Raw genomic sequence first — 72089 nt, 5'->3', positions numbered from 1 at the left:
ACTAGAAGCCATATTTCCCGGCTTTCCTCGGGCTTGCCCTGAGTCACATGACTAAGTGCAGAGCAATAAGGTATGAGTAGAAGTGATGTGTGTACAAACTGTGTCAAGTCTTTGGGAAAAAAAAGAAGCTGATTGCCCTCTGCTTTCTTTTTTCCCCTTTGCAATGACTGGGAATAGCCCCCTTAGTCTCTAAGACCGAAGCCAGGCCTGCTGATGATGTAAGAGCCACCCCACCAGAACTTGACTGCTATTTTTGAACTGATATGGGTGAAAAATAAAATTCCATGTAGTTGAGTCCCTGCATTTTGAGGCATTTTGTTTTTGTTTTTGTTTGTTTGTTTTGTTTTGTTTTGTTTTGCTTTCTAATAGTAGCTCAGCCTTTACCCACAGTAATGCAACAAAGGTCGTACAGAGTTGTGAGGTCAGTCTCATTAGAATGGCTGACTTTAAAGAATTTAATCTTCAATGTAATTGAGTTTAATGTCATGTTTACTATGAAATAACATGGTATAGAAGTATATCATTCCAATCAGTGCTGTATAGGCCAAAAGAGACAGATTCCAGTCATTATTGTCCTTATTATTTGAGACAGCACAAAAGAAAAGCAGGATTAAAGGCAAAGGCACATCTAAACAAACATGGGCAGAAATTAAGAAGTGGAAGTAGTATGGAAGTGTGAAAAGCATGACATGAAGAGAAATTTGGGCAAGGTTGCAGCTGGGAGGAATGTTTTCATTATTTATCTTGTACTTATGTTCTATTTTTCCCTATAAGAAGCTTCTGAGACTTTACAAAATAGTAACAGTTATCTTACAGACAGCTTAGTGCTTCACAGTTTCCACAGCTTCGCTGGGATCTTAGTGTGGTCTCTTGTCCAAGATAGCTCCATGCTTATGACATACCTGCCCTCATATGTCCTGCCATTGCCCCCAGATGGACACATTAAAACTTGAACTCCCTTTCTGCCCATATTGATTGCTTCCCTGTCTGTTGTCTGCTTGTCTTTTTTTTTTTTTTTTTGCCATTTCCAAGATTTTTTTTCTTTTTTTTTACTTTTCTTCTCCCTTCATTTGGTTAGCCAATGTCAACATGTACTCCTTTTCTTCTTTTAGACTGGTTTTTAGACTCACCCACTGCCCTCTGTTCTCACACCCACCCCTTGGTCTCAGACCAAAACACATCAAACCCTGGATATGGCCCACAATCTTCTACTTGGTCCAACTGATTTGGTCATAACCAAATTCTGTTTCCCCAGGTCAGGATCTGAGAAATTGCTCTAAAAGCTGCCATTAGCATTTCACTTCCTTCCTTAAGAATCCATAAGGGTTGGCTGCATTTGCCTATTGCTGATAACCCCTATTTACCTTCTTGCCAGGCCTTCTGTAAAATGACCCTATTGAAATCGTTCTGGGGTAGTAGCTAAGAACACAGGTTTTGGAGTCTTCATGAACTAGCTTCAAATTTTAGCTTCACTACTTACAGGCTCTGTGGTATGGCCTCAACTATGATCTGTAACTGATGGTAATGCCCCCTGGCAGGGCCTTTTGAGGTGTATAAAATTGGGTAGCCTCTGTGCGATGTGTAGAATAGTCTACAACACACAGTGGGCATTCGATTCATTTACTTACTGCAATGGCGCAGTTCTGCTCCCTCTGCTGCTATCCTCTGGAACATTCCTCGCTTTCCTACACAGCGTCTTCCCTCCTCTTTCCCTTGCACTTCAGTGTCCCTCACCTTCAGTTCCCGGTTAAAGTCCTACTTTCCTCATGCAGTCCTCTCTGAATTCCCACTGTTTCTTTAACTGACCAATATGTTTTCATTTATTTTCTTCAGCTACTGATGAAGTATACCTTGAGGGACGGGAATTATTATTGTTCTTTTTTACTCTCTTCATCTGGCTAAAACTGGTCACATATCATCCGCTCAACATCTAATATGAAGGTATTAAAATAGATGGATTCACAAATATTCTGAAATAACAAACTCTTCAAAATTACTATTCTAGGAAAAATTTTGGAACACATGTCCTCAAGTTGCCTTGATGTTGTTATGATCCCACTTTGCCCCTTCTTTATACAATTTCCCATGTGACGTGACTAATCTTGAGAGTAATTCATAATATGGTGAAGCAGCTAGTGGGAAGGCTATTAGGTGAATGGGATTTAGAGAGGAGGTTGAACCTGAGGGTTGAAAGGAGAAGGGGGCAAAGGGAAGAAGAAAAGATACGCAACTGAGAGAAATAAAGGAAGGTAACATAAGTAAGGCTAACATATAAGACTAATTCAGCATTATGCTGAAACCCTGGTATGGATGGTCTCATCAAACTCCAATCAGAAGCTTGAAAGATAGATGTTAACAAACAGTGAGACATAAGACACTTATAAAAGGGTACATTAAATCTAAAACTTGCGTTATGAATGAACCTTTATTGAGCCATCGTTTTCCCATAGGCATAGCGCTCCCAGGAGCCTTAGAAAAGCTCTCGATCCAAGTGCAAGGCTGAGGTTCTCTGGAATACCCAAAGCACTGCAGGTTTGTGGGAGGGCTGAGTGACTTTCAGTCCCCCTCATCCTGAGGGTAGAGGGTTCTAGGTGAGACTGGCAGTGGTTTATCAGAGTCCCCAGCTTTGGTAAACTCTGGGCTTTAACTTTTCCCTCTGAGTCTCTAAGACTGCCAAAAGCTCAGCTCAGTTTTGCTACTATTTTATTTTTTCTAAATCAGCAGATGACTTCAGAGCAAAAGTGGCTTTACTTCTCTGGAATCTTTTCTTTTAGACTTTGGTCCAGTGATTCCTCAGTATCTTATTATCTCTTTGATGTTTTTAAGAAGCAATTACTATTATTATTATCATAAATATTTTGTTCAGCAAATTTCACTTGTTCTCAATAAAAGCGTAGGTCTGAATTACCTCAATTGGAATTATTAGAAGGAAGCTTGTCATTGCATTTTATGGATGTAGAAATTGAAGTTTAAAGAGAGTTATCCCTCCAGCAGAGCCAGAATTTGAATCCAATTTGTTCTTATCCTAAACCTGCTCATTTTGCTCTGTCATATAGACTGACAAGTGAATTTGGTAAAATCTGGCTATCAGGTTAATATATTGGATAAAAGTTATAGGAAGCAGCTCTCTGCCTTTATCTCTCTTTTAGCCTTGGTTCACAACACTCCCTCCTCCAATAACATTAGTTACTAAAGAGATAAAAGAAAGATTAATAAAGGCTGCTGGCTGTTGCCAACTCTATACCTTGTGCTTCAAAGAAAACTGTTGTTTTCTTTTTCTTTTTTATCATGCACCCAGCTGGTGAAATGATGGAATCTATCTCCGAAGGGCTTAGAGCGCTTAACCAACGCGATCTCATTAATCCTCACAACACGATCATAATGTCTCTGTTTTATAATGGGTGCAATTTACCAGTAGGAAGTAATTAACTCGACTCAAATCTTGATTTTAAAAACTCTTCTTTTTGGATCCCCTGATTGTTATGCACATGTCTTGGGCTGCCTCTCCATATTGAGTACTTTGCGATTTATCTAGTGTGACATTTAAAAGTAAGACTTTACGTGAACACTTCGTACGACCCAAGGTAAATGATGTTAAAAGGGTGGAGTTAAAAAGATATGTAAGGGATGGTGTTACGGTGGTGGTTCTGGGGTTGGGATAGAAATTTCTCCTCGTCTGATACAAAATGAAAACAGAGAATTGGAGGCAACTCAACCATGAATCAGGCCAACAGCACAACATTATCTTCGATAAATGCAGAAAATTGTGATTAAGGATCTTCTGCTTCGACTCTATGGACAATTATCCTAATTCTGTGCTATCACTTTTCAGCATTTAGCAAATGGCACTATTATACACTTGTGTGCATTATGCTTTGAAACCAAAGAATTTGACACTTTAATATTGTTTCTTAGAACCATACCGAGGAGACGAGATGCTAATCAAAGATTGACAGAGTGCACCTGAGAGTTTTTCACACACCTTTAAAAACGGTCAATAAAAATATTTTTTTCAAAGTTTAACAGTCACCCACCCTCTTGTTCAAAGCTTGCTTACGTGCCTGATATCTACACACCAGAAATGATACATACCGGAATCAGAGCTTTATCCCTGACCCCGCCTGAACTTTGGATGGGAAAGGTCACATATCCAAAGCATGAAGAAGCAGGAAGCTCAGATTGCCTTTTTGCCACATCCTGGTAGTTTGCAGAGTGAAGTTTTTGTTAGGAGAGCTGCAAGGTCACCACAGGGCAGCACATTAACTTGGTCATGCTTATGTAGCAAGAAAAAATGACCGCTAGTCTGGCTGAGGCACCTCTAACAAAGTCGGCCTGAGTTAAATATAAGGAAAACAATTAGGATAGCATGGACTAGATTAGCCAGACATTTTCTACGGCCAGAGTCCAGGAAAAATCACATGCTCTTATGACACACTATGTCAGAGCAAGGTCTCATGGTGAGCTGGGGGTTTAACTAGCCGATGGTGGGGATTCAAGGTCGCACTGCATTGTATCAGGCAATTACTTCTTTTGTTTCTGTTGTCAGGGTTATGAGATATTTCTATTTCTCAGAAATATCTGTGTTGCTACAGGACATTTCAGAATACAGATAATGGCCATTTCAAAGCAGAACACAGAAAAGATGACTTCATGTCAAGACAAGGCTTTGGGAATAAGCTGAAATCACTGGATGTTAGCATATTAATGAGGGGGAGCAGGTGAACATCACCAAATGGAACACAGAGGGTGGCTGGAGAAATCGCTAGGGGCTGTGCAGGCCCCGAATGACTTGCTATTAAGTACAAGCTAATGGAGTGATGCTTTAGATTCTACCAGGCACAAATGATCCATAGGAAGCTAAGAGCTAGGAGGACTCATTTCCTTTCCTCTTTATAGTGTAATATTTCAGCTGGTATTATAATAGTAATCAGAGATGGGATTATGACATAGAAGTAGTGTTAATTTCAGCATAGAGCAGAACAGTAAGAAGTTACTGAAATACTAAGAAGTATCTTGATTTTATTTTATTTTTTATTTTTTTTTAAATTTTATTTATTTATTTGAGAGAGAGAGAGAATGAGAGACAGAGAGCACGAGAGGGAAGAAGGCAGAGGGAGAAGCAGACCCCTGCTGAGCAGGGAGCCCGATGCGGGACCCGATCCCGGGACTCCAGGATCACGACCTGAGCCGAAGGCAGTCGCTTAACTAACTGAGCCACCCAGGCGCCCGAAGTATCTTGATTTTAATATAGTTCTGTGTCAGAATGGCGTTATCAAGGGCACAGGGTTATAGCAGGCTGTGGAGTCAAAGGGCCTGGGTTCAAGTTGGTCTCTACTATTCCCTAGCCCTGGGATTTTGGGGCAGTTACTCACTTGCCTTTTCTGAGGCTGAGTTTTCTGTAAAAAGTGGCGGCAATACAGTATTCCCATCATTGTTATAGTATAATCTGACAGAGGTGATTTAATATTGTTAAGCAAAATGGATAGATAAAAATCTATGTTAAAAAAGTAATTTTTTACCAAAAGACTTTTAGTTTCTGTCTTTCAAGTAGCAGTGTTCTGGTACATTTAAAATATTCTCTGATTTATGCAAATCTTGACTTAGACACATTCCAGAAAACCTCCTGTAATCATATAAAGTATTTGCCCTGTCCCTTGGTCTGGCTTTTGTCCTTTCCAGAAGGCTTAGCTCAGAACAGGGAGTCCCTAAAGGGAGACTCAGTCACTGTGGCAGAAAGGTGAATTTGGGCAGGGGAAATTCTTCAGTTCCTTTCTGTTGGCTCCCAGCAGGTCAACATGGGAATGGTGTTACTCTAAGGATGTGTGTCCAGAATGCAGATGAAACTAGAAGGCAGACATTGGGAACTTGAGTAGTGCCTGTCGAAATTTAACCAATCTCCTATTCTCTGATATAAAAATGGTGGCTCAGTCCATTAAGCGTCTGCCTTAATGATCTCAGGGTCCTGGGATCAAGCCCCATGTCACGCTCCCTGCTCAGCAGGGAGTCTGCCTCTCCCTCTGCCCCTCCCTCTGCTCATGTGCTCTCTTTCTCTCTCTCTCTCAAATGTACAAATAAAATCTTTTTTAAAAAAGGAATCTTTAAAAAAACGATGTGCATGTATTATAAGGTAGAACTCAAAATTCACGTAAAGACTTTAACTTGACATTGGAGGTGGGCATAATGTAAAATGTAAAATGTAGCAGTATTCCTCCCTGACATTAAGGTACTGTGAGGCAACTATAGAGAAAGACTGTTAGCTCTGTATTCCTAAGATCCGCTTCCACCCCAATCCACAATAGAGGACAACTCTTAGTTTCATTGGACTCTTATGAGACTCATCATAAGGAAGGAAACAGTTTTTGTTTGGTTACTTTTTCCAATGAAAAAGAGATAAGTTTTTGCCTTCAGTTGTGCTTTTTAAACTAACCTGGTCAGCTGAATTGTTATTAATTACTGGTGTTTATACTTGTTAATTTAGTGGTTACAAATATTAATTACACATTTTTCTCATTCTGTTCCTCCTCCTCCTTTTTCATAACCAAACCAAGAATTAACATTATTCTGGTGTTTATGGGAAATATATAATTAGCCATCTAAGGCTATCCGAGGCAACTACTGTCTTTCAATATGTATTTCCTGAATTTTCGACAAATAAAGAACATTTTTCTATTTTCGAAGCTACATAATTTTAATTAGACACTACAATAATTGTCTTAAGTTTACTTTCTTCTTTTTGAGATAGAAAAAGAAAAGAAAAACTGACAAGTCCGTCATCCCTTTGACTTGATACCTTGGATTATATTTTACAACATGAAATTTGTATCACATTTGACTATCACCTTATTGAGTTATTTTTAAACAAATAGGAGTCTTGATTTCTAAATCTATATTTAAAAAAAAGAATTGATTTTAACGGGTATAAATTGACTAAAGCAGGGATTGGCAAATTTACAGCCTTTGGGCCAAATCTGGTATATGGCAGGTTTGTGTATAGTCTAAGAGTTAAAAATGGCTTTTAGATTTTAAACTGTTGTAAGAAAAACAAAGGCCAGTACGCTACAGAGACTGTATGTGGTCTACAAAGCCCAAAGTATTCATTATCAGGCTTTTTACGAAAGTTTGCTGACCCCAGGTCTAAAGGATTACGTGATCTATTGTCCTTTAATTCCTACTAATGCTGTCCTCGTCCTTTCCAGGACTCATTGCTGTTTGATGGTCCAACCTCTTCATGGAGAATGGCTTCAATTAACAAACATGATAGCTCAGTTCCCAGAGAAAAAGCTGCGGCTTTTCCGGATTGTTTCATGGCTTGATACAGTAACATCTTTTTTTTAAGATTTTATTTATTTATTTGACAGAGAGAGACACAGCGAGAGAGGGAACACAAGCAGGGGGAGGTGGAGAGGGAGAAGCAGGCTCCCTGCAGAGCAGGGAGCCTGATGTGGGGCTCGATTCCGGGACTCCAGGATCATGACCTGAGCCGAAGGCAGTCGCTTAACCGACTGAGCCACCCAGGCGCCCGATACAGTAACATCTTAAATTCATTCTCTGACCTTTATGCTCTCTAGAATTACCCTTCCCTGATCTTGAGTAGGATCTTGTTTTCTGGCCATAATTTTTCAAGAATAATTCTCATTAGTGGGTGGTAAAGGAAAGCAAGAAGACTGAAGTTTGGAATACTAACTAGTCTTCAAACTATATAAATGCATGTTGAAAAGAAATCCTCTTTCATAGTGAGAAAGAAGGCAGAAGCTCAGGCATTAACCAGTTAAAGTGCTTTTGTTTTTAAAATGGAGACGAAGGACAATCCAGTGTTTTGGGAAATTGCAAACTGCTACTTGTATTGCTTTTTTCTTAAGTGGAAATGTACATGTGAAAAACACCATTCTTCTCCTGCAGGAAAACAGAAAACCAGTTCTCAGTTACTCTCTCTTTTTTGTGACCAGTGGTGATTTACCCCTCGCAGTCCAGAACATAGGCTCCTGCTGACATTCTGGCCCCAGATATCTGACCTTCGTTTGTACCATTTCATGCACAGAATTCCTTCCATTAACTATAGAATGGCAAACAATCCAGCGCAGAGCAAAAGCAGTAACTAAAGAAAATATGATCTAGGACAGGGAGATTTTGAAACAAATAAAAACAATAAAAAAAAAAGATTAACATTGTAAACTGTTATCAGACGTCCATCAGGTCTGTGAAAGATTATTTCTGGAAGTTTTTTGAGAATTTCCTTGTTTGTTTTCAAAAAACTAAAAATAATTTTCCGTATGTGTAATATTAAATATTAAGTTTTATTCAATAATTGGTTAAATCTCAGTTTATTCCATTTGCAATTCTCGTAACTGCCCAATTCTGTTCTCATTTTGACATTGGTCTTAATGCAGAAATGAAAAAAAAAAAGGATTAGATTAACTGTTTTTATGTAGACAGGCAGAATTTGGGCAGGTTCCTTAAAATTCCCTTCAGACCTTGTGGGAACAGTACAATCAACCACAGAGCCATTCCTGGAATATTTACTCTTGTTTGGCTCTGGAAGATTTTTGGTTGTCACATGGCCTTGGAGAAATGCCCCACGTTCTACGCTGACCTTTGATGGAGGTGACAGCCACTTCCTGGCTACCAGTGAGCAACATCCTCGATCCTTCCTTCGAGAAAGCAAATCTCAAGGAATGGATAACCCGGCGAAGAAAGTCAGGAAGAAAGGCAGAGACTGTAACACAATGAAAAAAGAAAGTGGTTTTAGTCACTTCGGGAAGAATACCATCAAGCTGCAGGTTCGGATCTATCCCATTTAGTAGCAGATACATTTTCAGATACGAATATTGCTAGAGAATGTGTGATTAGCAAACCAGCCGTTTATTTTCTTTAGCGTACGATGCCACATCACAGCGGGCAAAGTGCTGGACTTGGAATCGAGGGATTTGGATCTGAACCATTTAGTAGTTGTTTAAATGATAGAACATCTGTCGGAAGATGTGTGGGGTCGTCTGTTCTCTCGACTTTAAGCTCACTCTTTTTATCTTCTTTTAAACTTGCACCGTATTTCTAGACTCTTTTGTTGCAGACATTGATGGGAAATGAGAAGTTTGGAAATGGAGGGAGAGATGGAGAAGCTGCATCACCCAAATATTGTCTCTGAACTACACATGTGAGCATGTGTGTGTGACACACACAGACATGGACAGACAGACACACACACACAGAGCTCTGGCAGCCCCTCCAGCATGACCTTCTCACTACTCTGTTTAGAGCACCTGCATCATGGAATGTGCTCAGTGCTGGTTAGCTATTATTATTGTTGTTGTTGTTTTATGCACAAAAATGTTCCAGCTCTAATTTGGGAAGGCTGCAATCTCCCTGTCTTTCCTGAGATTTACCATAAAAGTCCTAGAGTTCTTTATTTAAAAACCCTGCTTAACTTCAGTGATTCCAGCATTCTCTAAACCCATTTGAATACCAAACTCCCCATCTGCAAATACCTCAAATATCATCTTGTAGAATTGGGGTTCTACAGAAGATATTTTAGAAAATGCTAGCCTAGTGGGACATCTGTGGAACCTCGGGCAGAACAGACCTTAATCCTAGAACTGCCTCTTTACTTGTCGTATGCCCTAAGTGTGCTTTTAAGCTTCACTGAACCTCTTTTTGGTTTCTCTAGAACATGGTTGGTTACTATAACAGAGATGCCTTAGGGTGACCCTCGGTGATCCGTGCCCTTGTATGATCTCCTCCTCCTGAGTATGACTGGTGTCTAACCAATAGGATATGGCAAAGGTGAATATGGACTCGAAGGAGTCTGCCACTACCATGTGAAGAGTTTTGAGAGGACCACACGGCTGGGCACAGTGGGCAGCTTATAGGATCTGGGCCCTCCGTGGTACAGCAGCAAGGATGTGAATCTAGCCAATACTTCAGAGTCCCTGGCAGCTCTGGCCAACTGCAGGCCCTCGCTGTGTTCTTGCGACTTTAAGCTCACTCTTTTTATCTTCTTTTAAACTTGCCCTGGTTAACACTGACATTATAGAGAAGCAAGGCAGCCTGGCTGCATGATTTTGAAAGAAGAGCCTGCTCAGTTCCTTCTCTCAAACTTGCAGACAGAGCACTCGCTCTTCCTCCCAAGCGGGGGACCGAACAGGGCTGGAACTAGGGTGAAGCAAGGGCAGGGTCAGATTCTGTCTTGAAGGAAAATTTTGATATTTTGCTCATTACAGGTGCCTTTTTTTGGCATTCATTTTGATTTTTTTAAAAATTGCATTAAAAATATATTTTTTGATTATTGAATTTTTTGGCACCTCCTGAGGTGAGTGACTCACAAGCCTTACCCCAGTCCCAGCCCTGCAAGTAACTCAAAGGTAACATGAATGAAGCCTTTTCCAGATAGAAATATCAGGAACAGGGCATATATTTCTACCTGGCTGGATATTTAGTAGCTTAATCAAATATACCCTCCTGTAATTGTGCTAAGTTACTCAAATAGTCTGGGAAACGTTTATTTCTTTAGTCAATGTGTTGGATTTCTGGCGTTGTAAAAGGAAAAACAAAACAGGTAGCAGGGATCCTAGAAGGTGATTGTAATATTCAGTGAAGCTACCAAAGAAGGTTGGTTCTAACGCTCTTCAGAACCGAGTTGTTCTTTGCAACAAATACTTGCTATGCCTCACTATTTTCCTTAATTAAAGTCCAGAAAATATCTGGATATATTAAAAAATATGAAAAATGTAAACACAGATTTGGATTTGTGGAGCTTAATGCATGAATGTATCCAACTAAGTCTTGAGGTTATTACGTCCATCAGAAGAATTGCCTGCTCTTTGACAAGTGTGAGCCTGCCTTTGGAATTCACAGCACATTCCAGGAAAATCGTATTCTAACTGATTTGTTGTTTACCCTGAAGAGGATATTTTTGCACCTCATTTTTCAAATCTTTAGTTTGTTTACATTGAAGCAAAACATTCTCACACAGGAAGAGATAGATACTCTTTCTCAATGGAGGGAGGCTTCTCTTTTCAGGGTCAGCAACTTCATGTCTTCAAATTTAATTATCATGAGATTGTAGACCAGTCCTTCAGGCTCCATGTCTCTGTCTCTGACCTTTCAAGGGCACGGTGCCACTAGACACACCACAAGACACACCGCAAAGGATGGAGTCTAACTTGAATAGCCTTGTTAACTTGTTTTCTGATGTTGATATAGAGATTCTCATCATAACTCATTTTGGTGCATTTGAGAGAGCTCAGTTCAAAAGGCAGAATTGTCTAACATCAACATCCTTACCCCATTAACTGTAACACCTTAAACGCTCCCAGCCAGACCTATAATGGAAAGCCTTTTACATTTAGGCAAGATCTAAGCAAGTCATTGGGCCAAGTTTATCAATTTTGTAATTTTGTAAGCTTCGACAAATCAAAAGCATTATTTCTGATTTATAGCTTACCTTTAAGCAAAATCTAATATTATGGCCACTGGGCAGGTTTCAGTCAATTACAAAAGCTGAACAATTCAGAAGAATTTTCAAAGTCTGTAGTTCTGTTCTGGATGGCTTTCGCTAACTGACCATCTGGACCTCTGCTGTTTAATGTGGCAGCCATTAGCCACTGTGACTCCTGAGCACTTGCAGTGTGGCTCCTCTGAATGGAGACGGGCTATGAGTGTGAGAAGCACACGAGATTTTAAAGACAGTGGAAATAATATTTTGGATAAAAAGGACTAGATAAAAATATGTTATCAAAACTTACTTCACCCGTGTTTCTTTTTACTTTTTTGAATGGTGCCACTAGAAAATTAAAAATTACATATGTAGTTCACGTTCTATTTCTATTAGATAGTGCTGTCTCGATGCCTTGGAAGTAAACATCATGGAGAGAGACTCTGGTATACTTTGTGCATTTATACTTCCTTTGAAGTACTCCAGAGGCAGCATTAATTTACACAAAACCCCTGTGAGGAGGATAGAAAAATGCCTCTTACTAACATTTCAAGGAAAATAACTTCAAAGGATATTGTCATCATGACTATGATTCATAAGTCAGAGAAAAACTTTGGGTTCATGCTTCAGAGAATAAAGCACTCAGGGTCAGCTGTTTCCCTCACTGCTAACTCTTCCTCAGGTCCGGTTTGAAACCAGAAAAATCTTGGGGTGAGAGTAGGGAGTGGTGTGAATTTGGGGAATTACAAGTAGGTAGTAAGTTTCACAGAATACCTCGCAGAGAGTAGGTTTTTAAGAAATGTTTGTTACATTGAGAAAAGGGGACTTACGAATTTAGACGTAAAGCCTCATGTTACCAAATGACAACAGGCTGTACGGGAGGCCGTGGTGCAATATGACAATTCAATGCCTTGTCACAGTGCCAGTGGTTCCTGCTCGTCGGTGGCATGGCTACGATAGGTCTAGCGACAGCCACAGACTATGTGGTCACTGGGCAAATGCCAGGCATGAGGAAATAGGACAGAGGTGTAGGGTTCTGAGGGACTAGAAAAGGTGAGAGGTCAGAGGTCCAAATTCATCAGGAAAGCATTAAAAACGCATGTTGTGACAAGAATTCAAAGTGTTTCAAGCCAATGAGCTTCAGATTATTGAAAGGACTCCACCCAGAGGTCCAGGTAGGTACAGTACTGAACCTGACAGAAGAGTAGGTAATGGTGCCATGTTTTAAGCCCTGCAAAGCAAAGCTTAATTCAGCCAAGTGCCTCTGATGTACTTCCTGCCTGAGCAGTGACTGGTTCTGGGTCATGTGTAGGTCTGAATGTTTCCGTGCCAATAGGAGTGATGTCACTTGATTGCAGATGGGATGAGATAGTAGCTGAACGTAGGTTCTGGTTCTGGCAAATTTTCTAAGAGTTCGGAGTCAAATTTTCTAAGAGTTGGGAGTTTTGCCGTTTAAAATGTGAACAAAGCTCCTTTGGTTGCTCAGTGTGGTTCTGGAATGGAGGAAAAGGGACAGAAATGAGGGACTTTGATAACTCTCATGGCTCTTTTCATCATTGTTTAAGAAAACAAAATTCTCCTCTTCCAACATTACCACAGATACTAGGCACAACCTACTAGGTGATCTAGACATATGGATAAACACTTCTCTTTTCTTCATGTTCTTCACCTGCTTAGAGGAACAGAAATAAAATTAAATGGCATATAGGAAGTTATCATATGTAAGGACTATTTGCTTTCACTGTAATAATCAAATAAGCTTAATTGAAATGATCTTGTCTCAAAATGATTGCAGGATATCAAACTTGAAAGCTGGTCTTTTTAACTTTGATATTATAATGTATAGATGATGCCCAGCAGAGTAAATGTCTTTATGATCCTGTGATCTTAATCTTAGTTGAAATAATGGCTTTGGTGCCTTATTGATTTTGACCAAATGGCAAAATTATCACTTTAAGTAGCAGTTGCTTAAGAGATGTGATCACTCTGTTGCTCTGGGGGAACTCATAAAGTCTTTGTGCTGTTATTATTGTTTAAAAGATGACCCACATGTAAGCTAACAGCTGTTGTGAGACCATCATTAATGATTTAGTGATGGAGTCCAAATTATAAGTGCAATGTTTCGTTTCCTCCAAGAATCCGAATCATACCTTTTTCTTAAGTAACTTCTGGACAGAATTGGTTTCTCTTAAAAGATGAGCTTGTCTTCACCCCATTAACCAGTGATGTGGTGAATTATAAAAATAGATGCAGCTCTCAGATCTGACAATTTAATACTTTTCCTCCTCAGTACTGGATTTACTTAGAAAATGGACATCTTCAAATTCTTGGTTATGGAACATCTGAACAAGCACAAATACTTCTACAACCCATAATTGCCAGTTTGGACCAAAAAAAAAAAAAAGAAAAAGAAAAGAAAAGCATGGCTTTTTGTGGATTAAAGACTTAGATTTCATGCACTGACTCCCCCCATCTCCCACTACCAAATCCAGCAGGCTTATAAATACAACATAAATTTGCATGCACTATAATTACTGTGGTCAATTATGCTACAGCAAGCACATAGTTTTTCCTCAAACATTTTCATAAGCAAGGAAGAAATTGCCTTTGTGACTCATTTTTAGAGATGGGCCAACAAATTCGGGTCATGTGAGAGCTGACTCGCTTTTTTTTTTCCTGCCTCCACGTTTAAGATGTGCTCATGTTTAGGGGAATCTAACTAAATCAACTTTCTATTAGTTTGATTGGGTCCAGATGAAAAGTAACTAAAAAGTAGGTCAGAGTCTTTAAATGCTGAGGATATCATTATAAGAAGCAGACCTCTTGCTTATGAAGTAGTTCATGACCATATACCTTCTAACGTAATGAATTGTTAAAAAAAACACAAAAACCAGCTTTGTGGGAGTATAGTTTACATACTGTAACATTCACTCATTGCAAGTACAGAATTCAAAGATTTTTATAAACTTATATAGCAATGCAACTGTTACTATATTTCAGTTTTAAAACATTTCCATTACCCTTAAAATTTCCCTTGTGCACTTAAGTAGGTCATCCTGCTTCTACCTCTAACTCCAAGCAAACATTGATTTGCATTTTCTCTCTACAAATTTTCTTTTTCTGGACATTTCATATAAATGAGTTATACAGTAATTATGCCTCTTGTGTCTTACTTCTTTTTTGGGATTCATCTATGCTATAGCATGTATCGGTTGTACTAGGCTTTGTTTGCTGAATAATATTCTATTTTATGGATATGTCACATTTAAAAAATCCACTTACCAGTTGATGAACATTTATTTTTTTTTAAAGATTTTATTTATTTATTTGAGAGAGAGAGGACATGAGCATGGGGAAGGGCAGAGGGAGAAGCGGACTGCCCACTGAGGAGGGAGCCTGAGGCAGGGCTCGATCTCAAGACCCACAGATCATGACCTGAGCTGAAGGCAGATGCTTAACCAACTGAGCCACCCACATGCCCCAAACATGTAAACTGTTTTCAGTTTTTGGCCATTATGAATAAGGCTGCTATGAACATTCATTTATACATCTTTGTGTGGACATATGCTTTCATTTGTCTTGAATAGGTTCCTGAGAACTGACTTGCTTTATTATATAGTAAGTTTATGTTTACATTTTTAAGAAACTTATCAAATGTTTTAGAAAGTATCTGTGCCATTTTACGTTCCCACCAACAATATATGAGGGTTCTCATTCCTTCCCAATATTGCCAGTATTTGGTATTGTTTGTCTTTTTGATTATAGTGATGCTAGTAGATGTAAAGTGGCATGTCATTATGGTTTTAATTTGCATTTTCATATTGGCAAATGATGTTTAACATTTTTTCATGTGCTTAATCAACTCTTTGCATATCCTCTTTGGTGACATGACTCAAAGCCTTTTGCCCATTTTTAAATTGGGATGTTTGTCTTCTTATTACTGAGTTGTAAGTGTTCTTTACATATTCCGGGTATAAGTCCTTAATCAAACACATAATTTGCAAATATTTTTTTTTGGTCTGTGCCTTGCTTTTTTATTTTCAAGAATGAAGTGCAAATATTTGTAACTTCGATGAGGTGAAATATTCTAAATTTTGGTGAAGTCCAGTTTGTCAGTTTATCAGCTTAAAATTATTCATGGACTCCCCATAAACTCTAAGAGCATAGTCCAAAATCCATAGCATGACATAAAAAGTCATACAAAGACATACAAAGTCAAATCTGACTTCTGTGCATCACCGTGCAGCTTTAGGCCTTGACCTGATTTTGTCTCTTATTCCATGTCCTAATCAAAACATTATCTCCTGCACTCTCTTTTTTTAAAAAAAGATTTATTTATTTATTTTAGAGAGAGAGAAAGAGAGAGCACAAGTGAGGAGAAGGGCAGAGGGAGAGGGAGAGAGAGAATCTCCAGCAGACTCCCCACTGAGCACAGAGCCGTATGCAGACTCAGTCTCCTGACCCTGAGATCATGACCTGAGCAGAAATCAAGAGTTGGATGCTTAACCAACTGAGCCACCCAGGTGCCTCTCTCCTGTACTCTCTTAACTGACCATGACATTTCTGGTCCCTGCGACTTTGTTCAGTTTGCTCCATCCATTCAGAACAACACCCAGCCTTCCTTTCCCTCTCTGGCTAAGTTCTCTGTGTCTTACTCCTTTGCAACTAAGATCCTCTGGAAAACCTTGCCTACCCTCCCTTTGGCCCAGGCTAAGTCAGATGCTCTTCCTAAATGCCTATTTAAGTCTTAGCACATCTTATATTATTCTGTAATTTTTTATTATACTGTCTATTCTCCTTATCCAAGAATAAAGTTCTTTAGGTAAAGGGCTGTATTTTAGTTTTTCTTTGTATTTCTAGTGGCTAGCATAACTACAGTTTTATTATAAGTACTTAATAAATATTGATTCAATATATGTTGTGTTTCAAAAGTAATTAAGAGCCTGACTTATAAGAAAACCAATCTACTTAGTGGATTAGAGATAATCAGAGATAGGCGTTTTTCAAACCTACATGTTCAGAGGAATAAGGATTCCAGATTCAGCATCAAACCATTCACTAAGTTTATATTCTGGAAAGACATTGAACTATGTGCTTTCTAAGCATTTTCTCTAATACTCAAAACATCCTCATGTAAGAGAGGTAACTTGATGTCCCTGTTTTATAGGAAAGGAAACTCAGACTAAATGCTTTGACTGAGGTCACCTAGCCATTTGTAATGGGAGAGAGTACAGGTCATTTATAAACCTAGCATGATAAGAAATCATGGCTTCGAGGAACGCATTTAACAAATGTTCAATGAACTCACACTATGTGCCCGACAACATTCAAGGAGCTATGAATTTAGAAGGAAAAGAAGAGACAACTTTTTCTGCAGTTATGGAGTTTATATTCTAGGTGGTCATGGATACAATGGATGCTACTCTAACCAACATTTTAAAAGAGAACAATTTTGAGCATTAAACTCCCTTGAGATAGTAAAGATAGGAAAAGGTTAAAAAAAAAAATTGAGCCTTACAGACATGAGAAAGCTTGTTTTATCCTTCATTTTTTTCCCCTAAGTGTTAGTTGAGAAACAGGAACAGATTTTCATATACACAGGGCTTTGCCAGCAATATAGACATTATAACCTGGCCCTGGCCCTGGGCCCTGGATTAGCCAACTGTTTGGCCATGATATTTGTCAGAGAGAGCAAGCAATGCCCCTGTGTGACGTGGCATGTTTAGGAAAGAGTCCAAAGGGAAGGGGAAATTGGAAAAGGCAGGATGAGGTAGGAAAATCAAAAAGGCAGTAGGGAAGGGAGGGCAACAAGGACACAATGGCTGCCAAGACTATTACTGGTAACTCCTCTCCCTGCATCCTAAGGGTGGGGCCTTGCCCATACTGATCATTATGGTAGGACTTAGAACCTAGCACAGTGCCTATCGCTTAGCTGGTGTTCACTAAGCATATTAGAAAGATGATTTATTGAAATGAGTCTATTATTTAAATCAAAAAACATTTGTTAATTGCTGTGATATCCTAACCATAGTGTGAGGTCTCGCTCCCTGCCCTCAAGGGATACACCCAGTATTTGGGGAGAGAAACATCAGATTATTGAAAGGAAAGTATGATAAATACTGTAACAGAGAGGTGAATAGATTGCTATGAAAATGCTAGAAAGAGATACTTGCTCAGGACGAGGGGAAGGCTTCATGGAGAGCATGGCATTTGAGCTAGGAAGGCTATTTAAGGCATGGTCTGGAGAGACTTTCCTGTTCAGGATGTGATGAGAATGTCACAGTGGCTAGAGACAAAACACATGGACAGAAGAGGCTGGGGACACGTGCAATTTGCAAGGCTAGGCTAAACATTTTTATTAGAGCCTGGAGTGTCTGGCAGGCAGCAGGGGCACACCCTCTGCTTGCCATCAGAGCTATCTTCTTAAAAATATGTTTTATGATGTTAATACCCTTCTCAAAGCCAAAAAGCCACTCAACCATCACAAAGTATTATGTAATATGGGTTTCTACATGCTGATGAGGTCTCTAGATAGGCATGAACATGAATGTCCCATTGTGGAAGCACACGTCCACATAGGTCATTGAACTTTCATGGCCTCCTGGTATCCCTGCCCTGGTAAAACCCTCACTTTCACTAAATTAGTGTACGTCTGTGTAACCAACGGAACACAGAGGGAATGATGGTATGCCACTTCTAAGGCGAGGTCATAAAATATATTGGGGCATCTCTCTTGTTCTCTCTTGGTTTATTTGCTCTGTGGAAAGCCAATTATTGTGTCTTAAGGACACTCAAGTAGCCTATGGATTGCCCCATGTGGCAAGGAACTGAGGCCTCCTGGGAACAGCTATATGAGTGAACCATCTTGGAGGCAGACTCTCCAGCCCTGCGCAAGCCTTCTGACGGCTGCAGCCCCAGCAGGAATCCTGACTCCAGCCTCCTGAGCCACCAGCTAAGCCACTCCCAAATACCAGACCTATCAAAATTTTTAGATAATAAATGTTTGTTGTTTAAAGCCACTACATTTTAGGATAATTTGTTAGGCGACAATTGATAATTCATACATCATTGATCATATAAAGTCAGGGTTAAAAGGAACTCCAGAGATTAAGTAGGGCAGGCATTGGTAACTGGGTTCAACATTTCTCATTGAAGCTTGAAGAGATTTGATCAGAGTTGGCACACATTTGAGACCTCTTTATGGTCCCCGATTCCAAGAGCTGTAGGGCTTGGTCCAAGCTTTCATGACTAATTAAATGTTAAGAACTTCATTTCCTGATTGCAAGTCCAGGTCTCTTGCCACTATATTATGGTATAATTCATAAAAATGACTCAATTTAACCTTTTTTTGTTTATAGGAGATAACTACCCCCTTGCAGCAGATCAGTCACTCAGTTTGTTCAGCATTTCCTCATCTGGGAAGAAGATACTGTATAGTGTTTAAGAGAGTTGAATACAGTTTGAATGTTCATTATGGTGGGCTGGATAGCAGCCCCCAGAGATATCCAGGTCCTAATCCCTGGAATCTACGCATGCTACCCCTGTATGGTAAAAGAGATTTTGCAGATGTAATTAAATTGAGGGTCTTGAGATGGAGAGATTATCCTGGAATATCTGGGTAGAATATACTCTAAATGTAATCACAAATGTTCTCGTAAGAGGGAAGCAGAAAGCAATTTGATAAAGAAAGGGAGACGGTAGTGTGATGCAGGGTGAGGAGAAAAAAGATGATGTGATGCAGGGCCATGAGCCAAGGAATGAGAACAGCATCCATCCTGGAAAAGACCAAGAAACAGATTCTCCCCTAGAGCCTCCAGAAGGGGCCAGCCCAGTTGACCCTTTGCTTTTAGCCCACTGAGACTGATTTCAGATTTCTGACCTCCAGAACTGTAAAAGAATCAATTTGTGTACTAATACACAGAATATTTGTTCCAACATATTCTAGTCCTGTTAGTTTGTGTAAGACAACCTTTCCAAAACTCTCTTTTGTCCTCTGTAAAATGGGAACAATAAAATGTCTATCTCACAGAGTTGCTGTTAGGTTGAATAGAATCATTCATGTAAAATGCTCTGGATAGGACTTGGCACATGGAATGTTCTTTATAAAGTTGGCTGCTGATTTGGTCTAGACAGGAAGATTGCAACATTTTTTGCCTTCTTTTGAAAATTCAAATAGAGTACTAAGTATCTCTTGGAATATATAAAGGGTTGAATATTTATTAACTGTTCTATCGTTCTATCGTTACCATCCTATCAGGCACCCTGACCCTATTTGCTTCATCCTCTCTGATTGTCTTTTCTCAAGATTTGCCTGCAGGATGCAGAAAAGGCCAATGGATGGGATGATTGGAAAATAACTCATGGATGAGAAAACTAAAGAGGATTCTGAAAGGATCTCTTTGCCTATTATCTGCTTTCAGAGAAAGTCACACAAAACTGTTGAAAAGTTATCCTATTCGTAAAGATCTCTAGAGAGGGAGTGCCTACAAACGTTTCTAGTAATTTCCCTTGGTGCATACGAAGACTGCTCTTGATGTTCAAAGAAGACTTCACTGATGGCTATGATTCTTCTGTATAAAAAAAATAGAATGGTTTTATTTTTGAAAGCTGCTTGATACCCAATGCTGCCTGAAAGAGTCTATCACGAAAGTGGCCATGTGTTAGTTAACTTCTCTAGTTCAGCTTCGGACCACTGAAGGTAAGAAGCAGCAAAATCATGCAAACCTTTTCTTTTCCTTATCCTGGATTCAATTTCAAAATTTCACTAATTAGAAAGAAAAATATAATAAATATATTTACTTATATTATTCCTACAACTCTATTTTCTGTAGATGCTGGTATTTGCTCTTTTCTACAGCTTTGGCATTTGTATTCTGTTGTTTATATGTACTGATTATCTTTGCATAGATGAAGTGCTCTGTGGTTTCTGTCATGAGACCTCATGGACAAGAGCAGTTCCTGTACCATTCTGTCCTGTCGTGCTTGGTGGAACTTCTTGGGCCCCGTGATAGTTTTATGATGATAGAAATGACACTATAGGATGAAGCCAAAGGAACATTTTTAAAATAGGCTCTGATGCTATTGGGTCTTCAGTGGGTATCTCTCCCTTTACAGAGTAAAGAACTGAGGGATAACTGCTGTATCATCATGACAAACAACTGTGGCCAAATAGCCGAGACCAGTGATTTTCTAAAGCCCTGCAAAATCCTGGGCCCGTTAGTTAGAGAGGGCTGTGGAAACAAATGAATCTGGTTCACTGACTTGGCCTGTAATACCACACTGAGGTTTACCGGAAGGACAAAAGACCAAGTTCCCTTCTATCTCTGAACATGTCTCAACCCCAGACATCGTCCATTTCCATCACTGAATCCCACGCTTGCCCACCACCATGGTCAGCAGTTCCTTAGAGGAGGGTACATTTTTTCCTAATTTAGCCTGGATGGGCTGATAATTGTTGAGCTAACAAGGTGTGGCTCCTCGTACAGGAACAAAGTCAGTCTGAAGTCAGCTGACTAGAATGTCTTTCCCTCCAATGCAGACCCAACTACATAAATCGGAAATGGAGGCAGACATCTCTTAGTTGAAGTGGCCTTATTTAGCCAACAGAGATTGACAGTTGAGGGAGAGCTCACCTCCACCGTAGTTTACTGCCTCACAAGTGCCATCTGATGGTAGCAGTTGAACAGAACGTTAGTAGGTCTTTGGTGACAGCTTTGAGAGCCCCTGAATAGAAGCCAGGCACGCAAGCTGGTGCAGTCACTCTGGAAAACAGTGTGGAGGTTCCTCAAAAAGCTGAAAATAGAGCTACCCTACGACCCAGCAATTGCACTACTGGGTATTTACCCCAAAGATACAAATGTAGGGATCTGAAGGGGTACGTGCACCCCGATGTTTATAGCAGCAATGTCCACAATAGCCAAACTGTGGAAAGAGCCAAGATGTCCATCGACAGATGAATGGATAAAGAAGATGTGGTGTATATGTACAATGGAATATTATGCAGCCATCAAAAGGAATGAGATCTTGCCATTTGCAATGACGTGGATGGAACTGGAGGGTATTATGCTGAGTGAAATAAGTCAAACAGAGAAAGACATGTATCATATGACCTCACTGATATGAGGAATTCTTAATCTCAGGAAACAAACTGAGGGTTGCTGGAGTGGGGGGGGTGGAAGGGATGGGGTGACTGGTGATAGACACTGGGGAGGGTATGTGCTCTGGTAAGCGCTGTGAATTGTGCAAGACGGTTGAATCTCAGATCTGTACCTCTGAAACAAATAATGCAATATATGTTAAGAAAAAAAAAAAAAGAAGATAGCAGGAGGGGAAGAATGAAGGGGGGGAAATCGGAGGGGGAGACGAACCATGAGAGACGATGGACTCTGAGAAACAAACTGAGGGTTCTATAGGGGAGGGGGGTGGGGGGATGGGTTAGCCTGGTGACGGGTATTAAAGAGGGCACGTATTGAATGGAGCACTGGGTGTTATACGCAAACAATGAATCATGGAACACTACATCAAAAACTAATGATGTAATGTATGGTGATTAACATAACATAATAAAATAAAAAAAATAAAATTAAAAAAAAAGTTAAAAAAAAAAGAAGCCAAGCACAAATTACTTTTTCTAATTTCAGTGCTCTGGTTGTCCAAGGTAGGTAAGAATAAACAAAAGCACATCTAGAAGGTGATGCTTGACCTCTCTCGAGATAAGAAGCTCACACCAGCTTTTTGCTTTTGTGGGGAATCAAAATTTAACATTATCATCTAAAGTCCTCCCAGCTTTATAGAACTCAGTTCACAGGTTCTAGGAAAGAAGATGAAACTTTCATTTATCTTTACGCTACATGTGGAGAGATACTGTGCATAACTGCTTCAACCAAAAGCTCGTAGATTTTGATGCATTTTATCTGTTTATAGGAGATCAACTCCCACCGTAAACACTGAATTCTGTTTATAACAGAAGGGCAGTATCTGCGGGTAGCCTAAGCAGAGTGCTCCAGCCTCGTTTTTTCCCGTTTTTGCAGAGACGCTGGAGGAATGTGCCTTTGCACCCGCTCACTAGCATCCCTAAATCATGATTAATTTAAAGCCCTTTCTCTCCTTGGTTACGCCTGATACAGGCAACTGCTTTGCTGTCACATTGACTTTTCTGTCTTTGCAGATTCAAAGCCAGCGTTGAGTCCTCCTAGCAGGGTGAGTTCTCTGACAAGGAAGTTTTGCAACCGAATTTACAGCTGGAGTCAAACTTGTCAGGGAGGCCCAGAGGGAAACTGTCGCAATCCACTGGTTAAGTATGCATTTAATAGTGTTTATCCAAGCAAGTTTGTGATTTCTTCACTCTCTCCAACAAATACGTTATTTGTAATACCTATCTTCTCTAATCTAGGTGTTTGAAAAATGTCTCTAACGTGTGTGGGCTAGAATACATTTTGTTTTTCTGTGGGTATATTCATGTAACAAGGGCAGTCTTTGAGGAACTATCAAAAACTGCTTGTCATCTTTCCAAATCAACTCTCTCTGCAGTGACCATGACTTAATCCTGAAGGAAAACAAGGTAATCTTTTCAAATAAACATTCTCAAGGATGTTTAGAGGGAACCTCAATTGCTAGTATGCAGAACCCTCCCTGTGACTGAAAATAGTTATATTGAAGGAGTCCAATTACAGTAAGTTGGAGTGTTTGTAAGCATTTGGTATTTCCAGATGATTAATAATAATAAGCTAAATTGCAAGCAAAGTGTGTGTGTGTGTTCATGTGTTCGAGGAGTCGAGTTCGAAGAGTCTCTTAGGATCTTGTTCCTCAATGCTGTTGGTGGAAAATGAGGCACAGAGTGGTTAACCACTTTCAGTGGTAAGGGAGTTGGTGAAGAACATTGGCAATTTGGAACCTAGGCCCATTAACTTCCACGGGGCTAACCTGCTTCTGGTAAGAGTAACTAAGAGAAGAAGAAACATTTGATCATGAAGTAAAAAGGGAGCCCTGAAACCAAAGAAATTGGTTGTATGCAACTTATTAGTGTACAGTTCCTAGCCTCAAGGAACTTGGCATGCAATAAAAGGAGAAAATGTAGAGTATGGATTGAATACACAAAACTTACTTGGATGATAGAATTAATTAAATCAATACAGACCATGGACACTGGAGTTTATCGTATTACTGATGTTATTTTGTATTACAATTCTTTTTTCCCCAGTCTCTTCTATTCTGGTCTCTGGGCTCTTGCAGGACAGACCTCTTTTCTTATTTGGGTCTGAAGTCCCTGGACTTAAGGCTGATCCCAGCACAGATGAGGACAGGAGGGGGTGAATGAATAAATTTGGTCTTGACTTCGGTATTTTTTTCTTCTATTGTTTGTGGGCCTGATGTTCTCTAATTTATTATTTGTTGTTTAAGATGCCATACATTCAGGGGCACCCAGGTGGCTCAGTTGGTTAGGCGGCCGACTCTTGATTTCATCTTCAGGTCATGATCTCAGGGTCCTGGGATCGAGCCCCGTGTTGGGCTCTGTGCTCAGTGGGGAGTCTGCTTGAGATTCTCTTTCTCCCTCTCCCTCTGCCCCCCCCATTTGTGCACGTTCTCTCTCTCTCTCAAATAAATGAATCAATCTTAAAAAAAAAGATGCCATACATTCAAAGCATCTTTTTAGGTATGTCACCATTTATATGGGACATTAATATATTATTACCTTGTTAAAAAACTTATAGCAGTGCCAGGCAACAGAAATACAATGTGAGCCACATGCGTAATTTTAAATTTTCTGATAGCCACATTAAAAAAGTAAAAAAAAAAAAAAAATTTATTTAACTCAACATATCTAGAGCATTGCCATTTCAACAAGTAAATTAATATTATTAATGAACAAAATTACTAATAAGATACCTTGCATTCTTTCTCTCATACTAAGTTTTTAAAATCCAGTGTGCATTTTATACTTAATGGGCATCTAAGTTCAGACCTACTTTCCACTACAATGTAGACTACCACATTTCAAGTGATCAATGGGTACATGTAGGTGCTGTATTGTTCAGCATGGCTCTAGAGTTCATATGTAGGCATAGGGAAAGTTTCCCCTGCTTAACACTCAACCCCGCTATTATGCACACTCTCAATGCCCGTAGTTCAGAAATAATCCCATCCTTAGTGCTCCATGAAAAGGATGGAGACCAACCATCTGGATTTGCCCAAGGATTTTCTGGGACACAGTACTTAGTCTCAAGCAAAACAGAATGGCTGGTCATCCCACATGTAAACCATACCTGTCCAATCAACACCTCTTATCCTCTTGGCCACATTGATTGGATCAGTCTTAGAACACATAAACCTGTTGCCAGTCATGGGATTGTGTGGGAACCACTGGGAAAAAGAACCTCATTTTCTGCTGTAGTTATCTCGAACTTTAGCTCACCTTCTTTACATCATGAGGAGAGAGCCTTGTTGACAGTAATTCCCACTCCGGAGAAAACCAGAGGTAGAGAAAAACTGAGTCTTGATGACTTTTTCTTTTTTTTAGTTCCTGGATCCAGCCTTGCATGAAGCTTTTCTGCCCTTGAACTTTTCAGTAAGCCAATAAATTCTTTACATCAGCCTTTGTTTACTTTCTTGTTTGTTTAAACCATTCAGGTTAGATTTCCATCACTTGAAACTAGAACAGTCTTAGTTAATAAAATAGGTTAAAAAAAATAAAGGAATGCAAGAAATCTACTTGGAATTCTCCAGGTTCATAAGAAATGTAATCAGAGACTGTCTATTTTTCTTTTACATAGCCTTCTTGAGCTACTATGGGATGTGTATGTGCATGCACATGCATATGAATATGTATGACTGTGCGTGTGTGTGTGTGTGCATGAGTGAGTGTGTATGTGTTCTCTCTTAGGCAGCCTAAGAACATGGGGTCTGTTTGTGACAAAGGGGTTGAAGGCAGTGAAATAGCTACATGCTGGCAATAACCTATGAATTAGTGGGGATATTTTAAAGTAGGAGGCAATGGAGACCTGCTGTTCGTTTTTGTTTTTGTTTTCTTCCTCTTCTGTCTCTTTCTCTCTTGCTCTCAGACCTTTGCACTTTGCTCATGTTGTGGGTGCTTTGCTCCATTGTAATGACTTTCATGATGGATCAAAGTCTCATTCTAGGTATTGGAAGAATCTAAACCTCATGAGATTTTCAGTGTGTGGGCTAGGGTCCCTTGGGAGATTGTAGAGTTGTGAAATCGGGCATCTGAAAATCCATCCATCCATTTATCTCTTCTTAATCAATGAATGCTAAAAGTGAAACCGTTAGCATGTGGAAAGATTATAACACTTTTTGACAGCTCCAGGAGAAGAGTGAGTAGGTATTCAATAGATGTCATTGAGCTACTAATATGTAACTTGACAAGGTTAGATGCCCTATGTGAAGCATTTAACATATGTTATAGCATAATATTTAGACTTCATTATTATCCTTGTTGTTTTAAAATAGGAATATATATATTCTTTATTCATTATTCATTTAACAAATTTATTTTTTAAACTATTATGTTCTTGATGAATTTAACATCTAGTGGAGAAAATAGGCTTACAAACACACGACTACAAAACCATGTGTGAGTATGTAAAGAACTGAGAAACACCACTGCAGAGGGGAGGAAGAACAGCACCTGAGGGCAGAGGTAGGGATGGGTGGGGAAGGGGCTTCGAGACAATCAGAGACGCTCCCCGCAGCATGGTGCCTGATGCCTGACACAATGAAGTGTATCTTGCAAATTTCTTTACCTATTTCAGGTGAGAGTTCCATTATTTTACAATGACAAATTTACTTTGTTTTTCTGCCTCATAGGGACATAAGTGACAGAACCTTGAATTGTGAAGAAGAGTTGGGTTCTATTTTTTTTTTTATGTGATACTGGATAATTTTATTATTATTATTATGTTCAATTAGCCAGCATATAGTACATCATTAGTTTTTGATATAGTGTTCAACGATTCATTAGTTGCGTTTAACACCCCGTGCTCATCACCACATGTGCCCTCTTAACTGGATTTCCTGGATTTGCTACTGATAATGCCTGTGGGCAAAATCAAGATCTTAAGTGTTTGGGGCTGGAGTTTCCTCACCTGTGAAGTAAGGCAGATCCACCAATTCATCCAGAATAGTATCCTTTTCCAAGTTCAGACATTACAAAGCCTTCCAATAGTGTCCTCTGTTTCTACCTTTACCATCCTTCTGTTAAGAGTAATTACCTGGAAACCACAGCCCAGAAGCAAGGCATTGCAACTAGGCATCAAAGGAACTCATTTTACAAGGGAAAAATTTCATCTCATTTTATTTTTACCAAAGTCAAAAGATCATCCCATCACAGCTACAGGATTTCTTCACTTAAATATAGCCTAGGACAGACTAGTGAAGATTTGGCAAATCAGGTTAATGATGGCAGAAAGAGTCTCACCAAATACCTCAATCTAGCATTCCTGGATTCACAAATGAAGAACAATGAGTTTCATCCAATATTTAATAAATATCCCGAAATTTTCCTATCTAGAAACAAAACAAAACAAAACAAAACAAAATAAAAACATTTTTGTATGGACATAATTTGGAAGCATATCAAATTCTTAATTTTAGAATTTAGATTTTTCAAGAAATCAGCCTTCTCGTTGTGTTTAGTTTTCTTGTGCCTGGGAATGCATTTGTGCTGTAGTTATGAAGCCAAGTAGAGAGAGAAAGGGAGAGAGAGACAGAGGTGGGAGGAGGCTGTCTGTTACGTTGTGTTCCCCAGAGTTTAGTGTAGGTCTGCAGCTTAAAGATCAAAATCTTTTTTAAGATTATATGAGAAAATGAGAGTCTAGACAGGGAATAACTATTTATTGACCATATTGGTGCACTTAGCCTCTGACATTGGATTGTTTAGTTTCAAAACACTTTTTAATATTTATTTCATTTTTTTGATGCTGATGAAAATATCTCATGTTTTATGAACATATGTGGCAGTTAATACACATTGTATCTTAATAAACAAAGTAATATACATTCACCTTAAAATCCACGGAAGACTCTATCTGGCTTTTACGAAATGAATGTTTTTCCTTACTGCAGGTTGAAATTGATATTTTACTTCCCTGTAGCTCAGCATGTGATAGTTGTGACGACATGGTAACTCAACAGAAGGGTCATCTACTGGCTCTTACGATTCTCTTCCACATTTAACAGTGTCTTAAAAGGACACCGCTGCAGAATTAAACCCCAAATACTCAATATGTGCATCTGGAGAGTTGTCCTATTCATGATATCAGAGTCACAGACCTTGTGACACTCATCCAAAGCCACCGTATCCAACATCTGAGTTTTTCTAATTATTGGATGACACTCGTATTTTCCACCTAACCTCTGCTACTTTAAGTGTGGCCAGCACGCCTTCCTACTGCATTGTGATTGGCATTGAAGAGCCAATGGACGGTATCATCCAACATTAAAAAGAACTGTCACCAACAACTTCCTGTTTAGTGTGACTGTAACCCCTGAGCATTTATTAAGAACTCAAAGTCTTCGCCGTATCAGAAGCAGGTGTGTCTCTAAGTCTGACTTTCTCTCCATCTCTTGCCTCCCCTTGGTGTCCTTTCTCGCCTCCCCACCCCCACAGCTTTGGCTTCACTTGCTCAGGCTGTGACTGTTGCTTCAGGTGGGGCCATTTTTATCTAGCTGCAAGGCCAAGCAAACCAATCTTGCAAAACAGTTCTGCTACATATCTTAGCCTCTTCCTGCTTGGAGTTTTTACATTAATAACCTGCAAAGCCTTTAAAGCTGAGCTTTTGCACAAAGCTGCACCCAGAATGTGCTGCTAAGTTGCCACTCCATGTCAGCTCCCTGTCACCTAACCCACACGGCAGTAAATAACCTGCAGTTAGAATTTTAGGTCGCTTTCTTCCTTCAGCTGGTATGTAAAAAAATGTGGCTTGGAGGTCTGGTAGTATGAACCGTGGGGTAACTGGCTACGGAGATCCTGCTGCAAATCCTTTAGGACATTTGTCTCTTCTACCTTTTGTCTGTTCTCTCTTGAATACTTTCTGCCCTCCGGCACGTCATTTCTGCATAACTGGAGAAGTGATGGTATTTGAACCAATGAATGGCCATGCTGTTTAGTTCACTCATCTGGAGGCTGGTACAGAGGGAAAAGTCAAGCTTGTCCTGAGCTCTGCTCTGTCAGTCTCTGTCCCTCTACCCACAGTCCAACAATTCACCCTGACCCATGTCTTAAGCAATGTGGCAAGAGAGAGCAGGAAACCCTCCTTTGTTTGTCTGTCATTCATTCATTTGGGGTAAACTGCAGAACTCCTAGCTGCAAAGCACGGAGCTTCACTGTGAGGGTCATGAAGGACCAGAACATCTGGTTCCTGCTCTGAGAGGGTCGCCTCTGCTCATGCCCTTCCAGCATGCCCCCAGCCCCCCACCCCCCAACTTACAATCTAATAGGCAAGCTGTAGAATGGCCTTTCTCCTTTGGAAATCTCTACAGAATTATAAAAACTGGAGGAATTAGAATTTAGCACCTTTTCTAGATTTGCTTTCTTTTGTTCCCCTAAGCACCCCTCACATGGCAACCAAACCATACTGTTTAGTGTCCCCTGAACCTGGCCTGCCCTTGCCATCCTGAACAACTCATCGAAAGGCTGCCATCTACACCCAGCTCCCCGCTCTGTCCCCTATCATTGGGAAACACACCCTTCTTTTTCAAAGGCATATTTCAAATACGTCTTCCTTTCAACTGGGTAAAATTTTCTTTTGCCTGTGGACTCAGAGGAAATGACAGAGAAAACAATAAACTTTAGAGTCTAAAGGATCTCCTTCTGCTCTTGGGCTCTACTGCTCACTAACTATGTCCCATTGGAAAAGCTACGGGGACTCTCTGGCCTCAGTTTCCTCATCTTCAAAAGGGAGATGATGATACTGCAAGAGAGTGATGGCTTTTTGATGGGGGTCATTCACATAAATGGTCTAGCACTCAATATCTGGCACTTAGTGGGTACAAACCAAATATTGGTCAGTATCCCTTCTTGGAAACCTCCTCTATTAAATTTGTTTAAATAGCTGTTTGCAGGATTATATGCTGCGTTAGATTCCAAGTCACTTAAGAATAGGCACTATGGCTTATTCATGTGGGCTTCCTTGCAGCATCGCACCATGCTTCGTACCTATCAGATGCTCAGGCACATTGGATGCACCAATGCACTACTGTAAAAACATAAATGATCATAGGTGTGTGAAGAGCCAGGCTCAGGGGGTGAAAAGCAGGACTGGGTACAAAGCCCAGTTTCTTGAAAGCCTTTGCTGAGCTCAGCAAGGTTCTTAAGGGTAGGGTAGTGAGAGGAAGAAAGTGGCGGTCTCTGTGTGCAGGCTCATATTATTTAGGGCCCCAGGGTGACCTCTCCCTGGGATCATGAACAAGATGAATCAGGAGAAGAAAGAACAGAGATGGGGCCAGCTGTTCTCAGATCCTGAGGCATTCCAAACATGAGGGAGAGACTCAGTTTTTCCTGATTAATCTTTGGTGATTTATTTTTTGGACATCATTTAAAAGGAGCATTTTAAAGTAAATTAATTGAACTCCCATGACCTTTTACCCTACTTGTATCATCAAAAGAAACTACTAGATCTTGAAATTAAAAAAAAAAAAAACTTGATTTATTTTTTTGTGACTTACAAACTACTGAGGAATGTCAGGTTTTTGTTTTTTTTTTTAACTATAAATAAAAACTCCAGCCTTTCCAGCAGCAAGTTGAAATATCCCAAGTTTGAAACATCCCAATTTTAGCAAATGAGTGTTGAGTGAGGGGTGTCATATACATGGATGAATGATTAATGTATAATCTATGACACACAAAAATGAGAAAGTATTAGCCGTCTTTAAAACAGTCATTTCCCCTTTCACCGTACTGACCTGATAATATTCTTGAGTTCACCTCTCTCCAACAATACTTGAGTAAATTCTCATTAGTACAAGCCAGTGCTTTTCAAAGTGCAGGTAGCAGTCTGTTAGGGAGTTACAAAATCAATTTAGTGGGGTTTTTTTTTTTTTTTTTTTGATTAGTGGAATAGAGTAATATAGAGAATAAAATAGAAGACAAACTATCTGAATGTGTCACGCAGTAAGGATGAATTTTATTTTATAAACCTTCCATTTGCATTTTATATATGCATTGTGAAATGTATTAATGCATGTAGTGAGTTGGGGTGCACAATGTAGTTTTCACTGTGGACATATCTCAGAAATGTTAGAAGCTGCCGAATCTGTCTGCCTTCATGGTGCTTTGTTTACAGATTGTTCGGTGATAGTGTGAAAGCTCTGGCCAATGAGATGTCAAGGAAGGTCTGGTGGGAAAGGTAGGGTTTGGGGAAAGATTCTTCACTCAAATTATGGTGCCCTGTGGAGCTACTGTCCTTTATTTCATTGGATATTGTTATATCTATATGTGCTTTCTAGAACTGGGGTACCATATTGCAACCACAAAGGGAGCTCATATGAGATCATGATGGATGTAGCAAAGTGGAAGGAAGATGGAGGGAATCTGGGTCTTAGATTTACTATTAAGCTGGGATATTAAATGCTTCTGGAAATATTCTGCCTCTGGGCTTGTTACATGAGATAATAAATCCCCTAACTGTTTAAAGACTTGAGTTAGTATTTTGTGACTCATAGCTGAATGAACCCTAAAGGATAAAGAAAGCTTATGTTAGGAAGTGCAAGTAAATCAAACACTGATGTTTAGGTGTGGTGGAAGGAAAGCTTGGAAAGGTCGTGGGGGTCAGATCATGAAGGATGTTGAGTTTTAGGACCAAACATTGATATGGATACAGTACAGGCTTGTAGCTATGAGTATAGACTCGGGAATAGACTGTCTGGACTCAAATCTGTGTCTTACTTATTAGCTGGGTTGCCTTGGGAAAGTAATTGTTTTGAGCCGTGGGTTGGAATATTAATTGGGTGCCATTGTCCAGGGTGGATTGAAGGCTGGGAGAAATTGGAGGTGGTGGAACTGGGGAGAAGGCTGTGGTGACAAGCCAGCAGTGAGCAATGAGATTTGTGCTCTGGAGGTGGAAAGAAAACCCATAGGAAGGAGGCACTAAAGCAGGTGGACTTGATAGGCTAGGTATGTGAGACGGGGTTGGGGGAGGGACTCCAGTCTGGTGCTGATTTCAGTGCTGGAATCCTCAGGGAAGGGATGTGTGTGTGTGGTGGGGTGGAAGTCAGGAGTGGGCAGGGGCTAACTTCTCATGATCCCCTTTACAGCATGGCACTGTATGTACTTTTAATTTCCTCATCCCAAGCCTCATTTTATGGATGGTGTGCTGAAGTTCTGAGAAGTTAAGATCTTCTCCTGAATGACAGAGTAAATGGCAGAGCTCAGGTTTAATCCCAGGCCATTTTTACTTCCAATCTCTTGAGAGTTACCCAGGATCAGGACAAGAAATAGGGAAATCATTAGGAGTGAACAAGTTTTAGTGAGAAGACAGAGTTTAAACTATAGATCCATAACACAGATAAGTAAAGGAGGAGAGTGAATAGGGCTTGAAGACAGATCTTTCTAACATGTTTTTTTTTTTATTTGAAAAAAAAAATCAGGTGAGAAAACAAAGACAGCTATTAGTGGAGACAGAGAAGCTTGAGGAATAGTTGCGAGGAGAATGAAGATGGCACAGATGCAGTGAGTTCCAAGGGAGAGTGCGCAGCAAGAGATGGGGCCTCTGGTGTCACTGCTCGAGAGATGAAGGGACTTAGGGGTTGAAAAAAGGGTACCAGATACAATAATAAGTGGTTTCCCCGTGACTTTGAAGCAAGAAATCCCAATAAGCTTGGCAAACATATGTGCTAGGTTATAGGATATGGGAGTGAGTGGAGAGAGATTGTGGACCCTTAATGAAAAGTCAGAATGGAAAGTAAAGATTTGACATGAAAGGGAAGACCTTTTCTTGTTTAGAGAAAAAAAAGGAAACAATCTGAAAGTACTTTAGAAAAGGGGAATACTTGATGGAACAGAAATCTAGAGAAAGTCAGAGGGAGGGAGGGAAGGAGGAAGAGAGACAGAGGAAGAGGAGGAAGAAGAGGAGGAGGACAAAGAAGAAGGAGGAGGAAAAGAAGAAGAAGAGGAAGAAGAATTTGTCCCCAGAAAATAGGGAGAAATTTATCTGTGTATCAACTGCTTTGTAATTTAAAATAGGTGAGTATGAATAAATGAACTCTGGAGTAGTATCTAGGGGTAAGGAGAAATTACAGGCTGTGACTTTATCCTGTGCCTGCAAGAGAAAGTGAGGAGAAAATAGACGCTTCGAAGGGGATGTGGAATTTGCAACCAATGACTTAAGAAAATGCCACAAGGGTATATATAATGAATGCAACACAGAAGTGATGTTGGCATCCACTCTCTGCAGCAAGTTCTGATGTTGTCAGTGGAAAGAGCTCAGAATTCTAGTCATGACTCTGCTGTAATTAGTTGGAAAATCTTATTTTTTAAAAATACGTAAATACTTAAACATTCATTCATTCATTCTGTTAAGGGACTTAGTATCTCTTATTTATATAATAGAACACATTACCCACAGCTCCTTACTGTTTTGCTATGGAAATTCACCAAGAAGACACAGATGATGAAGATGAAGATGATGATGATGGCGACAAATAACAGCAAGAGAAATAGTAATAGTGACTGAAAATTATTTGGCTCTTCCTATGGTGGGCCACATAGTGTTCTAGCTTTCTATGTACATTAACTAATTTAACCCTCCCACCAGTTCTGTGAGATTCTTAAAATTGTCCCCCTCCGCCTCCGGTTGACAGAAGAAACTCAGATACAGTGAATTTTGTTGCCTAAATTTAACAACTAAAAAGTGACAGAGCCAGGATTCAGCCTCAGTGGCCTGGCTCCAGATAAAGAACTTTGGAAATATAAAGTCTTATATTTTGCCAAGAATCATTACAAAAGAAATTATTATATTCTTAAAACACAGGCTGAACAATTTTCAACAAAGGACATTTTTAAAAATCAATTTATTTTGATTACTTAAGGTATCTGGTTTTCTAATCCCATTAGCTCTTGATAACGTTGCATTTCCATGATTTTGTTTGTTTTCCCCATCTTTCTGTGGTTTCCCAAGGACGACAAGCCTCTGAGGGTGTTTTGTGGTTTCTCTACCTCTGAGCAGCTGCGGCGTTGCTGGGGTTGCTGGGGGAAGGATGCGTCTCTTCTGATGGATCACTCCTCAGCCGTGGGTATGGCAGTGGCCGCCTCAAGCTCCCCGGCCCGCGCTGAGCTACTTGGTGTATCAAAGGGGCAAAGGGGTCAGAATTGAAAGGAATATAGCTATTTAAAAGCTAGAGAAAATTCTTTACCGTATCATAAAAGTGTGGAATCAAATTTTATTTTGTTTTTTAAAGATTTTATTTATTTATTTGCCAGAGAGAGAGAGGGAGAGAGAGAGAGAGCACAAGCAGGGGGAGCGGCAGAGGGAGAGGGAGAAGCAGGCTCCCCGCTGAGCAGGGAGCCCGATGCGGGGCTCGATCCCAGGACCCTGGGATCATGACCTGAGCCAAAGGCAGACGCTTAATGACTGAGTCACCCAGGCGTTCCTGGAATCAAATTTTAGATGGATTTCCTCAGAGTGTCACTTTAATGACTTCTGCCTCAAGTAGTCATTGAGCACGATTCCCAGCAAACTGTGTTGGGTGGGTGATATTTTACACCAAGAGCTGTATCGCACCAACATGGTCTCCAGACTGTTAATCAAGCCTCATAAGGCCTCTCCAAAGAGCCCACCGTACCTGGTAGGATATCATTTCTTTCAATACTGCAATGGCTGTAGGAGCTTATTTGTAGTATCTTCAAACTCAATTAGCTGCAGTTTGGAATTGCTATAGTTACTTGAGAATTTGATAAAAGAGAGGTTAAAGAAGTTAAGCCGGGGTGACATCCTCTGTTAGCATCACAAAGAAAGCCCCAGAAACACAGCTTCATCCGTGTATTGCACGTGACTCCCTCAGGGACCGGGCTGGGCGCTCTGTGGCAGAGACAGCAGACAGAGTTGGAACTGGCCAGGGGAGAGTCAACAAATGAGGGGCTCTGGATTTGTGGGTTTTGAAACACCTGTGAGGTGCTGTCAGAAGATTTGCTTTTCAGTTTCCATACATCCTATCATTCACGAATGGCCGCCTCCCGGATGGATGCTCTACAGGGGGAGCAAGAGCCTGTCGAGATGCAGAAAAAGCACATTTTCTCTTTCGAATCTGGCTCCTCTGTTTTTAAGGGAAGCTTCAGTAACAAAAAAGAGGTTATTGATTTAGAGTAGCAGGAACTAGAGGGTAAACAGTAAAAAGTGTGTAGAATCTGGGCAGCAAGGCCAGTGAGGGTGACATCGGCCCACACAGCCGTCTCGGAGATGGGTTAGGCACCTCATGCGGCGTCTTCAGTGATACGATAATTCAGGCCCAATTGGAAGCAAGTCGACTCTGACCTCAGAGGGTCTCTGTGGTCTGGTAACAGGGCCTGACTCTTCAGGTGGCCACGCTGCCTCCTGCCTAGGGTTTAGCTTGCTTCTATAACACATTGGTTTAAAATCTATTTCCACGCTTTTTGTCTAGAGTTTACTCCCATTTTTGTCAAAAACAATCAAACAAAAAGAAATATTACATCGGATTTGAAAATGAAAAAATAATTCTCTAATGTGAGACAGGCTGTAAACATACAAAGGACTTGATCCTAGCTCTGGCAGATCTTACTCAAAATTGGTGGGAATGCTGTGTGCTTTCTCTTTTTGATATTTCAGGGGTTCTGCTGACTTTTCTTAGATGTTAGATTTCCTTAGATGTTAGCTAATTTTAGATATGGAGTATACTTAGGAATACCATGTATTTTCATGCTCTGAAATTCAGGCTAAGCTTAGTGTGTAATGTATTCTGTATAATGTATTTACACTCTATTTCTGCCCCTACCCCCAGACTCCTGCAATGGCTGTGGGCCCAAAGAGTTGAAGTTGTGACTAAAAGCTCTAACTTTCACCTTGTTTTCATACAGAATATGCCAGATCCTACTTACAGGCTGGTTAGACTTTAAGTTGTTCCAACCGTAAAATGAATCTTCTAAAATTTTCTAGTCTTATTTTTTGTTAGCAAAAAATCTGAAGTAAACACATATTTGTACAACAGCCTCTCCTTTTTTCCCCCTATATTTAAGTACTTTTGCTTTTCAGCATGATTACTATTATATTTTAAGTTCCCTTTGAAGGCAGAGGCTTATCCTGTTATCAATGTCTCCTTGATTTTAAAAAAAATATTAATCAGATTGTGGCACTTCTTTGCTTAAAACAATTTGTTGGTTTCTCATTACACTGGGTAAAACAACTAATTCTCTCCATGGGTCTAAGGACCTCCATGATATAGACTTTGCCTCTTTGGAGGCTACAGTCCTGGTCCCTTGGTCTCCATTCAGACAGACTTCTTTCCAGTTCTGCAAGCTCTTTCCCACCTCAGGCTCTTCACACATGCTGGTCCCTCAATCTGGAATGCTCTTTTACAGGGATGACTTCTTCTTATTCGAATGCCGCATCTTCAGCTATGTCTTCTCCAACTAGCTTATTTAACTAGATCATTTCCTGACTTCCACAAGCCCCATCCTCATTTCTGTATTCAGCAGCAATTTTGTTTCTTTAGAATGCTTATCACAGTTCATGTAGTTTCTTGTTTATTACCTGTATTCTCCACTTAGTCATGAGCTCTATGAGGTCAGGAACCACATGCTTATGATATTCCTGGAGCTAAAGAGATTCCATGCACACAGTAGGGATTCAACAACTAGTCGTTGAATGAATACATGTGCCTGGGGGGGGGTACATGGTGATAAATGTGCCACATATTTATTATCTTCAATGTAGCAGGATAGAAAGACAACATTAAAAAGCTAACTTGAGTCCAGATTATAGAAGCCTTCGATACTATTATGTAGTAGGTCACCATCAGTAAAGCGTTTTTGAGCGGGGGACTAATGTCACCTGGCCTGTATTTTAGAAAGATTGATCTGGCAAAAATATTGCGTGCTTGGTTGTAGTAGAAAAATAGCCTTGGGGAGACCATCAGTAGGGAGAAGATTAACACCAAGGGAGGAGCTTTAGATCCGGAGCAGAGTTGCCTGAAAATTGATAAACTAAAGCAGGTAGACAAGAGAAAACTCCTCCTTTTGATGGTTGCTTCATTCAAAATACATGTTTTGGGAAAGTTGTTAGGGAAAATGGAATAAAAAATTACTTCCTGCCCCACTCTCCATCCTGAGGGTTATTTTCAAAGACACAGCTTGATGTAATTCGGCATCATTCAGCATATACTGGGTCTTCCGGTCATGTCTGGGGTAAGAAAGTTAAGCAGTTGTTTTGTTGTTGCCGTTGTCTTTGAGATCTTCTATATTTTCCAATACAGAGCCATATTAGTTGAGATACATTTGATTTTGGAATGCTTTTTTTCATGGAGTTTTGTGGGAAAAGAGGGCCAAGCTGAGTTCCTTTGGGAATAGCAGTCTCAGTAGATGGAATATAGGATTTTGAGTCTGGGTCTCCTAGGCTTGGGCCCTCGCTCTATCCTGCATTAGCTGACTAAAATTGGAAAAGTCATTTAACCACTCAGAGCCCCATTTTCTGATCTACAAAATGGGAATGAATCATACCCTAACTCACAGTAAGGACTTTAAAACTCTAAGCTGCTCCAGTGACTGGGCTACACAAACACTGTGTGTCTCCACCCAGTTACACATCAACATTTTAACTTCTATTTATCCAGAAATTAGTGAAAGGGAATTTACGGATAAGAAGGATAAGGAGGAAGAAAAAGAGAAAGAGAACAGTGTGTCCAGATAATGGAAGAGCGGTGGTACAGGGTTCATAGGCTGCACACCTTCCTTTACAAATAAAATCGTCAGGAAATTATCGGCACCGGACACTAAATTATCAAATATTGTCATTTGCAAAACTTTTTTTTTTCCTTTAGTGCGTTTGTGAGGGCATGGTGAGTAGGAAAGGAGGCAGAGGATTCTCCTGTCATGCTGTTACTGCTATTGACAAACACTATTATCACTGCAAGGCAGTGGTTTCTGACCTCTGTTGGGTCAGGGACTCTTCGGAGTCTCTGATGAGAGGGACAGACGCTAGAAAAATTCCCATGTACATCTTTGTCTCCAGTTGTGCTTATAAATCACCTGCAACCTGTCTAGAGAGGTGGCCATTCTTGGACCCCAGGTTAAAAGACCTGGCCTTAAGACTGCAATTGAATTTTCTGTTTATATTTCAGTCTGTTTTCTGTTTTGTTTTGCTTTGTTTGGTTTTAATTTAATTTTCAGTGGGATTGTTCCTTAGGTTCATAAGCAGTCATGAATGCCTGGCATCACATTAGGAACACACTCAATCTTTAACTCTTTTAGTCCTTTCAGTAATCCTACTGGGTAATGGGGTTTATTCTTTTTTATGTAACATTGGCTAGATGACCAAGGCAAATGTTTTGGATTGCTCATGGGTGAACCTGGGGAGCCTGAGTATGTATTCTATCAGAAGACCATTAGCTAACTTAGCCTTCACCACAGAGCAAAATATATCCCTTGGGCAAGGCTGCCCTTTTCTATCAGGGGTACACCAGACCACCAACCCTGGAAAGGTCCACGCAGCATAAAGGAAGAAATATTACTCCTAGAGTACTCTCACATCTGGGGTATCTTGCAATATGTCAGACCACCATTAAACCCAAGGAGTTTGTGTGTGTGTGTGTGTGTGTGTATGTATTTTAAGAAATACAAAGAGTTCTGCTATTCAAATATTCAAGTTGGAAGAACAAAATGCCTAAGTTTTATTGAGATCAGAACAAATTTCTTAAAGATTTGCTATTCTAGGTCATTAGAATTTCTATACTCCACCTAGAAAGAGATGTAAATATCTATATTTATTCTGGTATCTCTTACAATAATAAATGTTTAACTGTGATAACACCTGTAATCAATTCTCAGGAAGCAAGCTGTTTCTAGAACATCAAAAAGTGCACAGGTATTCTTTAAGCCAAGTATATAAATGGTTGAAATGTTAAAATTGAGGGATTCTGCGTTTTTGATTAATGCTGATATTTGAAGCAACTTTACTGAAGTGCATATAAATGAAAAAGCAGATTTATTTGGGTAAAATCAAAGTATTTATCAATAAAGTCCTCTGAGATACTCAGAGGAAAGGCATTGTAGAGGTATAATGTATCATTATTATGATTATCATACCATTAACAACTAGCCTAGTACTTAATGATTTTCTTCAAGTTGTTTTATTGGTATTATTGACGTTGACTTTTTGGTCTTGGTTGCAATTAGGGCATTACAAACTGCTGATTTGTGTTAATTCTGGGAATAAAAAGAAAACAAACCAACCAAGCACTACCAAACCAGAAACTCTACAAGAGGAGCAAATTTTTCATGCCTCAAGGATACTTTCACATTTATTTCTAAATGTACCATTTCATATAAATTAACATCCCAGAAAGGAACGTTGGTTATATCAGAGAAAAACAGAAATTATGCAGGATCTCATAATGTGAGATAACTCTAGGTAGGTATGGGTAATGACCATAGTTCAGGCTGCATTAAATTTGAATTTCAGTAAATCGTGTCAATAGAAATGACATTATCTTGTTCAAAGTCAGAAAACCCAGTGACTCTGAAATTGGTTTTCTGTAATGGGTCCATATGGTTAGTTAATGTGATTTGATACTATCTGGATGGTGTTCTGGAAAACAAACTTGCTTTTTCTGCAAAGAAAAACCAGATTCCAAATACTCACCTAGTTCTTTTCCTGCACATTGATATTTTGTTCTACTTTCAATCCTTTATGGACATAGACATTTTAAACGATGGCATGTTTAGATAAAGTGATAGTATCCTGAAAGGATGATTATACCGCCAAGTGAAAAACCCAACTTGGAAAAAAAAGGAAATGGTCAGCAATATAAAGTCAGGGAACATGACTTTTAGAGGAAAATTTTTAGTCACACACGCACACACAGGGAGAGAGAAAGAAAAGAAAGAAAGAAAAAGAAGAAAGAAAGAAAGAAGAAAGAAAGACAGAAAGAAAGAAACCCTATTAGTTACAAACTGATAAAAATACTGTTAAGAGAAGTACAAAATAATTATAGAAATGTTCCAAGTGTTAACAATGAATTCCCTTGTTATCAGGTCTTGGATGGATGATTTTACTACTTAGAAACTGAATTACAAGTCTTGGCAAGTGAAACCCAATAGGGGAAAAAACAAAACAAAACTCTTGGCAAATGGAGAGTATTGATAAACTAAAATTTCAAATTAAACAATATTTTAAGGGGGAGAAATGCCTCTAATTTAAAAAAAATATTTTATAAAAACTTTAAAAAATAAACCAAAAACCAAAAAAAAAAATTTATACCATTTATAACTTATAAAATAAAGCCAGTTTAATCAAGAGTTTCTTTGATAATGGAAATGTCCTAAAATATCTAAGGATCATTATTCTAAAAATAAATTTAATGTTCAAGATAATAGCTCTATAACAGCATTTTTTTTTCTTTTTAAAGATTTTATTTATTTATTCATGAGAGACAGAGAGAGAGAGATAGAGGCAGAGGGAGAAGCAGGCTCCCCGCGGAGCAGGAGCCGGATGCGGGACTCGATCCCAGGACCCTGGGATCATGACCTGAGCCGAAGGCAGATGCTTAACCGACTGAGCCACCCAGGCGTCCCCAGCATTTTTTTTTCATATTGAATTATGCTGACTTTTCTTCAGTGTGTGCAAGTTCTATGAGAACTTTTTCTTATTTTGTGTTTTTCATTTCACTGAATTAAACAATGTAAATGTATTGTGGGCCAGATCACCTGAAGGTTGTTGTATAGACTCGGGGTCTCTATTTGTGTTCCTATTGTATTGATGCTGAGTTAGTATTTAATTCTTAATGCTCTTTGTCCAGTTGAATGTCAAAACACATTTGTCTCAACATAGCCATTGAGATGAATTCCTTCTGACAGTTTTAATGACAGAAATGTTCCTAGGTTATATAAAGAATTGAGATTTTGATTGGATACCATAAAAGTGCAATTGAGTACTCATTGTTACAGAGTAGTGAGGAAAATAATAGGAGTGGTCTTATTACATAAATAAATTATATGTTTTTGCTATGTGGAGGCAAAATGATATCATGGAGTACCATGCAAAAGATGGCTTTACCATAATTGGTTAAAGAGTAGTAATGGGAGTTTCAGGCCTTCCCTTGGCACATAGGACAGAAGTTCAACTGTAAAGAGCCTGGGCAGAAGCAGTTAGCCCCATACTCGCAATATTCAGGTTGTGAGCAAATGTCAGGTGTGGATCTTTCTTGCTTGTGTATGAGAAGCTTGTAAAAGTTCAATAGAAATAAATGCAGAAGGAAATATAAGTGAAAGATTTTAAAAATTCACAGATACTCTTTTTTTGACTTAAATAAGAGTTATTCACTGTTGAATTTTATTGATAATGGATTGATGGTAAAGGTAAGTTCACCATCAAAATTTTCCCTTTTGAAGCTGACAGTATAATACTGAAGCTTGAGGAAGACTGATAGGAATTCAACTTAATTTAGACTCACTCTTGAACAATCTGTCAAAGTTGTTTGAAATAAACAAGCATCCTTAATGACAGCATCCTCTTTTCCTTCCTTCGTTCCTTTGTTCCTTGGTTTGGTCATTCCTCCCTCCCTTCCTATCTCCCTCCTTCCTTCCCTCTCTCCCCATCTCTTTTCTCTTTCTTTCTCTCTTTTCCATCCCTTTGTCCTGAAGCTGAGAAGAGCAAGATAACACCCAGTTGTAAATTCTGGATAATCAAGATGTGATTCATCAAACTGAGAGAATTTCTAACACAAATGTAAAGTACATTTTATTTTTCCTTGGGTGTTAAGTATTAAGAATGGTTTGAGTTTCAGGATACTTTGGGCCACTTTTTTTTTGCTTTTTGTTTTTCATATTGATTTACTCAGAGCCTGCTCATGTAAAGACTCAGAAAGTTGATATGAAATTAGAATTCATTACTATTCAAAGACCCAGGTGTTCTTGGAAACAACTTCTACTGGAAAAATTAACTCTTTAAAGACATAAATTCAGTTCAGTTAAATAATATTTGGTAGCTTACTATGTGCAAGACAACAACACTATGCCCTGGGGTAAAAAGATAAGTTGGATGTTATTTCAGTGCTAAGGAACTTAGAATCTGGTGTGGGACACTAGCAGGGAAAGGGGAAGGTGAAAACATTTCCCAAATTTTCAAAAGCGTATTTGTGTATTTTGTGCTAATCTACTATTGTCTTTTACTACTTTTTATAAAAGCTTTCTAGCTTTTTTTTTTTTAACTAGAGTTTTGAGCTTATGAAAGAGATATTTCTATGTTCTCTAATTTCATGACGCAAGAGGAGAGGCATCATTATTACATATATTTTTTGCAAGATGAAAATATCCTCAGGCTGGGACTAATAGAAAGCAAAATAAGTAAAAAGTGAAACACTGATGAAAGAGGGACTGAACATCACCCAGACACATTAGCTGGGGGTTGAATGACAAATGATAACAGTATTGGGTTGGTTTTAGGGATAGTGGCAGGGGGTAGAAATGAGGAGCCCAGATAGCCATGGGTGGTGTGAGCCACTAAGGAGATTTTCCTGAAACTTTTCTTTATCTTTGCATTAAAAATAAATACATAAACCCAAATAGTGCAGATTATAAAGAGAGAGAGAAAAAAAACTATAAGCCTTAAAATAGTCTTTAATGGGGACGCCTGGGTGGCTCAGTCGGTTAAGCGTCTGCCTTCGGCTCAGGTCATGATCCCAGGGTCCTGGGATCGAGTTCCGCATCGGGCTCCCTGCTCCGCGGGGAGCCTGCTTCTCGCTCTGCCTCTGTCTCTCTCTCTGTCTCTCATGAATAAATAAATAAAATCTTTAAAAAAAAATTTAAAAAATAGTCTTTAATGGTCTTTAATTTGCTTTGATTAAAAAAAATGCTCACTATTAATGGAAGGAGGACTATCTAAGTCATGCTTAAGAAAACAGGACACATGAATGAGTACAACAGCTATTCAGAGCCAAAAAACAAAACAAACAAACAAACAATAAAAAAAGTACCTTCCTGCAATGTCTGCTTATGCAATAAGATGTGTATAAGGGCAAGAATATTTGTGAGGTGGGTGGTAGAATGACAGTGGTGAGCCAAGAATGTCCTCTTTAGATCTGAGTTCATAAAGTTCTTGAGGGATGCTAGTATCATGGGGAAGATATCTGTGGTCAAATAAGTTTGAAGGACGTTGAGGATAAATAACTAAACAGACTTGTTTACTGTAGGACTTAGACTTTAATATGCCGATGTACCCTGTAACTGGCCAGGAGAGGGCTATAGTACCAACCTTCCCAAATGCATTCAACTCTAGAATACTTTTAGAAGAGCTCACAGGGGAAGGGTCCTTGGGATACAGTTTTAGAAATATCTATGTTAGTACTGAGCATGTGGAAATCACAATTATTTCTCTTCATTTTTAGAGAAAAGAAATGAAGCCAAATTAATTATCTCTTGGGTCCAACACAGAGTTAGATTATATGGTGTCTTGATATGTGTTTTCTAGTTTATCTTGATCTCTGTGATATGTTATCACTCTTCCCTGGCCACGTACCTCACCCCCATTCCCAACTGGTAGATTAGGAAACAGGATCTGAGAGGATAAATATAGGGTCCTGGTAAACTGGTAAGACTTAGGCAGGGATTAAAATTTACAGGTTTTTTAAAGCTTGATTTTGGAAAACTTGAATTACAACTGAAATAAGTTAAATAAGACACAGATTGGATCACGTGATGGATTCATTGCTGAATTCAAGGGGCATCTACCTGTGATGCTCTGGTAGCGCAGGTGATGAAGATGTGGTCTCTTCTTAGGAACTTAAAATTTGGTGGGAAAGGCAGACCCATGAACATGTAATTTCAGTGCAATATGGTAAGTGATTAAAAGAGGTACATACATCTCTTTGGTTTGTTCATGATATTATCTCTCCTCGAAATATGGGAAACCTGAGCCTTCATCTGCACCCTTTCACACATATCAGATGTTTTAAGATTGAATTCCAATGCACGTTCCCTGGGAAACATTTTTTAGACACCTTGCCTCCTTCCTAGTTGGAATTAATTGTTCTCTATACTATGTTCCCATAGGACTTTCTTTTTCCTCCATCAAAACCTTTATTTTCAAAGTGTGAGTTGAGGTGTATCTGTCTGTTCATCTTCCTCCTAGATTGGGAGTTTGTTGAGGGATGATATTGTCTTAGACATTCTTATAACCTATTCAAGCCTGCATTGCTTGAATAATGCAGGCTGTCAACAAATGTTTTGTTCATTGACTGGTTGTTTTTGAAATAAAATGAAGTTTATTTATCTTTAATTTTACCATTGCTTAAAAATCATTAATAACCTAACTAGAGCATTAAGAAAATTTTTAAGATTTTATTTTATAAGTAATCTTCTCTACACCCAATGTGGGGCTTGAACTTACAACCCTGAGATCAAGAATAGCATGCCCTACTGACTGAGCCAGCCAGGCACCCCCCAAGAAAATTTTTAGAGGCAAAAAAAGTAGAATGTTCTTCCTATTTAATTTATTTTATTTTGTAATTTTATTTTGTATTTTTTACCTCCCTCCGTTTTCTCATTAAGTCATAGAATCTGAGGACAAGTCAGAGGAAGTAGGGAATGGCCTATCTAGCTCATTAGAAAACCCACAAGAGCCTTCTCATGAACTAATAGTCCAGTTCGATTACCAGGCAATTTTAGCAATTACAGAGAGAAAACGAAGGCTAAAAGGAAGTCCTTTATAGAGCCTTTAGCACCAGTCTTTTTTGAAATCTTGAGTTGTAGATAAGTCCCAGGGTGTCTGAGTCAAGCCTGGGAAAAATAAGATTATTTTAATCAGTAATAATTAAATCAGCAAGAATAAAGGCATTTGTTTCCGTCAAATCTTGTCCAGACTTTGTGGACTTTAAAAGAGATTTAAATATATGAGAAGATCTTTCTTATCTGTTTATCATTTGAAATTAGTTGGTTATTTAAAAAGGAAAAAATAGTTGAAGTAGGGAATCATAACAACAATACACGTGACTCTTAAACATTTAAGATGATGGCAAGCCTAGTTATTTGGGGTTCATAAATTATCAAACTTACATAATGGAATACAAGTTTAAAGATGTAAATATATTGCCTCATGTTTTTAGCCTTTGAAAAGGGGGTATAAATGTCTCAGGGTAAGTACAGGAATAAATACATAACCAATTTTCTTTCAAAGAAAACATTTCAGGACTAGAAAGTTTTGTCAAACCTGTAACCGTTTTGGATTTACTTAAGCCAGATTTTAAATCTAGATAATCTCTGATTATTTAAAGCAGGAGTGAGCACATTTTTTTCTGCGAAGAGTCAGATAGTAGATGCAGGCTCTGGTGGCACCACAGTCTTTATAGCAACTATTTAATTCTGCCATTGCAGGGCAAAAATAGCCACAGATCATATGGAAATGAATGTGCTTGGCTGTATGCAATAAAACTTTATTTATTACAAAGTAGGCATTGGGCCTGATGCAAAGCATTGATTCTGCTATACATCAAGATGACCTGTGGGAAGTGACTGAATGTAGGAGTAGACATCTTTGTATGCCCAGAAGAGCAGTCTTGTCCTTCTGAGAAACACTCCCCCTGCACTCATACTGTGGTGTAGGAGTTGGGGCTTGCACTCTCTCATTTGACTGAGAGTCTTCTTCTCTTGAGTCAACTCTATTTCATTGAGTCAATACATTTTTCTTTGGTCTAAGGTGGTGTGAGTTGTACTTCTGTTTCTTGCTCCTATGGAGGTCTTGCCCATGCAAATGAATAGGCACCAACTTGCGGGGCTGGAGATGAGGCTGGAAAGGGGGCGGGAATAGCAGTTGCTTCTGGGTTTAGCTGGTCACACCAAGATCAAGAACCCAGACATCTTTCTGGGGGAGGCTTCCTGAGGTAGCACAGCTGGTTAAAGCAGAGATCCTCCCAAATAGAGGTGATTGTTGATGAGGAATCATCTTTCCCTTGTAGAATCCCCCAAAGAGCTCTCCAGGTAATGCCATTCTTGGCGAGCTATTTGGCATGGTTACCCCACCTACGGACCACAGGCTGTAAACTTGATCGCTTCTCCATGCTGTGCTGGAATTTACACGGGCTTACCTATTCTCCAAATGTCATAAATATCCTAATCCCTTTGGAAAGCTTTTGTAAAGAAGAATATTTTGTTTCTCATGATAATCTTTGATTCCCCTTTCACAATCCTGAGCAGCGTAGTCTTTGGAAAAATTTCAGCAAAGATGAACAGGAGCCACCTCAGATGCTCCTGTTTCTTCTTGTCACTTAAATCATTGTCTGCTCCTACCTGCTGTGAGTCCTTCTCATCCTCTCTCCTGTGGTGGGTATATTTCTGTTTCAAGTGAAGCTTTGAGCAATCGGAGTCCCTCCATGATTGCAGGGGAATACTGCGACTGCATTATGACTGGGTGGACCCCCAAATAGGTTATTCTTGGCCAACATTCACCCATTCCTAAATGCACACAGCTCAGCACACGGTGTGTTTATCGAAACAACTCTGGTTTGTCAAACTGCAGTGAGGCTGATGTTGATTATTTCATTGGGCACTCTGACTGAAAACAAAAACTGTGGGCTGATGGCACAGCGAAAAGTGACTAATACGCATCCAACAAGATGGTGACTAAAGGCAAGTCCAAATACAAGCTGGAAAGAGCTCTAATTATTTGTAGGTCTTCCTATATGATTATTTAAACTTGTTCCAGTTAATGAGATCTGTCAATGCTGATTGGGTTAGTGGTTAAAAAAAAAAAAGATGACAGACCTGCTTTACTCAATCTGACTATGAATGTAATAACAGACGGTGAATTATTAAGTGATTTCCAAGTGGGAGTATTAAGATAGGTTTCTTATCTGATCCTTAGAATGATCCTTTGAGGCAGGTAGTGACCCCATCTTGCAATGAGGAAAACTGAGGCTTAGAAAGGTCAGATAACTAGTTCTTGGCCACAGTGGTAAACGATGCAGCCAGGAACAAAATCTGTGGAAGCACCAGGAGCAATCCTTATTACCTTACAAGAATAGATGAATTCTCGGGCACCTGGGTGGCTCAGTTGGTTAAGCGACTGCCTTCGGCTCAGGTCATGATCCTGGAGTCCCTGGATCGAGTCCCACATCGGGCTCCCCGCTCAGCGGGGTCTGCTTCTCCCTCTGACCCTCTTCCCTCTTGTGCTCTCTGTCTCTCATTCTCTCTCTCTCAAATAAATAAATAAAATCTTTAAAAAAAAGAAAAAAAGAATAGATGGATCCTCAACTTACCTTTTTCCGGTGGGGACCAGGGTTATTTTGTCCTCATGAATTTTGCATCTTTGCTGAATGCATTTGCAAATGCACAATACAGAGTTTATCTGAGAACCCTAATCAATGATTTATCCTCTAGAGCAGCAGATTTTAATCAGCAGCAATTTTCTACACCCCCCCCACCCCCCGCCCCGGGAGAGACCTTTTTGGTTGTCACCACTAGGTGGGAGCCGCTACTGGCATTTTGTGCATAGAGAGCAGGGTTGCAGGTTGCTGCTGAATATCCTACAATGTACAGGACAGTCTTCTCTCAGTAAAGAATTCGTCTCCCCAAATGTCAGTAGTGCAAGTTTGAGAAACCCTATTATAGATGCTCTGGAAACTAATAGTAAACCCTTAGAAAGACAGAACTTGGACAAGCAGTGCTATACATCTCATCTCTTCAGAGAATTTTGTCCCATCTCCAGGCGCTCTCACTTATTAGCCCCTTTAGTATATATCTCCAGCAAGACTAATCTGGGATATCACTGAATATTATAAATAAGCTGAACTGATATCAAAGCGGTGCTCCAGTGCTTCAGAGAAGTGAACTTCAGCACCCGTGTTCCTTGTTTCTTCTTCCATGTTCCTTGGCAGCCATGTTCTTTTTTTCACTCTTAAACTGAACGCTTTTTCCCAAAACTGGCAACTTCTAAAACTATGCCTCTTCTTTAGAAACACAGCATTTGCTTGTATAAGTGCTCCATGTACCCAGAGTTCCAAAAGCAGGGCTTTTCACATTTGTTTCTCATCATTTTTGACAATTAGCCTCCCTTATTTCGACAAACATCTCACTCTTAAAGAGTAGTTCTTAAGTACCATTTATCTTTTCCTGGGTGGAGTAAAGATTTCCCATGAACAAGCATTTCACATTTTTCTTTGCAAAATGTTTTTCCAAGTGTTTAACTCTGTGGGCAAACCTACAGGATAGACAAAAAAAAAAAAAAAAAAAAAAGGATGTTTTGAGAGTTGAAAGTCTTCTCTAAGGTCTTAAATACTAATTCTTTAGTTTCCACATTAAGGAAAGCCCCCGGCCTCTGAAAACAGTCTTGGCTTAACACTGGCGATACAGCTTCCCTTCAACACAGGCTAATAGCATTCTTGTTGGTAATTATCTAGGAAATAATATATTTTAACCTATTTCTATAAATACATGAGCTCGATAGACTTTCACTATAGGAACAATTTCAGAAATCAAAGACAAAATAAGAAAAAGTTAAAATGATTAACTTGTAAATTTTATAACCAATGGCTGGTGTATTGTTTCTTTTAGCGACCAATAAATTTAATCAAATAACATCATTTCTAAGTCCTGGAAAAGTATGGAAATAGCTGATTATTTTAAGTGAGTTTTATGTAATGTATGGTGATTAACATAACATAATAAAATAAAATTAAAAAAAATAAATGAGTTTTAAAAGCCATGTGTGTGAATGCCCCTAGATTATGGAATTACCACTTTAGGGGCACTCCTACATTGGTGTTTGAGAGACTGCTTCTAAGGCAGAAGGGAATTGGCTTACCAAGAGACAAAGTACTTGCGATCCACGTGTAGACAATGAAACCACAGTCTACCCACTTCATCCTAATGTCATCAAAATCAGACAAAGCCACGACATTGAGTCTTTCTCCTTCCCAGGTCTTCACTGTCCCCATTTTAGGGGTGGACTTTTGTATCTATATTCCTTTTCAAGAGAAAGGAATTCCAACATTCAAAATACCACGTTAACTTGATCTCATTATGAATGGGCACACAGAATAATAATACTTGCCTAGGGCCTTGCCCCCAGAGTTGGCTCTGACAATAACAAACGAAGGAAATGCCTTTAAGCTTGTAAATTTAGGAGACTGGTTTAGACTGAGAGGTAATCTTTGGCCCCATTGCCCTGACAGCTGAGAAACAGGGTTCTTATGTTTACGTTGTGTTCCTCACTAAATCAAGGTTGAGATGGCGCATGTGCGTGCGTGTGCGTGCGTGTGTCCATAAAATATATAATAATTATGTGACTTATAGGCAAACTCAGGCAAGAGGTATAATATGTACCATGGCTGTATATATCTTTTATTTGTTCTCCAAGGAACTTCGCATTAAAAACTGTTTATTTTCTCAGTCTACCTTGTAAAGCTGCTGCTACTCCTCCTTCTTTTCCTCTTGTTCTTTCTCTTCCTCTTATTCTTTCTTCTTCTTCCTCTCCTCTTCTCCTTCTCTTGCCCCTTCCCCTCCCTCTTCCTCCTCCTCCTTGTACTACTCTTCTTCTTCTTCTCCTTCTTCTTCTCATTGGCAATCAAAATGAGGAGATTTAAGGACAGATCTAGTCCTTACCTCCATCACAGTGTGAATTTTATGAAGATGTATTTTATAGTCTGGATTTCTTGGTTTGTGATTTTATTGGCTTGCACAGCAGGCCGCTCCTCTCTGGAAAAATTAAGTCTTCAGACTTCTGGTTGGCAAAGTCTTTGAGTCCCTCTGCTGTGCTCCCCTTGGGGGATGGAAATGTCTCAGGTTGGTCTACAATGACTTCTCTCACCGAGTAATGTACTACTGTTCCAGGGGAAATGGCCAACTGGCAACCAGACATGAGTGGTCTGGATAATTAGCAAGCTTCTGTTCAGTCCTTGGTCCTATTGATTGCAAAGCAAGCATGTCACTTGGATGAGATAGGAATTCAGGCATGTGAAGTAACTGGCCTGGATCCAGTGACAACACCCAAGGTAGCTGGGGGCAGTGCTTTTGTTCCCTACCCCAATCTCCATAACATACCCTCCAAACATACCAAATGCATAAAAATCTAAATCAAAACAGTGAGCTTGCTATGCATGCAAATTCAAGACAAACATGTAGTCCTCCTCTTCCAAAATGAATTTTTGCCTGTAAGCTCTTTTTATATAGTAACGTTGAATCTACTCATGATAATAGTTGGGAAGGGAATATTTTCCAGATTAAAAAAGAAAAAAGAATTACGGTTGTTAAGCTTGTTCATTGATCTTTCCTTAGTCATATTCAGCCTCCTTGGATTAAATAGCTCCTGAATCAAAATGCTTCCAAACATGAAAAAATCCACAGAAGTCTTATAGTTTGGGGGGTTATAAGAAGCTGAGCAAACACTCTGATGAGAGGCGTCTTGGATAACCAGAAGAGACATTTAGGATTAAACTAGATTATTAACAGATGGTTGGTAAGCTTGGAGAAAAAGAAGCTGTGATTGTTCAGAAATTCCCTGGGTTCACTGAAAACAAATCATGCCAAAGAAACACCATTTCCTATTTAAATGAGTTTGTTGAGTGGTAGATTAAAAAAAAATGCTACAGGTACAGTGTTTTATTTCAGTAGGACATTTGATAGTTTCCATGGAGGTGGTTGTTATAGAATAAAACAATCACTGGATTTAGAATTAGAAAACTGACCCGATTCTCCCAGTTACTAGTTCTATAAGCTCTCACAAGTCACATAGATTTTCTGAAGTTAGGTTTTTTCATGTCTAAAATAAGCATATTTATTTATGTATTTTCAATCTCATTCCAAAATTACTGGTTTCTTGAGAACAAGATTAAGAACTGTGGCTTGGATGAAACTCTAGTTAGATGGATTCACAGTAAGATAAAAAATGAGGCTCATGTCAATTATACCTCAATTATTAAAAGGTAATAATAATTAGGCACAATGACCATTGGTCATAGATGAATGTCAAGTTTATATAAGGGTCCTAGTGGGTGTCCCACACAACTCTAAATTCTATCCTGCTCCACACATTATCAATACTTGTTGTAGAAATATAGAAGTGATAATTCTTAAAGCCAATCACAAGTATGGGAGGATAGCTTCCAATTATAGAATCCAATCATCAAAATATTTTACGTCTGTAAAACTGAACTAAAACACAATACCAGGTTTATTGTACATAAACATATTGTTATGCACAGGCATATTCTTCAAATTATAAAGTATCAGTAACATTATTACAAGATGGGAGGTGACTATAATAACAGTTCAAGAAAAAAGGCACTGAGGAATGTAATTGAATGTAAGCCAAATGGGTGAAAAATTCAGATGGTTTTTGGAGTTCTTTTCCTCCTCCACTTGTGCAAATATTTCACTTATTCAATTAAACAAACACTCATTGAATTTTCTCAGTCCCTGCCCCTGCAGGACTCACACTTAGCTGGGATAAATTATACTACAATGCAATCCACAATGTAATAAAGATATGTAAAAGGGGCTGTTGGAGCTTAGAAAAGGAGGAGTGAGGCTTTTTGCAGGTGTGTATATGTATGCTTAGTTGTGAGTGTACCTATACAGGTCAGTAGAAGCCATAGAAGCAGGTTTTGTTGAGTTGGGCCCTGAGGAATTAATTGGAGTTACCTAGGTGGACAACGTGGGGAAAGACATCTCAGATAAGGGAGACAATGGCATGGCAATGAAAGCATGTTTTAGGAGTATTAAAAGTTTGACATGGCCAAAACATAGACTAGTGAGTTGTGTTTAAGGCAGGTTACAAAAAGCTTTTAATATAACAAAATGTTTGAACTTCATCTTGTAGGTGATGGGAAAACATTACAGATTTTAAATTGGTGGCATCGCTGGATTTATGGTGGAGAAAAATAATTCAAAGGGCTCAGTGCTACACTGACTGAAGCAGGGAAACATGTTAAGTAGTTGAGTTGGAAGTCTTTGGTTGCAAGAGATAGAAATCTAATTTGATCTAGTTTGAACATAATAGAAAATTGACTGGATCCTATACCCGAGGTAGATGTAAACCGCCCTTAACAATGACTCCAGGAGGATCAGTGCCCTGAGTGCCATTTGGATTTTTCTCTTTCTGTCTCTTGTCTTTACTTCTTTTTATGTCAGCTTTCTTCTCTCATACAGTTTCCTTATTAGGCTTAATCTGTGACTACAGGCAGCTTTCTTGCCAGAGCGTTTCAAAAATCTTGTGTAAGGGCTCTGTTGGCTGGGTTTGGATGATGTGCTCATTGATGGAAAAATCTCTGAGGCCACGGGATCGATGTTGACAGGCTTGGGGCTCACCTGCCTATCCAATACCTAGGTCCAGCTTCTTAATTGGTAACAGAATCCTCAGTTTGTTAGGGATGTAGTGGGTCCAGCATCATGCAACTGATCATGATTAGTTTAAGCTAGGCATTATAATCTTATTGTTTTTTTCAACTTTTTTTTTTTTTTGGCCACTGGATGTATCCTCAAAACCTACTTCATTCCAATTAGATTCCTGTGTTGTAGGAGTTTCTAAAAACTCATTGGCTCTCCCCACCCCCCCATTGGCTCTCTTGATGGAAGGGATTGGACTTGATAGGGGCCCACTTTCCTCCTGCTTTTCTTCTTAGCCTTAGAACAGATGTAATGCTTTGAGCCATAGTAGCCACACTTGATCTTAGCCAAAAGGCTGAGAAGCTATTGAGCCATAGTAGCCAACTAGTGCTCATAAATTGCTCTTTATGTGGAAATGCAAGGGAATTGCAAAAACTACGGGTCTTAATTTTTGAGCCACTATAACTAATGTGAGCAACTACCTACCTCCAGCATTCTTGCTGTGTGAGAAGAACAAACTCGGTTTGCTTAAGCTACTATTAAACAGCTTTGGTTACGTGCAGCCAAATGCCTTTCTAAGTGTTATGCAGTACTTCTAGTTAAATATTGTGGCCAGGGAGGTAAGGTCAAGCAAGAAATTGGCATCTACTATTCAGAACACATGTACAGTAGGATGGGACCCATTTTCCCCAAAGGAGAGAGCGGGTGTATCATAGAAACAGCCACTGTGGGAATCACTGTAAATGGGACAAAGCCCCAATATGAATTTGCTGCAGGGATTCTTGGAAGAATGACTACCTTAATCCCACCATAGAATCTGGACAAGGACGGAGGAAATGGGGCTGGAGAGAAAAGGGAGTTTATGAGGGACATGCATAAGGGGAAATCAAAGGGACTTAATGCAGTTTAGGTGTGTAGTGGCTTCGTGCTAAAGAACACACGTAAGTAGAGGATAGTGATGACAGAAAACTAGAAGCAGGTGACATTTTAGTCTCCCATGATGGAAGCATAATATCAGATTTAAGGAATGTTAAAGAATCTGCTCTCTCTCTCATTGTCATCTGTCGTCAAGCTTGCTAGATATCAAGTTAATTATCTCTTCTCCAAATCTCACTTTTAACAAGATATATGTAATTTAGAAAGAAGTATACATTATTACAAGATAAAATAAGTGCAAGATCAATAAAAATTGAAGCAAAGGGAAAGTCAGCAAAGAACAATAAGATGAAATGTATACAGAACGTGCCTGACATAAAGTCCTGTATGCATGCTTGGGCAGACCAGTAGGGGTAGTTGAATAAGGTATGGTAAGGAGGGACTCCTAAATAATGATTTATATTTTCCATCAGCAAGCTAGGACAAGAATCACTTATGACAGATGTAATATTCATGTTATTAAAGCAAACTAGGTATCTATAAGAAGCACCACTATTCCTTATATGCAACCAGAGAATGGTTTCTCCCAGACATCCCCAGAAAGGCTTTCCTGGAAATATAGTTATGTAAATCTGGGGACAGATTTTATAGAAGTGTTTATCATAGTATCCCCCAGTATGGGATAATGGCACAGTATCAAGTACGGTTCAATATAAATTGACCTTGGGGTTTGGAGCCAGGTAGACTAACAGGTCTGTGCTCCTTTACGATGGTCAAGTGTGTCTAGGAAGCTTCCTACTATTATTAGGGCAGACGCACAATGGTCCTCCATGTGATGACGTCTCCTTGTGTACTGGAGTAGAGGATGCTTGTTGATGCTGGTGTTAGAGGGGAAGGTACACATCCAATTTCCTTGTCACCTTGATTACTGATCCTCCCAATGGAAGATTTTATGAAAAGAAAGAAAAACTTGCTTTTTCCAAGTCTTTCAACTTATTCCCCGTCTTTAGAGACAGCACCCATATGTGGTTGAGAGTCCAGGCTCTGGAGCCACAGGATCTGAGTTCAAATTTTGACTTTGCCACTTACGCATGGTGTGACACTGTGCCAACTACTTAACTATTTGTGCCTCATTTTTCTCATCATTCATGTGGAGCAGTTAAAAGTGACTGTCACATAGTCCTCAAGAGATACTAGCTAATATTATTACTGTTCACGGATGCTTTCTCTTTTGTTAACTTTTGCCTTGTTTAATATAAAAATATTTATAATTAAAAATAAAATCAAAATATTATTGCATATCTAGTATGTTAAAGACATTATCACACTGTCTAGGGAATATTAACATTGCCCTCTAAGACCTTATAATCTACTTGTTGAGCAAAGTACAAAACTCACAGGAAGTAGGAACACATACAAATAGAAGTAGGAACATGTACCACAAGGCAAGCAATATCACATGGCGGTAAACTTACTATTTGGCAAACCACATACATATACAGACAATGTCCATACGATAATATATTATAGACATAATTAAATGGGTTTTTAAAACGCATGTTTACTGAATGAATTTGTGAAAAAAGTTGGTAACATTTAAGATTGTTTATTTTGACATTCCTTTATAGTATATGCTGGGAGAGCAGGCAACTTAAAAGAAAAAAAAAAAACAAATATGAAAAGCAGAACAGGCAGAGATTAAGGGTAGACCTGAAGTCTCCAAAGGTATGAAAAATTACAGATTATGTGGGCCATTAATAAATGAGTAAAACATAAAGCAGGCTTCCAGCATTTGTGAAGAATTACTCTTGGAAGCAGATAGGATGAAAATGTGGTATGAGTTTATGAGGAGTTTATGTATGTATCTGATCCTGAGCCAGGAACAGATTCCAAGCATATCCACAGAGTTGGTCGCACATGTGAATGTCCTGGAAAACTCAGCCATAATTCTATTTCCCCAAGTTGCTCAGCCCCTGACTGAAATGTTCTTGGAAACATAAACATGCAGAACACCGAAGAAATCAGAACGAGTTATAGGATTGTTTTTCTACAGAGGAATGTTTTAAAATCTTTGTAGCAAACAGGGTTAGGATTCCCCAAGATTTGTTCACCATATTCTGATTAAAATCCTAATAGTATTAAGAATCATTTACCTTTTCACTAAAACAATTTAATAGCTTCCATCTTATGCAAAATTACAGTTTGTTTTACTTACAAAGGAAACAGAAAGAAAATGGAAAGTGCCAGGCATTAAGAGAGTTAAACTGGAAAGCCTAGCCACAAAATTCCAAGTATTTTAATGGATGTTCTTGGTTTTCCCTGGGTTTGAAGGAACATTTTGCTACTTTTGCAACAGAAATCACATTAGTTCTTACAGGATAGTCTATTTAGAATCAGAGGTTCACAAAACCTTTAGGTGAGAGGAAGCTTTTGAAATCCCACCTGCACGGAAATCTTTCCCACAGCCTGGCTTGACAGTTGTTTATCCTATTTCCAGCTGAGTCTTTCCAGTGATTTAATAAGTACCTGATTAGTGCACAAGTCAGCCCATTCTACTGTTGAATACATTGGATGGCAAAAAATGTTCTTCCTTATATAATTCAAGTGCCATTCACGTTTTCAGCCTTGGAAAATTTGTAAGATATGCTTCCATTAAGACCCAAATTATGCTGACCTTGAGTCCCTATGGGTCCTTGTAAGAAATTGAGGTTTTGGGGGTTTGTTTTGTTTTGTTTTGTTTTGTTTTAGTACGCTTCTCAGATTTTTTTTCATTCCCTCAGGATGTTGTTTCACATGTGACCTCGGTTCCAGCCCAGTTCTTCACTCTGGTCCTCTTATCAACCTGCCATGCTACTGGCTTAAACCCAGATGGTCCTTGTAAGGTGGCCGCTCTGCTGGACATAGCTGGTTGTTCCTGATGGTTACTACTTTGGAGCTACAATTCTTCCTTTGGTCATCTGTCCCAGGTGTAGAACAACATTATTTGTGTAATTCTCTATAGCACTGGCTGTAACTTTCATCAAGATTATCAAAGATTTGGGATTCTTTGCTCTATGTTTGTCCTTGAAGTCTGCAAACCATGGAGCTTTCACAAAGCACACCCCATATAGACCCTGGTTTTCTTCCTGTGGTGGCCACAGTTCTCCGCCCAAGTGTCCTGGGGCCCAAAATTCCCTAGGCCAAAGGAGAGAAAGATATTAACCCTCACGCCAATCTCGGGTCTACATAATCCAACCCCAAACCTGCTTTTTTTCTAGGTAATTATCTTGTGAGATTCAAGAACAATTACGTCACTATGTTACGACCTAATATCAATAATTTCCTGAAGTGTGGGTTTTTCAGTTTTAGGAAATGCTAAGTAAAGGACCTTCTATCAGGAAAAGTTCTTGCAGGAACTAACAGAACACAACTGGTTAGCTTAAACAGAAAAGAAATTTGTTGGAAGGAGTGTAGGTGGCTCCCCAAATCAGGCTTAGAAAACAGACAGTGACCTGTAGCGATTAGGCTAAAGGAACAGCTGAGGTCCAGCTGCAGCTGAGATCTGGCTAAGAAGGTGCCCTTGGAACAACCACCTCTGGACACTTGGTGTCAGCCATCACTGCCAGACTCTCTGTTCCTTTTACCTTTAGATCTGAAACTCGTGCCGTATAGTAGAAATTTCCACGACAATGAAACTGTGTCTTTATTACTCAACAACTAGCCGCTAGCCACATGTGGCTATTAAGCATTTGAAATGTGTCTGAAAAACTAAATTTTTAATCTCATTTAAGTTTAATTAAAATGAACTTAAATAGCCGCACGGGATTATTAGTTACCATATTGGACGGCACAGCTCTAATCTCTCAGAGCCTATTATCTTGGGACTGTCAGCTTGAATTTTCCCAGGAGTCACTCTTCCAGGTGTAAAAAGTGTTACCCATACCTCTTTCCCTGGCTCCTAAATCTCTGTATTTAGCCTATGTGAGAAATGACACGATACAGGTCAGTGGGTCGGTATAGAGAGTACCCTCCCAAAAAGCATTGTTCCTCAACCACCAGCCTAGGATGGCTCAATGGGTCCTTCCATCATCTGTCAAGGCCAGCAGCACCAGTGATGGGGGTAATGATAAGAGTAGTGGATTGATGGGGCGCCTGGGTGGCTCAGTCGTTAAGCGTCTGCCTTCAGCTCAGGTCATGATCCCAGAGTCCTGGGATCGAGCCCCGCATCGGGCTCCCTGCTCCGCAGGAAGCCTGCTTCTCCCTCTCCCACTCCCCCTGCTTGTGTTCCCTCTCTCGCTGTGTCTCTCTCTGTCAAATAAATAAATAAAATCTTAAAAAAAAAAAAAAAAAGAGTAGTGGATTGATCCATGTCTATAGGGTCTCAGTTAAATGTTAGGGCCCTAAAGCCAGACTTCCTAGATTAGACTTCTGGCTCCACCATTTACCAGCTCAGGGACCTTAAGTAAGTTATTTAACTAAGGTATTTGTGCCTCAGTATCCTTGATCTGATGAGATCACCTAACTCTAACAGTAGATAGGTAAATTTGTATCAAGCCCGGGAGAGCACCTGGTACATAGTAAGCTCTCAATGAATATTGGCTACTATTCTCATCAGTGCCACGGACGCACAAATGATTTGCAATAAAAGATCCAGTGGCTACTAATCAGTTTTCCCATGAAAGCATGAATGAGTATGTCTACCAAAGTACTACGAGTCATGATATAAACTCAAAAAGGTAAAGATGCCAAAAGACATTGTGAACTCTGGTGGCCTGACTCCTAGGGGGCAACGCTTACCTTCTTAAATAGTTGAGAATCTGCATTATAAAGTATTGCCTTCTAAAAACAAGCAGCAAAATACTCAATGATGAAACTTCTACCGGTATGTTGAAAGATTGAAAAAACTTTAAAGTCTGCAGATTTAGAGTTGAGAGTGTGGAAACATACACAATGAAGGAAACAGTGCCAATGAGACTAATCTGTGCTGACTCCAAAAAACACATTAGTGGCTTCAGGAATTATTCCTCTCATTATATTGAGGGTTTTTATTTTTATAAAAACAGAAACCAAAAATGCAGAAAAGAACTCTAGCGCTCAGATTAATACATGGAGCATTGCAGTGGTGAAAGAAACTATGCTTGTCTTGTGTTTAGACATTTATTTCAGTCTTGAACTCTGCTTATACCTCACTGTGGGCCTTCAGCAGCTAGCATTTGGCAGCAGGGAGTCTTGTCTCAGACAAGGTTTTTCTTTTTCCTTTGCAAAAAGGAAGAAAGAAAAAAAGTACTCAATAATCTTAATCTCTCAAAAAAATTTCCTTTCTTTTTAAAAAGATTTAAAAAAATAGGAATCTTTGCTTTCTTTCTAAAATGATTTCAAAAAAATAGAAATCTTTGCTATACTCTTTTCTGTGTCTTTAGAAGACATTTTATTATCTAGACAGCACAATTTCCCATCTGGCTTTACAAACGAATATTTTATTTTAGTTTTCTACCATGTATGCTATAGGCAGCAAATGAAAGACATATGACCTATTCCACAGAAAAAAATGAACCTGGAGATTCTACTTCTTCATATGAGATCAATAAAAGTGCCCCCCCCATGCATGTGTATATAAATTTTGCAAGTCTTTTACACATGTGTTTCTCAAATGCCACTAGCTCATAGAAAATAACAAATCCCCTACTTTTCTAGAGACCAAATCAATAAGACATGGAATTTTCATCAGTCAAGAGCCAAGTACTTTGAAGTATTCATACATACCAGCTGGAAGAAACATACCACTGCTACACTTAAATCTAAACACGTGGATAGCATGATATTACTGCTAAGCTGGATGTATTAAGGTTCACAATTTCTTGAAGGCAACTGTATGTATTTAGGCAATTTCTAGGATGATAAAAAGTAAAAAAAAGGAAGATATCTAAACTGATGCTTTGTTTTTTTTTTTTTTTTTTAGTAATTGATTTTCTAAAAGAACAGGACTTACTATGTATATTTTTAAAATAGGATGTATGTTTTGAGTTGATTTTCAGAAAGGAGATGAGTTTTCCTCCATACCTGTGTGTAATGCTTCTATGAATAATAGCACACATTGGCGAGACAGCTGGCCAAGGCAAGAAGAACATTTATTCATGTAAAGGTAACATGATCAGATCCCAGTGAAACTACGGAAAGTTCACAGCAGCACCATGTTATACCCAAACCATATGAATAAATCTGAGTGTGGAATAATTATACTCACTTGTGTTTTTCATGATCCTCTTTTGAGATGAAAATATCCAGAAAAATCTACCTTTATACACAGAATTTTCCGCTTTGAAATAGTAACTACAGGGACGCTTGTGTGGCTCAGTCAGTTAGGCGGCGGCCTTCAGCTCAGGTCATGATCTCAGGGTCCTGGGATGGAGCCCTGCATCGGGCTCCTTGCTCGGCAGGAAGCCTGCTTCTCCCTCTCCCTCTGCCTGCCGCTCCCCCTGCTTGTGCTCTCTCTCCCCCACTCTCTCGCTCAGTCAAATAAATAAATAAAATCTTAAAAAAAAAAGAAAAAAGAAATAGTAACTACTAGAGCCAACAAAGAGTGCTCTAATGGGGTCAATTCATCCTTGTCTAAGAGGGCAAATAGTCAAGGGAGGTAGTGCAGAAGAAACTGAGGAGACTTCACTTCTCTATCCTCCACTGAGCGGCATTGAGGTACTTTCCCATCCTGCTTTTTGTTGAAGAAATAGGGTTGCTTATCTCATTAGGGTACCTTTAAAAGATATTGGACAATGCAGTGAGACCACAGCAACTGATGGTTCTTCTTCCCTAGCTTTCTCTCGAACATAAACCCTGAACATAACACTTCCAAAAAAAAAAAAAAAAAGTAATCCCCTGTGAAACTGCTTCTTCACTTTACCTACAAATCTCTTCTTCCCTCCCCTGTCCCATTTCTCACAAACACTGCATTGCTAGGACAGTCCCTTGTTACTAAAGAAGGGATTGGGATATAATTCAAATGAATTAATATTCTTTGATAAGTGAGAAAGAAAATCTCAGAGATTAATAAAGAACTTGGGGGCCATTTTCTCTTGTTTTAGAAATAAATTAATAAGAACACATTATCAAGGAGAATTATATAAGCATACATTATATTAAAACACAAGGGACCTGGTAGAAATGCAACCAAAAAAGAATCTTTTAAGTGAACAGCAAGCTTGGGGGCTGGAGGACCAAGTCTAAATAGCTTTCCAAAGCACACAATCAGAGTCTCTTCATAAGATATATTCATACAATGTTTTAACAATTATTTGGATAGTAAAAGTTTTAGCTGGTTAGGTGGCCCTATTTCCCTTATAAAACTACAAGTAGAATGTTTTGCTTGAATGTCTAATTGACTAATTTCTCTCCTTTCATAACTCATGTTCTCATACACACATGCAAACAAAAATACAGGCCACACAACTTGGTATGGTATTGATGTCACACTTGAGTGTGAATAACTAATTTTGGCAATCATTTTGTAATCCGATCACAATGATGTCTTAATCCAGAGGTTTTGTTCTATTTTGTTTTGTTTTGTTTTTAAACACGGACATCTAATATCAGGTTTAACCATTACCTATTCTTGAGTAGGAAAAAAAATGCAAGTAGTCCTTCAAAACACAGTTCTAAGTGTCCGACCTACCCTAGAAATACCCTCGTACTCTGAAGAAAAGTACGGTCAATATATTAAATCCATTCTTTAGAAGATCACTGGGGATTTATGTTCTATCTTTTCCTCCCATGAAAATCTCTGGTGCCTGATGCCTCATGCTGAGGACCAGTAGACAAAAGCATGGTGGTGGATCAAAGTTGCAGTTCAAGCCCTGAAAGAGAATTTTTATTAAAATGGACAACAGATGTGAACAAAGAAAAGAAATAGATCAAAGATGTGAACTCCATTCGTGAGCTTATTTGCAAACACAAAGCATGTAGGTTTTTGTTATTTTTAACTTTCATCAACACAACCTTTTGAGTGGAGGAGGAAATAAGACCAAAAAAAATTAAATAAAATAAAGAAGGGAGCGGGGCAGTTATGGAATAGAAAGAGGTGTATCTGTGGAATGGAATGGGATTTAAAAGAAAGCAATTCCACACACATTTTTGAGCACCTTATGTAGCCACTGGTGGGGAGGCTGAGGCTACAGACAATACAGCATACCATGACCAAGCCCAGAGTAAAGAGAGAATTTAGAAAAATCCAAATTACAAAATTAATATAAGAGAAATGGGAGAATTCCAGAGGATACAAAATCAAATTACTCATTATATATGTTGATAAAAACCACTGGTATCCTTTTCAAAATATTTGAATTGCTTTTATAAAGAATGATCTGAGCAATGGTTAGCTGTTGCATACGAACTGAAACAATCTGGAAACAACACAAGCAATTGTTGCCTCTTTGATTTACTCTACCCTTGTGCTGGAGAGTCTGAAGCAGTTTTGCCAAACAAGAGGTGGAGGCCACAGACAGTGAATTTGGAGCATGTGATTTTCAGTACTTTGCTGGATTGCTGCTTATGGTTAGTCATTTCCTACAACTTTGAACTTCACCACATCTCTCATTTCTTACTGACCAATTAATAGTCACACCACAGCTCACAGTGCCTTTTATTTGCTATTTGGCATTCCCAACCCCAAGTAAATACTCACAAATTAGCACTACTTAGTCCAGCTTTTACAGTTCTTCGGGTGCAATTTTAAGGTTTCTTTTGAAAAGACGGAGTGGTTATTGAATACTTATTTATAAAGCTTTAATTTTTCCAATGAAGTGTTAAGGTCAGTGACAACTGTCAACCAAGTCTCAAAATGGCCCTAGGGTGACAAAGAATGAATAGGGTAACAGCACTTACAATTTTCTGATGGTTATTAAGCAGAATAAGTTATTAATAAGTTATTAAGCAGATATCACACCCCTGCATATATCAAGAAACTTCAGGTGAGAAACTTTATCTGAGGTAGTGGAAGAAAACGGGGAAAGTATTGGCTTTGTCCTTACTTTAAAAACTGGTTTTTTATTTTAAGAAATGTCAACTACATCAACAGTAAAAATACTAACTACTTATTTCAGGACCTTGAGAATGTTTTAAGGTCTATGGGACAATTGTAAAAATGTCTTCTTTTGATAAGGATATTTGTATAAGCAAAAGGAAGACTGTAATTCAAACTTTCCTGGACAATGATCTCAAATGGTGGGGACACCCAAATTCAGTCCAGAAGCTATTCCAGATTCTGAATCAGAAAACAAATTAATTATTTTAAATATTTAAGTAACATATAGTTATAGTAAGCCTATTGTATGAGTCAATGAAATTGTATTTTTAATGTGTCAATTTCTTTTTTATAGTGGGCATTTACATCAATTTTGTTCAGTGAAGAGAATTGCCTTAGAAGGTTAAATAATTGTAGGGGCCCCTGGGTGGTTCAGTCAGTTAAGCGTTGGACTCTTGATTTTGGCTTAGGTCATGTTCTCACAGTGGTGGGATCAGGCCCCACTATGAGCCCTGTGTTGGGCTCCATGCTTAGCATGGAGTCTGCTTGTCCCTCTCCCTCTGCTCCTCCCCCATCTCTCTCTCTCTCTCCCCCCCAAATAATAAATAAATAAAATCTTAAAAAAAATGATTGTAGAGTTTGCTTCTAAAGTATTACTTGCCCAAAGTATATTCACGAAATGAAAGATAAATTTATTTTTGGTTTCTCTTATTCTGAGTAGCTAGAGCCAGTAAAAAAACAGAGATACCTAAGCAAGTGAAAGAAATTAAAACAAAAAAACACATCTCCTGATTTAAATTTATTTCTATAAAAAAAGTTGGTTCCATTTTGAAATAATCTGTTTTTTGATACAGCTTCCAGGAACATACTGTGTTAAAAGGTATGCTTGCACCTTTAAGTAATGTAACTTCATGGATAAACACATTAATTAACTGGAAAGGGTAACATCCAGTTTCCTACCCCTGATGAAATGGAAAAAGGACATAAAGTAAAAGCAAATCAATAGCACTTCAGAGTGATCAAATTATTTTCACAGTAAGTGGATGGATTCATGGACAAAGTGAATTTTAAAAGGAGAGTCAGAAAAAAATAAATAAAAGGAGAGTCAGAACATAAGAAGCAGGCAGCTATTTAAGGTCCATAGGCTTATGAAAGGAAGTTAGAATGGGAATTCAGCCTAACAACATAGTGATTTTGATTATTGATGAAAAAGAGCATATTTAAATGAAAAATATAGAAAGAAAGGCGCTATTTCTTTTTCTAGTGACTTTCAACTTACATCTCCCCACTATATTTTTAAGGTTTGTTTGTTTGTTTAATTATTTGAGTACAGAAGACACACAATGTTACATTAGTTTTAGGAGTGCAACATGGTGATTCAACAACTCTGTACCTTCTGCTATGCTCACAAGTGTAGCGATCATCTGTCACCATACAACACTATTACAATATCGTTGACTATATTCCCTATACTTCCAACTCCGTGACTTATTCATTCCATAACTGGAAGCCCATAGCCCCCACCCCCCTTCACCCATTTTGCCCATCCCCACCCTGTCCCCAACCCCTCCTCCAGCATCCTTCAATTTGTTCTCTGTATTTGTTTTTAAATATTATCTGAGTACACGTAATAAAATTATCCAAAGTCAGTGTAACCTGTTCTTTTCATCCTCTTGGCCTCATGAATATAGCAATAGATCAGAGAAGGACTTAGTTTGAAGGAGAGAAGCAAGGGTCTAGAATAACACCTGAGTGGATGATCAGTTCTTGAGAAATTAAGGACTCACGGTCACAGTTACAAAGGAGACTTTAGGGTGACAGGAATAATGGAAACATTTAAAGACCGTAAGAAAAAGCTGATGCACAATGGCTGAGTGTTGCATAGTAGACTGGATATCAATGAAATGGGGTGGTTTTGTGCCTGCCTCCCATGTGTTCATAAATGAAACAAAGCACACATAGGAAACAAATTGCTTTATCTCTCAGGGGACATCATGGGTCCAATTCCTGGGTTTGTAAAGTGAACTTCCTGCCCTTGCACTTCCCTCTTTTGTCATGACCTGTCTTGTGCTTCACCCTTCCGAAGCACCAGAGTGTTCATTGTGTCCTCACTCCTCCTACCCCTTCCTCCAGCACACACTTAGGACATGCTATTCCTTAAGAAATTCTCTCTCCATGGAAAAATTTCCCATATTTTATCGTTACTCATTCATCTTTTAATAGATGTAGTTCAGGCATTATATTCTCTAGGAAAATTTCCCTAATCCTCTATTTGAACTTAGTTGCATCTCTGGATACTCTAAGTAAAACCTCATGCAATTACATATATAAAAATACCATCCATTTCTTTGTCTCCTTAAGTAGAATTTTAGCATCTCCAGTATATGTACATGCTTTAACCACCTTCACCTCATAGCAGGGCACTGTGCTCAATAGATCCCTAGTGAAATAAATCCAACAAAACTGAAAGTCATCCTAGATCAGTGCTAGTCAGGTGTGGTCCACCAAGTGGTACCAGCTTGCAAATGGTGTGTCTGATGCTCTGCAACGAGATATATACAGAAATTGAGAGCAAGCATTTCGGAGTTTTTACTGCAACTTAATATTGTTGTGATAGTCAAGCTCCTGACTTGTCTCAATGAACAGAGTATAAGCCAGTTAGAAGCCAGCTAGACCACTGTGAAACTTATATGGTGTCATGTGGCATGAGGTACATGATAATCATGCACAGTAAGAATACATTACAACATGTGATATTTTCAGGTTGGTGAACTGTAACCCAAAAATGTATGGATAAGAAAAAACACAAGCATTTGTTTATTCTTATAATTTGTAATTTTCTAATCATCCTTTTTTTTTTTTTTTTTTTTTAGAGAAGGAGGGAGAGGGGAGGGACAAAAGGAGAGGGAAAGAGAGAATCTCAACCAGGCTCCACGCCCAGCACAGAGCCTGACGTGGGGCTCCATCTCATGACCCTGAGATCATGACCTGAGCCAAAATAAAGTCGGACGCTTAACTGATTGAGCCACCCAGGCGCCCCCCCATCACTATCTTTTAATCAAATTAAATTTATAACTTAACATTATTAGCTAAACAACAGACATTACATGTATTATTTATTTACATTTCTAATTAATATAGGCAAAATAAGTTTCACTGGATTATTTTTGGTTAATAACTATCGATACAGAAGTAAACAAAATGCTAATGATGGTGACAATGATTCCAAAAAAATAAAGAACAAAGGAGTTTGTCCTGCTTGTACTTGGAATTATGATCCTTCACACACCAAGTTCTACTTTGTAGCCATAATTGATGGTGGGGTATAAAAAGCATAGTTGGTTATTAACTAAGAGGCAATGGCTAATGATGTAAAGATACCATTAAAAGTTAAGAGTAATTTACATACAAATCATAGACCACAGGTTTAAAAAAGAAGAGTCTAACAATAAGACTATTAAATTCAAAAGCTAACAGAAGAAAATGTTTCACATTTCACATATAAATATTAGTAATTATCAGTTTTTTTGTAAAGTCGCACTTGGGTTGTTAAGAATAAGAAACCATCCAAATGCTGAAGCACTAGTGAGAGGCTGGATCAAAGATACTTTGCTAGAAATACTGGAAGTCTGCAGAGAAGATTATACATCTGTGTCCAACGACATTACAGTTTGATGTTTTCAAGAACTAGTTAGTTCTATAGAAGACCTACGCAAAGAATAAGCAAAACTAGCAGGATATTTTTTATGGCACTTGACAAATGCATATATATCATTAACAGCGCGGTTCTTTTCCTATATGTGCAATATGAACATGATGATGTATGGAAAGAATCACTTTTTTGACCTAGCTGACAATGAACGCTAGCTCTGAGCTGTATGAAAGGAAGAAAACTATGAAGGATTATACTATCAACAAATTTAGTTTGAGGTTTAATTTTTGTGCAGGAGCATGGTCTGATGGTGTGTGACATGTTCTGATGCCAGCTGTGACAGAAGAATGTTCTGGAGTAGTTATCTAGGTTGAGGAACTTGGGTTAGGATGCAAGCAATGCACTGCTTTCTTCAACGAGGAAGGCTCACTATTAAAATAAAAAGACAGCAGGGCGCCTGGGTGGCTCAGTTGGTTAAGCGACTGCCTTCGGCTCAGGTCATGATCCTGGAGTCCCTGGATCGAGTCCCACATCGGGCTCCCTGCTCGGCGGGGAGCCTGCTTCTCCCTCTGACCCTCCCCCCTCTCATGTGCTCTCTCTCTCTCATTCTCTCTGTCTCAAATAAATAAATAAAATCTTTAAAAAAATAAAATAAAATAAAATAAAAAGACAGCAGCACTAAGCAGTGCCCCTAGCAACATAGTAAAAATTATGAATTCTGTAAAGTCTGATGCATTAAATTAGAGATTATTCTCTTTATTACGAGATAATATAGAAACTGATTATCGACTACTATTATTACATGCTGAGGCGAGAGGGTGAACATTTCTGTCAAGAAGGTTTAAACTATGAAATACATTCTCTGTGCATCTGCAAAATAAGAAGCAGTTTGGTCCCAACTGTTTAAAGATGGGAATTGGTTAGCTGGACTGTCTTGTCTTTCTATCTGTTTTTGTTTTTTGAATGGCCTTAATACCTGCATGCATGCAAGGAAAATATGCAACCTGTTTTGCAATGGCAGATAAAATTTAGGAGCAAAAATAGAAGTTAGAAGCTTGAAAGACCAGAGCTCCTATAGGTTATGATAGATTGCATAATGAACCAACAATTTTCAGTAAAGTGGGTGACAATCTTGATATTGCACATTTGTGAAACAGTTATCACCAAACACCTTACAAATTTGATAGAATGCTCTTTTGTCTTGTACAATCAAAAATCATATTTGTAGCAGTTTGTATGCCTTTGTATCTTTTATTTCCTTATTCTAGTAATTTATTTTATTATAGTCTATACAAAAATATAGACTGTAAAGAAATCACTAATAAAAACCACAGATATTTTGAGAAAAATGCTCTAGTTCTGTGCTTCTCAAACTTTAATGTGCATAATGAATCATCTCGGGATCTTGTTAAGCCCAGATTCTGATTCATCAGATCTAGGACAGGGCCAGAGATGCTGTACTTTTAACAGCTCCTGAGTAATGCTAATGTTGCTGGCCTGGGGACTACACTTTGAATAGAAAGTTTCCAGTTAACGGCTCCTGTCATTCTTTAGATAACATTTTTAGTTATTAAAGTCACTACACTTTTATTTATAGAAAAACAGCCTTCCATTACTGATAAATTATTCAAAGAGCACATAGAAGTACATAGGAACATCACAGGGACAAGGTAATTTCCCTGCAGTGACCACTAGGCCTGGTGGAGGGGGTTTGCTCCAACTACGTGCAGCGGTGTCTTCTGATGAGTTCTGCGCCTGGTGGGTTGGATGCTGGTCTGAATGGTGAGTAATCTCGAAGTTTGCTTTGAGGAAAAGGAGGCCAGTGTAACTTTGCAACTTGGCAATAATAGTTCCCTGGGGACTTAAGCCCTGTTGTTTTTAAATGAAGATATCCGGCTCTTTAATAGAACATTTTCCCTGATTTTTTGATGTGGTTCAAGTCAATGAGATGAGTTCCTCCATACTGCATTTCCCCTGAAGGTAAACTGGGTCAGTGTTTTTCTATAGAATCATTGGTTTTAAAATTATAAGTATCAGTACAAAATTTAAGGCCCTGTTTTCCGAGGTGTTACTCACTTTTTTGAGGCTAATGTATGATAAAAATCAGAAACATAATTAGTTCTATATGAAGAGTAATTTCATCTAATAAGTATGGGTGAGACTCTGATGTTGAACTAACATAAATATGTCCTTTCAGGGCCAGATAGTTTTCAGACCATTCAATGTTCATATAAGGTATGTTCAGGTTAAATATAAAAATATAACCAAGAACCTTGGAGATGAAGTGAAATGAAATGAAAGCAGAAGTCTACAAAATCTGCAAACTGATAGCTTAAAGAATAGTGTTTATTGATTGCAAACACAGTATAAGCAGAGCTATGTGGGTAGATCGTGACTTTGAATATAACCAAAGAAATAAATGCAAATGTAAAAGGTATCCTGACAAAGCATCATTCTGATTCCATCAAAGAAATATAATTTCTCAGTGTTATGCCCATCTCTGTACATTATCTTGTTCTATAAAATATGTCATTATCATTCCACCCTCATACTGATTTCCAGTAGTGTTTATTTTAGAAAGAAAATATTATACATATATAGAAAAACACTAATCATTTTAAAAATTGTAATCTCATTTAGAATATTTGAAGAAAAAACACTGATACTGTGAAGCAAAAGGTTTTCTTTTTACTTATCTTTCCCAAAGAGTTTTCTTCACATCTGTATACATCATAAAGCTAAACTTAAATGCTCATATGAAAGAATTATGGTACATGACAGTAATTACCAGCTCTCAAAGCAAATTTAAGAATAAATGATGGCATGAAAATTCATTTAAGTAGCGTAAGTATTGAAAAAACTTAACTTGGTTCATAGAAATTATATGCTGTCATTTGAAGAGGACTTTTAAAATAATAATGATAATGATAAAGAGGTTCTAGTACATTTATTTACCTGTTGACTATAAAGTATATCAAGAATCCTCATTCAACAATGTAACACTTATCAAAATTTCCAAGATGAACACATGACATTATTTTTCCAGCTCTCTGAAGATGTCATTTGAAATTTTATTTTCCAAAATGTTTAAGACAAAATGTCTTTTTAGTTCACATCATTTCCTATTCTTTCCATTGATAGTAAAATCGGATTATTACAAAATGAGAGTACTTTCTGGCAACTAACTGTCACAGATTCCTGTTGGGATTTAGAGAAAAGAAAGTTTGCAAATAGAGAAAAAAATCGACTAACCTCTTGCCTACGTCAGATATATTCATGGAGTGTTTTGAAATAGAGAGGCCAGAGCAAAATTATATTTGTGAACAGATGAAGAGAATATTTTTAAAAATTTTTACTTTCTTATGACCTGAAGTGATATACAAAGCAAAGTAAAATCCAGGAATATTACACTAACTTTCGTCTAAGATTTTTTTTTTTTTTCTAGATTTTATTTATTCATTTGAGACACAGAGATTCAGAGAGCATGAGCAGGGAGAGAGGCAGAGGGAGAGGGAGAAGCAGGCTCCCCGCTGAGCCAGGAGTCCAACGCGGGGCTCGATCCCAGGACCCTGGGATCATGACCTGAGCCGAAGGCAGCCGCTTAACTGACTGAGCCACCCAGGTGCCCCTCGTCTAAGATTTTAAAATCTCTTGAAAAAGAAGAATAATTTGTTGTATTGAGTGAATGATCACAGTAGATTATTTTCAAATAACCAACTGTTCCTTACCTTTGTGTGTGTGTGTTCTTTCATATAGTTGAGTAATCACATCCCTTGTTTTTAGGTGGTCTATAGATATTTTCATGATTTCATATTAAAATATGGCTTTCAGAGATCTCTATTTTTATTAGGATTTTTTTTCACATATTTTATTCTTTAAAATTTTTTTAATTCCATTATAGTTAACATACAGTATTACATTAATTTCAGGTGTACAATATAGTGATTCAACAATTCTATACATTACTCAGTGCTCATCATAATAAGTGTACTCTTTAGTCCCTATCACCTATTTGACCCATCACCCCACCCACCTCCCCTCTGATAACCATCAGTTTGTTCTCTATATTTAAGAGACTGTTCTCTGGTTGGTTTCTTTTTTCTTTGTTGGACTTGATTCCACAAATGATTGAAATCATATGGTATTTGTCTTTCTGTGACTGATTTATTTCACTTAGCATTATGCCCTCTAGATCCATCCATGTTGTTGCAAATGGCAAGATTTCATTCTAGGTTTATGGCTGAGTAATATTCCATTGTATATATATCCCACTTCTTTACCCATTCATCTATCAATGGACACTTGGCTGCTTACATAACTTGGCTATTGTAAATAATACTACAATAAACATAGGGGTGCATATATCTTTTGAATTAGAGTTTCTGTATTCTTCAGGTAAATACTCAGTAATGGAATTACCAGATAACATGGTAATTCTGTTTCCAATTTTTGAGGAATCTCAAAATTTCCACAGTGGCTGCACCAGTTTGCATTCCCATCAATAGTGCACAGGGTTCCTTTTTCTCCACATCCTCACCAACTCTTGTTGTTACTTGTGTTTTTGATTTTAGACATACTGATAGGTATGAGGTGATATCTCATTGTGGTTTTGATTTGCATTTCCCTGATGACAAGTGATGTCGAACATCTTTTCACGTGTCTGTTGGCTATCTGTATGTCTTCTTTGCAGAAATGTCTGTTTATGTCTTCTGCCCATTTTTTAATAGGATTATTTGTTTTTTGGGTGCTGAGTTGTAGAAGTTCTTTATATGTTTTGGATACTCACCCTTTATCAGATATGTCATTTTCAAATATCTTCTCCCATTCGGTAGGTTGCCTTTTAGTTTTGTTGATTGTTTCCTTCACTGTGCAGAAGCTTTTTATTTTGATCAAGTCTCACTAGTTTATTTTTACTTTTATTTCCCTTGCCTCAGGGGACATATCTTGAAAAATGTTGTTATAGCTGATGCCAGATAAATTACTGCCTGTGCTCTCCTTTAGAATTTTTATGGTTTCAGGTCTCACATTTAGGTCCCTAATCCATTTTGCGTTTATTTTTGTGTTGATGTAAGAAAGTGGTCCAATTTCATTCTTTTGCATGTAGCTGTTCAGTTTTCCCAACACCATTTCTTGAAGAGATTGTCTTTTTCCCATTGCATATTTTTGCCTCCTTTGTTGAAGATTAATTGACCATGTAAGTGTGGGTTTATTTCTGGGCTCTCTATTCTGTTTCACTGATCTATGTATCTATTTTTGTGCTGGTACCATACTGTTTTGATTACTACACCTTTGTAGTAAATCTTGAAATCTGGGATTGTGATACCTCCAGTTTTCTTCTTCTTTTTTAAGATTGCTTTAGCTACTTGAGGTCTTTTGTTGTTTATCAGGATTTATTCTTAATTTCTGAAAAGAATTGCTTTGATTTACAGTTCTCCAATTCAGGTTTGTGCCTATATCAGTTTATATCTGTTTGGATCCACTATTGGATTCTTAAGTCATTGCAAATGCAATCATTTTTCTAGGAGATGATGGGATATTTTTGTAAGAATGCTGTTCTATGGTGACAACATTTGATGATGCTTTGCTTTGATTCTTTTTCCAATCTGATTTTAAAGTATCCATTTTTATTAACCTAATGCCTTGGGGGTTATAATTGCCATGGAAAAGACTGTAGAGGAAAAGATGACCATGCATAATTAAGACAGATAGTAACATGGAGGAATAAGAGTTTCTTATGAAGTTTGAACATGCCAACAAATGTTTTATTCACCAATTAACTGACTTGTCCTATACCAAGATTTCTAAAATGGAACTGAGGTTAGCTGAGAAGAGGCTTTTCAATACAAATGCTGTGAAAATAATTTTTAAGCTCCAACTTTCTGGTAATTTTATGATTTTGAACAGTATTTGTGCCTATTAGGAATAATTCAAGTCTACTTTTTATGAGTGTTTGCTGTAAAACATGTACTAAAGGCATAAATTGCACTAGTACTATATATTGTGATTTTTCTCCATGATTTAATTTTTAAGTTACTGTGTTATATGCACTTACTTAATAATAAACATGGATAAGGATTCCACTTGTAAAAGATGGTCTTAATTTGAGACTCCACATCCATTGGTGGTAAACATTTACATTGTTAAACAGAACTTCCCTGATATTGGAGAGGTAAGAACAAGAATAAAATCATATATTAGATATACACTGTATGTCTAAATATTTAAAAGATATAAACTGAGGTATCACACTGTTGATTAAATTTGTTCAACCCTCCTACTTTTTCAAATATACTTCAATACCAAAAGAGAATTTGTGCAAGGCTCTGATTTTTATATATTGAAAGTTAAGATAATATGAAAGACAACTGAATTTAATTAGTTTTGCACATGTTTAAGTATTCTATTTATGATTCAGATTTTTGGATGAGTAATAATATAAATACATAACTTACTTATTTCAGAACATTTCAGTTCTAATCATATTGCTATAATAAAAAATTTTAAGTTATTTTTGTGTATTGACAGTAATGATCTAAAGGATTAGAAGTATATACATTGAATACATCATATCAGGATATAAATTAAAATAAATGTAAAGTATTAAAAATAGTTTTCATATATGATTTTAAGAAAGTATATTTTTCTTCTAAAA

The 72089-nt window shown here is 38.5% G+C and overlaps 1 long non-coding RNA gene across 1 annotated transcript; it reads left to right on the top strand.

Moving 5' to 3' along the window:
• Positions 1 to 19681: 19681 nt before the first annotated feature.
• On the top strand, positions 19682 to 57071 carry LOC135365497 (uncharacterized). The gene is made up of 3 exons (XR_010413435.1): positions 19682 to 20126; positions 22596 to 22627; positions 55574 to 57071. It is a non-coding gene; the product is annotated as an uncharacterized LOC135365497 (long non-coding RNA).
• The last annotated feature ends 15018 nt before the right edge of the window (positions 57072 to 72089 follow it).

The sequence above is a fragment of the Mirounga angustirostris genome, unplaced genomic scaffold (genome assembly GCF_029215605.1).
Source record: "Mirounga angustirostris isolate CCGP_5_RB_7025 unplaced genomic scaffold, mMirAng1.0.hap1 SCAF_8, whole genome shotgun sequence".
In the NCBI taxonomy this organism is placed as follows: Eukaryota; Metazoa; Chordata; class Mammalia; order Carnivora; family Phocidae; genus Mirounga; species Mirounga angustirostris.
The sequence above is the reverse complement of the archived record's forward strand: the minus strand, read 5'-3'. Positions and strand labels throughout refer to the sequence as shown.